This window comes from Aquarana catesbeiana, linkage group LG01 (assembly GCF_042186555.1).
Source record: "Aquarana catesbeiana isolate 2022-GZ linkage group LG01, ASM4218655v1, whole genome shotgun sequence".
Taxonomy (NCBI): Eukaryota; Metazoa; Chordata; class Amphibia; order Anura; family Ranidae; genus Aquarana; species Aquarana catesbeiana.
In genome coordinates this window covers 828,803,710-828,875,798 of record NC_133324.1, presented here as the reverse complement: position 1 = coordinate 828,875,798, position 72,089 = coordinate 828,803,710, and positions in this window count along the sequence as shown.

Here is a 72,089-nt window from a genome sequence, read left to right as displayed (position 1 = left end):
GGTCTGAGATATTGGTAAAAATAAAACATTGCAGACACAGGCACCTCTGCATAACACAACCATATTAAAGGGCCTTATAGTGAAGGTCTCTGGGGCATGGCCCATTAATGGTCAATTATGTTCAATGTTGAGAGAGTTAACGGACTAGCCAGCCATTTGCCCCAAATTTTATGAAAGGTTTTATTCCTTTTCCGAATTTCAAAGGTTAATTTATATAATGGAATAGAATCATTAATGAGTTTTAACCATAGGGATTTCAAAGTGGTCTGTGCACCTTTCCAGGACAGTAGAATAGATTTTTTAACATAAAAATAGAGTATACGGAGCAGTCTCTTGGCATGTGATGATATGTGCAAGTCACCAAACACACCCAACAGGCAATTCTTAGGGTGAATTATGTTAGGAAGGCCCAACACGGTCGATATAAAGGCACGCATTTACTCCCAGAAGTCACTAACTATCGGGCATGACCAAAAACAATGTAAGAAGTCTGCCTCTTGGCCACGGCCTCGGAAACAGACAGCCGATGGCAAAAGACCCATTTTATGCAGTCTGGCTGGGGTAAGGTGAGTCTGATGAAAGATTTTAACTTGTATGATGCGGTCTCGGGAAGAAATGACAGAGGTTTTATATGTGTCATTAAATTCTGACCAATCTTCCTTCACCATGGATATATTCATTGAAACCCATTTCTCCTGTGCTTTATGAAACCTGGGGTTAGAGTCAATCAGTAAGGCTGCATAGTAAGTGGATATTAATTTAGAGGCTTCTGGTTGCCAGAGCAGTCTTTCCAATGGGGGCAGATCAGTGATATCATCCAGGGTCCAAATTGGGCATGTATGGCATGTCGGAGCTGATAGTAATAAAATAAGTGTGATCTTGGTAAGTCAAAGTCCCTGCGTAATTGTGAGAAAGTTTTAAAGCCCTGTGTAGTATATAAATGGCATAGATATTTAACTCCTTTAGAATACCAGCGGTTGGCATCTGGGAGAGAATATAATTCTTGCAGATTGAGATTAAACCACAAGGGGTTATTAGGGGATTTCATCCAAGAATGTTTTGATATTTTCATAATAATATATTTAAACAATGAGAGGGAGGTGGAGTGTAAAGAGGTTCCAGGACGGTCAGGGACCCGGCCCCTATATATTATGTTATGCAAAGTTTCAAGGGAAGACGCGATAGCCCCCTCCGTGGTGGTACAGGCATTAGCCGGATCTGGATTCATCCAGTCATGTATATGCACCAGTTGAGATGCCATATAGTAGAGAAAGAAGTTAGGGAACGCCAAACCCGCCAGATGGGCTGGCAGTCTCAGCGTCTCAAGTGCCACTTTGGGGGATCCGCCCTTCCACAGGAAAGTGGTACATATCACATCTATGCGTTTGAAGGTAGCTTTTGGTATTTTACATGGGGAATTAGTAAGGATATAAAGCAATCTGGGTAAATAAATCATTTTAAGAATATTTTCCCTCCCCATGAGGTCTAAAGGTAAATCCATCCACTGTTTAGTTTGTTCCTGGAGGCGGGCCAGCAAAGGATCTAGGTTATTAGTAGCATATAGAGATAAGAGGACCTGGACCGATACTCCAAGGTATCTAAAGGAGGACACCACCTGGAGCTTGGATGCCGGGTGTATCTGAGGAGGGCTATTCACATCTAAGGGGAAAAGACTGGACTTATCCCAGTTAACCCGGAATCCAGAGTAGTCCCCAAAGATAGTAACCTCTTCCAGCAAAGCCTGCAGAGACTCATTTGCATCTGCCAGGTACACCAGTGTGTCATCCGCGTAAAGTGAAATGCGCTCCTCTATATTCATAATTGGGAGTCCTTTAATTGTGGGAGAGGAATGAATGCGAACTGCAAGCGGCTCCATGGCTAGGGCAAACAACAGGGGCGACAATGGGCACCCCTGTCGAGTGCCCCTGGTGATCGGAAAGGAATCTGTGATAAATGAATTGACCTGCACCCGAGCTGTTGGGGAAGTGTACAGAAGTTTTATCCATGCTATCACACGGGGGCCGAAGCCATATTTCTGTAACGAAAAGGTACGGCCATTCTACACTGTCAAATGCTTTACAGGTGTCCAAGGACACAATGGCAAATGTTCACCAGCGTAAAGGTTATGGTGGAAATTTGTAGGATGAGAACAATAAACCGCCCATCTGGGTCTGTTTTAACACTGATCATCTCAGCTGAGAGAGATTTAGCCAGGAGGATAGATACTCCCCTTGAATAATTAGTATGAGTAGCATGATATAGTTTAGATAACCATAAGCATTTTAGGGCCCTTGTCTTAGAGCCCGTCAGGTGAGTCTCCTGGAGGCAAATAATGTGTGGGTGACATTTTAGAGACCAGGGATCTCTTCTGAGGTGCATTCAGCCCTCTAATGTTCCAGGAGATTACCCTGAGGGAATGTGCCATAGTAAAACATGTAATAATAAAGAAACATAGGTGAACCTTGGAACTAGTACCAATATAGGCGGGTAGGCCGCGCCACCTGAAGCACATACAAGCACATGACAAAAAAGTGTGTGGATCTGCCTGCATGGTGGTATGGACCATAGAAATTTTTTTTTTGAATTAGAAAAAAAATAATAAAAAATAAGTATACAAACAGAGGCATTAACAAACCACTATAGGCGATGACCTGATAGACCAGTGATGACTCTCTCTGGACAAATGATAGATATGTGTTGAAAAGGGGATAAAAAGAAAAAAGAAAGAAAACAGCATGAAAAAAAAAAAACCTCAACAACTCCCTTTAAACCTTTTTGCCCCCCACCCCGCTCAGCCATCCCAAACATAGCAAGCTTTGGATCCCTAAACTGAAAGTCCTTCCTAACTAGAAAACTGCGGAAGTCAAAAACTGTACCGTGGCCTCGCCACAAGCCGGTAAGAGGGTAACGTGGGGTTTGGTGAGGCTCCCAACTGGTGGCAGAGAAAAAACAAAAGTTCCCCTTTGATTGTGTCCTGATGTAGGATGCATGGTCTGTTCATTCGTGTGGAAGAGATTACCATGCTGATTATTCTGGCATGCAAGGTACCAGGAGTAGCAAACAGTACCTGCGCAGGAGAGAACTTAGAGATGAGGGTCAGGGGAAATGAGAAGGTATTCAGAGCGTAGACACCTTATCTTGCATGTCGGGGTGTAAATCTTGCCTGACAAAAAGAGTCAGATGTCCAATTTTTCAGGCATTGTAGAATTATGGCTATTAAATCACTGAGTCATACAGGGGTGTACGGGGCCTGTAGTAGGGTAATCGTTGACTGGCATTGTAGGTTAATGGCTACTTCAATCTCTTCTGTTCCTGTGGGTTGTTCCATAATGATCATTCAGCCACTTCATGGCATCCTTGGGGTTGGTGTAAAAATGGGCCTTACCATCATGAATAATGCGCAGTTTGGCAGGGAAGAGCATAGCGTAGGAGAGGCCTTCCGTGCACAATCGAGATTTCACTGCCGAGAAGGAGATCCGTTGGCGTTGCACTTCAGCAGAAAAGTCCAGATAAACAGAAATATTATTGCCATTAAATGTAAGTGGGCCTTTTTCTCGTGCCAGGCGTAAGATTGCCACTTTATCCTGAAAATTAAGGATGCGTGCAATGATGGAGCGTGGTGGGGCGCCCACAGGAGGAGGGCGAGGAGGAGTGCGATGTGCACACTCTATAACATGTGAGAATGAGGGTGCATCTTTACCAAAAATGTCCCGCAGCCATGAATAAAGAAACTTTTCAGGATGGGTGCCTTCTGGGCATTCCGGGAATCCCACAAATCTAGGGTTGTTCCTGTGAGAACAATTTTCCAAATCATCAATTTTGGCATGCAGTGCGTCCATCTCGCTAGTAGTATCACGTATGGTAACAGACATGGGGTGCACAGTATCTTCTAAGGTACTGATCCGCTCCTCAGTGTCCCCTGTGCAGTCCCTGAGGTTCTGGACATCTTGTTTCAATAAAGAAAAGTCCATACGGATAGAAGCTATTTGAGTGGAGAGGGAGGCCTTGCAATCCTGGATAGCCAGCATAATGGTAGATAATGTAGGCTCAACAGGGGTAGAATCCACAGCCTGGCTAAACTCAGCAGATTGCTGTGATTCCTGTGTCTGCAGGGGGTCTGTATGTGTGAGGAATATAGCAGGAATTGATGCACTCACCCCTGTTACAGAGTCCTGGATAGCAGAGAAGGAGGCCTGCAGCGCGTCTGTGCACTCTGCATGTGTCCCAGCGCCATTTTGCCTCCGGAACCACGCCAACTGTTCCACTGTGTGTGAGGGCCGGGGCGGCCCGTATTTCACCATGTCTGCCAGCCTGGTAGGTACCCACAGCCGTGGGGAACAAAACGATACCTTCCACGAGGAGATAGGACCAAGGATAAGGGTAGGATGGTCGTTGTGAGTCTATGCGACTGCTCTCTTCACCATCCGGCCACGCCCCCCTTCATCCACACTTTGCAGAAGTTTGGGTGGATCATCAACTTCAAGAGCCAACTCAACCTGACCCAACAATTGGTGTAACTGGGAGTGCTGTTCAATACGCAGAAAGCATCTGTCTCTATTCCAGCAGAGAAAGCAGAGATGATCAGGAAGAGAATTTTAGTAGCGGCAACTACCACTCACCTATCAACCTCTCAGTGCTGCAGTCTACTAGGCACCATGTCATCGTGCATTCCAAAGGTTCCATGGACCCACTGGCATCTCCGTCAGTTTCAGCTAGGCTTCCTAACACAGTGGAGGAAGTAGAGCTTGGCACAGCTGATAAGAGTGTCTTTCGTTAAGAGAAGGAGCCTACAGTGATGGCTGAAGGTGGGGTCCCTAAGGAAGTCACAGCCCTTAGGCCTATTAAGTTGGACCATTGTTATGAATGACGCCAGTGAGGCAGGCTGGAGAGTACACTGCGAAGGTCAGTCGGTCCAGGGCAGATGGGGCTTCTCCTCCAAGGAAATGGTCTCCAATGTGCTGGAGACATGAGCAAGCTTTTTGGCTCTGTGGGCCCTGTGCTACAGGATCAAGAATTGCCCAGTTACTCTGCAAATGGACAACAAGGCCACAGTGGCCTATATTCAACACCAGGGGGAACTCGCAGCAGCACATTGATGATGGAAGTAGAACCCATAACGGCCTGGGTGGAAGTTCACCTACAGTCTCTGTGGGCAGTCTACCTTCCTGGGAGGTTGAATACACAGGCGGATCATCTGTCACGAAAATTCCCGGATCATATGAAATGGGCCTTGCATCCTAGAGTATTCTCTCAATTGGTCCACAGGTGAGGTCTACCTCAGATCAACCTCTTTGCATCCCACAACAACAGCAAGCTTCAGAGATTTCTGTCCAGGTTTTGCGCATCCCCAGGCGGAGGGAACGGATGTGCTGGCTACACCCTGGAATTGCAGCCTGACCTCCAACATCTCTAATTATGAGGTTCCTCCTGAGGCTATTGAAAGAACACGTGACAGCCATAGCCAGGGGAAGATTAAGAACATCATGGGCCTGGTGCTGAGGATTTTGGTGGGGCTTTTTATAAAAAAAATAAATAAAAATGTAAACAATTTTTTTGTAGAAAATAACAAAATAAATTAAATAGAGAGAGGGCGGATGAGAGAGAGAGAAAGGGGTAAGGGAGGGAGGATAAGAGAGAGAGGGGATGCGCATGAGCATGCGTGGGAGTGACAGCAACGCAGTCCAGCCAAGGCAAGTGACCGAAGACACAGAACCCGGAAGGAAGACCAGGTGAAAATGTAAGCGCCCAGGACCTGCCAGATTGATCACAGTGCAGCGCTGGAGGGCTCAGTCTGACAGGTAAATGTACCCTAATGTGCTAATATGCTGTGCATACTAGTACATTATGGCATAACCTACCTCATATCCTGTAAAAAGTAGTAATGGGATTTATTTACTAAAGGCAAATCCACTTTGCACTACAAGTGCACTGCAAGTGCAATTGGAAGTGCAGTCTCTGTAAATCTAGAGGGGGGCATGCAAGGAAAATAAAAACAGCATTTTTGTTTGTACATGATTAGATAATCAGCAGAGTTTCCCCTCATTTCAGATCTTCCCCTCAGATACAGCGATTGCACTTCCAAGTGGACTTGCAGTGCAAAGTGGATTTGCCTTTAGCAAATCAAGCCCACTGTTAGCGAAGTTTACTACTGCTTTAATGTCACAGGATCCCAGGACTCTTTCATGAGGCCCCCTACTGATCCGGTGGCCCTTGCCAAGATTTCAAAAATATTTTCAAGGACACTTTTTACCAGTGGTATTTTTATAGTAGCTGACATCCTCTATGTCTCTCTATACATCACAGTAGTAATCACAAAATTAAATGAGTACTAATAATGGGCAGAACAAATATGAGGACTGAGAATATTTCCTTTAGTTGAACCAACAAAAGTGTGCCCATTCTAGAGCTGGTAACATTGAGGATATTTAATATCATTTTAAAGAACAGTTTTTGTGGGTAAAAGGCATAGGAGAGGAGTATGGATGGTATAAAAGTGGGGAAGTATGTGCAGGTGAGAGAGAGGAATGAGGAGGGTATAACAGTGGGCACTATTTACAGGAGAGGAGTGTGGAGGGTATGACAGTGGGCAGGATGCACAGCAGAGGAGTGTGGAGTGTATGCCAGTGGGCACTATGTACAGGAGAGGAGTGTGGAGGGGATGACAGTAGGCAGTATGTAAGGAGAGGAGTGTGGAGGGTATGACAGGGGGCAGTATGTACAGAAGAGGAGTGTGAAGGGTATGACAGTGGGCAGTATGTACAGGAGAGAAGTGTGGAGGGTATGGCAGTGGGCACTATGTACAGGAGTGGAGTGTGGGGGGTATGAAAGTGGGCAGTATGTACAGCAGAGTAGTGTGGACGGTATGATAGTGGGCAGTATGCACAGGAGAGGAGTGTGAAGGGTATGACAGCTGACACAGGATGTACAGGAGAGGAATGTGGAGGGTATGACAGCGGGTACTATGTACAGTAGAGGAGTTTATGAAAATGGGGACTGTGTTCAGGAGAGGAGTGTGAAGGGTATGACAGTGGGCTGTATATACAGGAAAGGCGTGTGGACGGTGTGATACTGAGCATTATGTACAGGAGATGAGTGTGGAGGGTAAGACAGTGAGCAGTATGAACAAGAGACAAGTGTTGAGGGTAAGACAGTGGGCAGTAGTACAGGAGAAGAGTGTGGGGGGTATGACAGTGGGCAGTATGTACAGGAGAGGAGTGTGGGAGGGTATGACAGTGTACAGGAGAGGAGTGTGGAGGATATGACAGTGAGCAGTATGTACAAGAGAGGAGTGTGGAGGGTATGCCAGTGGACAGTATGTACAGGAGAGGAGTGTGGAGGGTATGACAAGGGGCGGTATGTATAGGAGAGGAATGTGGAGGGTATGACAGTGGGCCATATGTGCAGGAGAGGAATGTGGAGGGTATGACAGTGAGCAGTATGTACAGGAGAAGAGCATGAAGGGTATGACAGTGGGCAGTATATACAGGAGAGGAGTGTGGAGGGTATGGCAGTGGGCACTATGTACAGGAGTGGAGTGTGGGGGGTATGAAAGTGGGCAGTATGTACAGGAGAAGAGTGTGGATGGTATGATAGTGGGAAGTATGCACAGGAGAGGAGTGTGAAGGGTATGACAGCTGACACAGGATGTACAGGAGAGGAATGTGGAGGGTATGACAGTGAGCAGTATGTACAGGAGAGGAATGTGGAGGGTATGACAGCAGGCACTATGTACAGTAGAGGAGTTTATAAAAGTGGGCACTGTGTTCAGGAGAGGAGTGTGAAGGGTATGACAGTGGGCAGTATGTACAGGAAAGGAGTGTGGACGGTATGATACTGAGCATTATGTACAGGAGATGAGTGTGGAGGGTAAGACAGTGGGCAGTAGTACAGGAGAAGAGTGTGGGGGGTATGACAGTGGGCAGTATGTATAGGAGAGGAGTGTTGGGGGTATGACAGTGTACAGGAGAGGAGTGTGGAGGGTATGACAGTGAGCAGTATGTACAAGAGAGGAGTGTGGCGGGTATGCCAGTAGACAGTATGTACAGGAGACGAGTGTGGAGGGTATGACAAGGGGCAGTATGTATAGGAGAGGAATGTGGAGGGTATGACAGTGTGCCATATGTGCAGGAGAGGAATGTGGAGGGTATGACAGTGAGCAGTATGAACAGGAGAAGAGCATGGAGGGTATGACACTGGGCAGTATGTAAAGGAGAGGAGTGTGGAGAGTATGTCAATGGACAGTATGTACAGGAGAGGAGTGTGGAGGGTAAGACAGTGGGCAGTATGCACAGGAAACAAATGTGGAGGGTATGACAGTGAGCAGTATGTACAGGAGACAAGTATGGAGGGTATTACAGTGGGCAGTATGTACAGCAGAGGAGTGTGGAGGGTATGAAAGTGGGCAGTATGTACAGGAGAGGAATGTGGAAGGTATGACAGTGAGTAGTATGTACAGGAGAGGAATGTGGAGGGTATGATAGTGAGCAGTATGTACAGGAGAGGAATGTGGAGGGTATGACAATGGGCACTATGTACAGGAGAGGAGTATGGGGGGTATCAAAGTGGGCAGTATGCACAGCAAAGGAGTGTGGAGGGTTGACAGTGGGCACTATGTACAGGAGAGGAGTGTGGAGGGTATGATGGGGCAGTATGTACAGAAGAGGAGTGTGGAAGGTATTATGGTGGCAGTATGTACAGGAGAATACTGTGGAGAGAAAGACAGTTGGCAGCATGGACAGGAGGGGAGGGTGGAGGGTATGATGGGGAAGTATGTACAGCAGAGGAGTGTGGAGGGTATGACATTGAGCAGTATGTACAGAAGAGGAATGTGGAGGATATGACAGTGAGCAGTATGTACAGGAGAGGAATGTGAAGGGTATGACAGTGGGCACTATGTACAGGAGAGAAGTGTATGACAGTGGGCAGTATATACAGGAAAGGATTGTTGTGGGTATGACAGAGGGAACTATGTATAGGAGAGAAGTGTGAAGGGTATGACAGTGAGCAGTATGTACAGGAGACAAGTGTGAAGGGTATTACAGTGGGCAGTATGTACAGTAGAGGAGTGTGGAGGGTATGACAGTGGACAGTATGTACAGGAGAGGAATGTGGAGGGTATGACAGTGAGTGGTATGTACAGGAAAAGCAGTGTGGATGGTATGATAGTGAGCAGTATGCACAGGAGAGGAGTGTGAAGGGTATGACAGCTGACACAGGATGTACAGGAGAGGAATGTGGAGGGTATGACAGTGAGCAGTATGTACAGGAGAGAAATGTGGAGGGTATGACAGTGGGCACTATGTACAGGAGAGAAGTGTATGACAGTGGGCAGTATATACAGGAAAGGATTGTGGGGGGTATGACAGAGGGCACTATGTACAGGAGAGGAGTGGGGGGGTATGAAAGTGGGCAGTTTGCACAGAAAATGAGTGTGGAGGGTTGACAGTGGGCACTATGTACAGGAGAGGAGTGTGGAGAGTATAATGGGGCAGTATGTACAAAAGAGGAGTGTGGAAGGTATTATGGTGGCAGTATGTACAGGAGAAGAGTGTGGAGAGAAAGACAGTTGGCAGCATGTACAGGAGAGGAGGGCGGAGGGTATGATGGGGAAGTATGTACAGCAGAGGAGTGTGGAGGGTATGACAGTGGGCAGTATGTACAGGAGAGGAATGTGGAGGTTATGACAGTGAGCAGTATGTACAGAAGAGGAATGTGGAGGGTGTGACAGACTCACCCAGGACAGAGGCTATTGGAGGAGACTGAACGCTAGCCTCTTGCCCACCGATTATGGGCCCTAGCATTTGGGGGAATGGTGCTCTCTGTGAGCTGTATGCCTGGGGACCCTGGGGTTGGTGTTACTTTGGATTCAGCTCCATGTCCCACCAAAACACACAGACTCTGGAACCCTTTATATGCCATATTAGAATGATAAAACTGAATTATACTGTTGGGACACATCCTGTAATTAGCTCCAGCTATTGTGTTTATACTACTGTGTGAAGCTCGGTGCCCACAAGTCTGTCATCTGGTCTGGGTAAATTTTGTAGTAAATTAGCTCATGTTAATTAGGTTAGCTTTGGGTCAACCTGCTGTATAAATGTGTAGGAGATCTCAAATAAAGAGTCAGTTCTGATGTACTCCAAGACTGGTGTTGTCTAGTTCTTGGGGGTTCCTATAGCCAGATCCATTGGATTCGTGTTCCAGAACTTAGGAAGCGGTATACTGACGGAAGCACTCAAGCGGAGTGTGGGATGTTCCGTGACATTGGTGGCAAGCAGCGGGAAAGCTTCCTGCAGTCTGGGACATCCAAACCTCCAACTGGATCCAAGATCAGCATAGCAGACGTCAGTCACCCCAGCGGAGATATGGACCTGGCATCAGAGTTCCCGGGGCTGCTGCGGATCATCCTTTCAACATACACCAGAACAGTGTCTGAGGATGAATACCTGGAGCTCAGGCAGCTGATTCGGGTGAAGCTCTGGATTGGAGCTCTTCAGCTCGCTGGTATAAAACAGGGCAAGTGCTTTCCAACCCAAGAGCAACGGGCCAGTGACCAACGGGCATTGCAGATGGCATTCCTGGGAGAGCGGCCCCAGGAGCAATGGGTGACTGAGTTGGACAGGCTGGTCCAGCATGAGATAGAGCTGGACAATCGTTATCGGGCTCTGCAATGGCACGCAGAGGAGGGATATTTAGGGGAGACAACAGAATGCTCTCCGGAGGGATATGACTTTGGCGGCCCTGAATTGCTGTGGGAGAGCCTTACAGATCATTTTATGTTTGGCCATGAAGGGGAACCTGACCTTGAGGACCTGAGAGAATATAGAGAGTCTATGCTCGGTCTTGCAGGGGTCTCAGAGCTCAAACCTGATCTGGACCATTTGCTAAGGAAGGAACAGCATCTGGAAAGGGCATACAGGAAACTGCTAGAACAAGTTCAGCAGCATGCCAGAGAATCGGCAGTGGAAAATCCGGACATTGCCGTCCCCAAACCTGAAGTGCTGACAACAGGGCAGAGCTCTGCTAACCTCTGCCCAGAAATGATAGCATCTTCTTGGTTCCATGGACAGGAGATGGTGAACCTCTATCCCCAGAAATCAGTTGCAGAGACATGGGATTTGATAGACTTTTCTGCTGAGGAAGAACAACCTGATGAGCCTCCAGCAGAAGAGCTGCTATCAGGGCCAAAGTTCACTGTGTTGTGCCCAGCACCAACAGTGGCTTCGGCCTTCTTGAGAGAAGAGGTAGTCGGCCTTTCTCCCACAACACTGACAGGGACATGTGATTTTCAGCCAGCAGCATCTATGGAGTTAAAACAAACTTGTCCAGCTGAAGATCTGGTAACTGAACAGAGGGTCCAAGACCTCTGTCCCACACTTTTACCACTTCCAGAGACTGGGGATTTAATAGACGTTTCTGTAGAGGAGGAACCACCTAGCAAACCCCCAGCAGAAGTGCTGGCAACCGGACAGAGGGTCCAAGACCTCTGCCCCACACCTGTGGCAGTTTCGGAGGCTCAGGGTTAGAAGGTGGCAATCACTTCCCAGCAGCAGATACAGGGGGAGAAGGGAGAGGAGGTGTGTGTTGTCTCTCCCCAACAGTTGGCCAGGGTGGAGGAAGCGGACTTTCCTCCCCAGCAAAGATCCGTGCACCTGGGAGACAGTACCATCGATATGTCGTCCCAGCAGCCAGGTGAGGGAATGGAAAAGGAAGCAGCCGGCTCCCTTTTCCAATGGCAACTACACAGTTTGGGAGTGGAGGAAGCCAGCCTCCTGCCCCAACGGTTAGCTGGAGTGGAGGATGCGGAGTCCCCAGCAGAAGTGCTGGCAACATAGTAGAGTGCTACCAACCTCTTCCCAGCACCGGCAACAACTGTGGAGTTCCAGGGAGCCGGGGCAGTTGGCCCCTCTATCCGACGACAAACTGATGTAGTGGAGCTGCTACTCCCAGCTGAATCGCTGGCAACAGGGCAGAGCACCGCTGGCCTCTGCCTAGCATCTACTGTCTCTCTACAGCTTCAGGAAGATGGGGTGATCGGCCCCTCTGCCCAGCAGCAGACCGAGCCAAGGAATATTAAAAACAATTCAGCTGAAGCCCTGGCAGCCAGACAGAGAGTAAATGACCTCTGCCCCACACCTACTGAGGTCAACTATTCCTTGCAGCCAAGAAAGGAGATCATGCGGGAAGACTATGTGAGTTCACTCTGTCTGACAAACGCATGTCCAGACCAGGTGGAGGTCTGGGACCTTGTTAGTCAACCTTTGATGGGGGAGAAACGTGACAGACTCACCCAGGACAGAGGCTATTGGAGGGGACTGAACGCTAGCCTCTTGCCCACCGATTATGGGCCCTAGCATTTGGGGGAATGGTGCTCTCTGTGAGCTGTATGCCTGGGGACCCTGGGGTTGGTGTTACTTTGGATTCAGCTCCATGTCCCCGCAAAACACACAGACTCTGGAACCCTTTATATGCCATATTAGAATGATAAGACTGAATTATACTGTTGGGATACATCCTGTGAGGGGATGCTGATGTCATCAACTCCAACTACCTGTGTTTATGTTAATTGAATGAGCTGATCACATTGTCCTCTATACAATGTAGGAGACGGGACGACTCCTATTGGAGCTCATGTTAATTAGGTTAATTAGGTTTTGTTTGTATTGTTAATTGTAATTAGCTCCAGCTATTGTGTTTATACTACTGTGTGAAGCTCGGTGCCCACAAGTCTGTCATCTGGTCTGGGTAAATTTTGTAGTAAATTAGCTCATGTTAATTAGGTTAGCTTTGGGTCAACCTGCTGTATAAATGCGTGGGAGATCTCAAATAAAGTGTCAGTTCTGATGTACTCCAAGACTGGTGTTGTCTAGTTCTTGGGGGTTCCTATAACCAGATCCATTGGATTCGTGTTCCAGAACTTAGGAAGCGGTATACTGACGGAAGCACTCAAGCGGAGTGTGGGACGTTCCGTGACAGAGGGTATGACAGTGAGCAGTATGTACAGGAGAGGAATGTGGAGGGTATGACAGCGGGCACTATGTACAGGAGAGAAGTGTATGACAGTGGGCAGTATATACAGGAAAGGATTGTTGGGGTTATGACAGAGGGCACTATGTATAGGAGAGAAGTGTGAAGGGTATGACAGTGAGCAGTATGTACAGGAGACAAGTGTGGAGGGTATTACAGTGGGCAGTATGTACAGTAGAGGAGTGTGGAGGGTATGACAGTGGGCAGTATGTACAGGAGAGGAATGTGGAGGGTATGACAGTGGGCGGTACGTAGAGGAAAAGCAGTGTGGACGGTATGATAGTGGGCAGTATGCACAGGAGAGGAGTGTGAAGGGTATGACAGCTGACACAGGATGTACAGGAGAGGAATGTGGAGGGTATGATAGTGAGCAGTATGTACAGGAGAGGAATGTGGAGGGTATGACAGCGGGCACTATGTACAGGAGAGAATTGTATGACAGTGGGCAGTATATACAGGAAAGGATTGTGGGGGGTATGACAGAGGGCACTGTGTATAGGAGAGAAGTGTGGAGGGTATGACAGTGGGCACTATGTATAGGAGAGAAGTGTGGAGGGTATGAGAGTGAGCAGTATGTACAGGAGATGAGTGTGAAGGGTATGACAGCTGACACAGGATGTACAGGAGAGGAATGTGGAGGGTATGACAAGGAGCAGTATGTACAGGAGAGGAATGTGGAGGGTATGACAGCGGGCACTATGTACAGTAGAGGAGCTTATGAAAGTGGGCACTGTGTTCAGGAGAGGAGTGTGAAGGGTATGACAGTGGGCAGTATGTACAGGAAAGGAGTGTGGACGGTATGATACTGAGCATTATGTACAGGAGATGAGTGGGGAGGGTAAGAGAAGTGTTTGACAGTGGGCAGTATATACAGGAAAGGATTGTTGGGGGTATGACAGAGGGCACTATGTATAGGAGAGGAGTGTGAAGGGTATGACAGTGAGCAGTATGTACAGGAGACAAGTGTGGAGGGTATTACAGTGGGCAGTATGTACAGTAGAGGAGTGTGGAGGGTAAGACAGTGAGCAGTATGAACAGGAGACAAGTGTGGAGGGTAAGACAGTGGGCAGTAGTACAGGAGAAGAGTGTGGGGGGGGTATGACAGTGTACAGGAGAGGAGTGTGGAGGATATGACAGTGAGCAGTATGTACAAGAGAGGAGTGTGGACTGTATGACAAGGGACGGTATGTATAGGAGAGGAATGTGGAGGGTATGACAGTGGGCTATATGTGCAGTAGAGGAATGTGGAGGGTTTGACAGTGAGCTGTATGTACAGGAGAAGAGCATGGAGGGTATGACAGTGGGCAGTATATACAGGAGAGGAGTGTGGAGGGTATGGCAGTGGGCACTATGTACAAGAGTGGAGTGTGGGGGGTATGAAAGTGGGCAGTATGTACAGGAGAGGAGTGTGGACGGTATGATAGTGGGCAGTATGCACAGGAGGAGTGTGAAGCGTATGACAGCTGACACAGGATGTACAGGAGAGGAATGTGGAGGGTATGACAGTGAGCAGTATGAACAGGAGAGGAATGTGAAGGGTATGACAGCAGGCACTATGTACAGTAGAGGAGTTTATAAAAGTGGGCACTGTGTTCAGGAGAGGAGTGTGAAGGGTATGACAGTGGGCAGTATGTACAGGAAAGGAGTGTGGACGGTATGATACTAAGCATTATGTACAGGAGATGAGTGTGGAGGGTAAGACAGTGAGCAGTATGAACAGGAGACAAGTTTGGAGGGTAAGACAGTGGGCAGTAGTACAGGAGAAGAGTGTGGGGGGTATGACAGTGGGCAGTATGTACAGGAGAGGAGTGTGGGGGGTATGACAGTGTATAGGAGAGGAGTGTGGAGGGTATGACAGTGAGCAGTATGTACAAGAGAGGAGTGTGGCGGGTATGCCAGTAGACAGTATGTACAGGAGAGGAGTGTGGAGGGTATGACAAGGGGCAGTATGCACAGGAGACGAATGTGGAGGGTATGACAGTGAGCAGTATGTACAGGAGACAAGTATGGAGGGTATTACAGTGGGCAGTATGTACAGCAGAGGAGTGTGGAGGGTATGACAGTGGGCAGTATGTACAGGAGAGGAATGTGGAGGGTATGACAGTGAGCAGTATGTACAGGAGAGGAATGTGGAGGGTATGATAGTGAGCAGTATGTACAGGAGAGGAATGTGGAGGGTATGACAGTGGGCACTATGTACAGGAGAGGAGTGTGGGGGGTATCAAAGTGGGCAGTATGCACAGCAAAGGAGTGTGGAGGGTTGACAGTGGGCACTATGTACAGGAGAGGAGTGTGGAGGGTATGATGGGGCAGTATGTACAGAAGAGGAGTGTGGAAGGTATTATGGTGGCAGTATGTACAGGAGAATACTGTGGAGAGAAAGACAGTTGGCAGCATGTACAGGAGAGGAGGGTGGAGGGTACGATGGGGAAGTATGTACAGCAGAGGAGTGTGGAGGGTATGACAGTGAGCAGTATGTACAGAAGAGGAATGTGGAGGATATGACAGTGAGCAGTATGTACAGGAGAGGAATGTGAAGGGTATGACAGTGGGCACTATGTACAGGAGAGAAGTGTATGACAGTGGGCAGTATATACAGGAAAGGATTGTTGGAGGTATGACAGAGGGAACTATGTATAGGAGAGAAGTGTGAAGGGTATGACAGTGAGCAGTATGTACAGGAGACAAGTGTGGAGGGTATTACAGTGGGCAGTATGTACAGTAGAGGAGTGTGGAGCACATGACAGTGGGCAGTATGTACAGGAGAGGAATGTTGAGGGTATGACAGTGGGCGGTATGTACAGGAAAAGCAGTGTGGACGGTATGATAGTGGGCAGTATGCACAGGAGAGGAGTGTGAAGGGTATAACAGCTGACACAGGATGTACAGGAGAGGAATGTGGAGGGTATGACAGTGAGCAGTATGTACAGGAGAGGAAAGTGGAGGGTATGACAGCGGGCACTATATACAGGAGAGAAGTGCATGACAGTGGGCAGTATATACAGGAAGGATTGTGGGGGGTATGACAGAGGGCACTATGTATAGGAGAGAAGTGTGGAGGGTATGACAGTGGGCACTATGTATAGGAGAGAAGCATGGAGGGTATGACAGTGGGCACTATGTATAGGAGAGAAGTGTGGAGGGTATGAGAGTGAGCAGTATGTACAGGAGCTGAGTTTGAAGGGTATGACAGCTGACACAGGATGTACAGGAGAGGAATGTGGAGGGTATGACAGTGAGCAGTATATACAGGAGAGGAATGTGGAGGGTATGACAGCGGGCACTATGTACAGTAGAGGAGTTTATGAAAGTGGGCACTGTGTTCAGGAGAGGAGTGTGAAGGGTATGACAGTGGGCAGTATGTACAGGAAAGGAGTGTGGACGGTATGATACTGAGCATTATGTACAGGAGATGAGTATGGAGGGTAAGACAGTGAGCAGTATGAACAGGAGACAAGTGTGGAGGGTAAGACAGTTGGCAGTAGTACAGGAGAAGAGTGTGGGGGGGTATGACAGTGGGCAATATGTACAGGACAGGAGTGTGGGGGGGTATGACAGTGTACAGGAGAGGAGTGTGGAGGGTATGACAGTGGACAGTATGTACAGGAGAAGAATGTGGAAGGTATGACAGTGGGTGGTATGTACAGGAAAAGCAGTGTGGATGGTATGATAGTGGGCAGTATGCACAGGAGAGGAGTGTGAAGGGTATGACAGCTGACACAGGATGTACAGGAGAGGAATGTGGAGGGTATGACAGTGAGCAGTATGTACAGGAGAGGAATGTGAAGGGTATGACAGCAGGCACTATGTACAGGAGAGAAGTGTATGACAGTGGGCAGTATATACAGGAAAGGATTGTGGGGGGGTATGACAGAGGGCACTATGTACAGGAGAGGAGTGTGGGGGGGTATGAAAGTGGGCAGTGTAACGAGCCCCATGCTCGCTCGGTTCCACTCTCCCGACACTCCTCTACGGCTGTTGTTAGGGAAATTTGGTTGTACGCAAAGCACACAGCCAAATCTCCTGTTTCTAATCATAATAACAATTTCGTCTAATGATATAAATGCATCTCACCTTTTGATCATATGTCTTTCCTCTGGTGTGTCTCATCCTCTGGTGTGTGCCTCATGCTTACAAATAGAATCACAACACATCCTTCTTACATTCTCATCTCAGCAAGACTGCCCTTACAGCTCTCAGTCTGCCTCCTTTATTCAAAAGACGACAAAAGCAATCACAAACAGGAAGCCCTGGCCCCAACAGCCAATCGCTTCCTTCACAGGATATGACCTCAGCCTCACAGGATATGACCTCACAGGATGTGAGTGACTATATAAGGATTTAACAACAGAACACAAAACAACCAATGAACAATGACTACAGGACATGATACAATATACTAAATGACGATGACTAAAGTTCCTCGTGCATGGGAGATTATCTGCAGGTGTATGTCATGGCACCCCAAACATGTTGATCAGGCATACCAGGGGTGACAAGAGCAAAACACCTCTAAACCGATAATGTCTTTGCAGAGTGAACGCATCCCCACCAGACGATCGTTCTGTGCATTGCACAGGGGCCCTTTGCTGGCAGACATGCCCTCTCTCCGCAAACACTTCTCTCCAAACACCAGGAAGTTTTCTACTACCTAACAGGTCTCAGCCAGCGTCGGTCTGCCCCAGTCAGCTCTTTAGAGGGGGCTGTGATTGAACACACACTGGGAGACTCGTATGACAATACATTAATACAAAATTTTCCACAACACTATAGAATCGGATTGCAGATCGCAACATCTGATGGTTCCGTCATCCGATGCTCCGGGACTAGAACTAAAGCTATGTGCCGTTCTAATCCAGTTGTGTAGCTCAGAACAAACACCAGGCAGGCTGTATGTAAGTTCAACCAGGAATCTCCTTTATTGAAAAATACAGGCTCTTTTATACAATAAAAGAGGAGGTGCATACCTCCGGCTCATATTACTCTGAACATACACCTGTGACCAGAAACCTAATTAACATGGGCTAATTAACTAATCCCTTTAGACAGCCTAGATGACTCAGACATGACCTTTAGGCCAGACTGGCCATCTTGTAGCTCAGAGAACCCAATCAACATTATCACAATAGCAGAGTTAATTAACACAAACAACAATGGGGATCTAATGACTCTTAGATCCCATACTAGAGACTTATTTACAATACACATTCTAGCAGGCAACAGACAGACAGGCAGCTGGAATTGACATCAGCATCTCCAAACAGTATTTGTCCCAGCATTATGAATCAGCCACTATTTCTAATATGGCAAATCCAGGGTCCCCAGAGTCTGTGTGTCCTGGGGGACCAGGACCCGAATCCACAGTAATACCACCTCAAGGGTCCCCAGGCATACAGCTCACAAAGAGCACCGTTCCCCCAAATGCCAGGGCCCACGATCGATCGGCAAGAGGCTAGCATTCAGTCCCCTCCAAAAGTCTCTCTCCCGGCTAGGTCTGTCACAGGCAGTATGCACAGCAAAGGAGTGTGGAGGGTTGACAGTGGGCACTGTGTACAGGAGAGAAGTGTGGAGGGTATGATGGGGCAGTATGTACAGAAGAGGAGTGTGGAAGGTATTATGGTGGCAGTATGTACAGGAGAAGAGTGTGGAGAGAAAGACAGTTGGCAGCATGTACAGTAGAGGAGGGTGGAGGATATGATGGGGAAGTATGTACAGCAGAGGCGTGTGGAGGGTATGACAGTGGGCAGTATGTACAGGAGAGGAATGTGGAGGGTATGACAGTGAGCAGTATGTACAGAAGAGGAATGTGGAGGGTATGACAGTGAGCAGTATGTACAGGAGAGGAATGTGGAGGGTATGACAGTGAGCAGTATGTACAGAAGAGGAATGTGGAGGGTATGACAGTGAGCAGTATGTACAGGAGAGGAATGTGGAGGGTATGACAGCGGGCACTATGTACAGGAGAGAAGTGTATGACAGTGGGCAGTATATACAGGAAAGGATTGTTGGGGGTATGACAGAGGGCACTATGTATAAGAGAGAAGTGTGAAGGGTATGACAGTAAGCAGTATGTACAGGAGACAAGTGTGGAGGGTATTACAGTGGGCAGTATGTACAGTAGAGGAGTGTGGAGGGTATGACAGTGGGCAGTATGTACAGGAGAGGAATGTGGAGGGTATGACAGTGGGCGGTATGTACAGGAAAAGCAGTGTGGACGGTATGATAGTGGGCAGTATGCACAGGAGAGGAGTGTGAAGGGTATGACAGCTGACACAGGATGTACAGGAGAGGAATGTGGAGGGTATGATAGTAAGCAGTATGTACAGGAGAGGAATGTGGAGGGTATGACAGCAGGCACTATGTACAGGAGAGAAATGTATGACAGTGGGCAGTATATACAGGAAAGGATTGTGGGGGGTATGACAGAGGGCACTATGTATAGGAGAGAAGTGTGGAGGGTATGACAGTGGGCACTATGTATAGGAGAGAAGCGTGGAGGGTATGACAGTGGGCACTATGTATAGGAGAGAAGTGTGGAGGGTATGGGAGTGAGCAGTATGTATAGGAGATGAGTGTGAAGGGTATGACAGCTGACACAGGATGTACAGGAGAGGACTGTGGAGGGTATGACAAAGAGCAGTATGTACAGGAGAGGAATGTGGAGGGTATGACAGCGGGCACTATGTACAGTAGAGGAGTTTATGAAAGTGGGCACTGTGTTCAGGAGAGGAGTGTGAAGGGTATGACAGTGGGCAGTATGTACAGGAAAGGAGTGTGGATGGTATGATACTGAGCATTATGTACAGGAGATGAGTGTGGAGGGTAAGACAGTGAGCAGTATGAACAGGAGACAAGTGTGGAGGGTAAGACAGTGGGCAGTAGTACAGGAGAAGAGTGTGGGGGGTATGACAGTGGGCAGTATGTACAGGACAGGAGTGTGGGGGGGTAAGACAGTGTACAGGAGAGGAGTGTGGAGGGTATGACAGTGGGCGGCATGTACAGGAAAAGCAGTGTGGACGGTATGATAGTGGGCAGTATGCACAGGAGAGGAGTGTGAAGGGTATGACAGCTGACACAGAATGTACAGGAGAGGAATGTGGAGGGTATGACAGTGAGCAGTATGTACAGAAGAGGAATGTGGAGGGTATGACAGCGGGCACTATGTACAGGAGAGACGTGTATGACAATGGGCAGTATATACAGGAAAGGATTGTGGGGGGTATGACAGAGGGCACTATGTACAGGAGAGGTGTGGGGGGGGTATGAAAGTGGGCAGTTTGCACAGCAAAGGAGTGTGGAGGGTTGACAGTGGGCACTATGTACAGGAGAGGAGTGTAATGGGGCAGTATGTACAAAAGAGGAGTGTGGAAGGTATTATGGTGGCAGTATGTACAAAAGAGGACTGTGGAAGGTATTATGGTGGCAGTATGTACAGGAGAAGAGTGTGGAGAGAAAGACAGTTGGCAGCATGTACAGGAGAGGAGGGTGGAGGGTATGATGGGGAAGTATGTACAGCAGAGGAGTGTGGAGGGTATGACAGTGGGCAGTATGTACAGGAGAGGAATGTGGAGGTTATGACAGTGAGCAGTATGTACAGAAGAGGAATGTGGAGGGTATGACAGTGAGCAGTATGTACAGGAGAGGAATGTGGAGGGTATGACAGCGGGCACTATGTACAGGAGAGAAGTGTATGACAGTGGGCAGTATATACAGGAAAGGATTGTTGGGGTTATGACAGAGGGCACTATGTAGAGGAGAGAAGTGTGAAGGGTATGACAGTGAGCAGTATGTACAGGAGACAAGTGTGGCGGGTATTACAGTGGGCAGTATGTACAGTAGAGGAGTGTGGAGGGTATGACAGTGGGCAGTATGTACAGGAGAGGAATGTGGAGGGTATGACAGTGGGCGGTATGTACAGGAAAAGCAGTGTAGACGGTATGATAGTGGGCAGTATGCACAGGAGAGGAGTGTGAAGGGTATGACAGCTGACACAGGATGTACAGGAGAGGAATGTGGAGGGTATGATAGTGAGCAGTATGTACAGGAGAGGAATGTGGAGGGTATGACAGCGGGCATTATGTAAAGGAGAGAAGTGTATGACAGTGGGCAGTATATACAGGAAAGGATTGTGGGGGGTATGACAGAGGGCACTATGTATAGGAGAGAAGTGTGGAGGGTATGACAGTGGGCATTATATATAGGAGAGAAGTGTGGAGGGTATGAGAGTGAGCAGTATGTACAGGAGATGAGTGTGAAGGGTATGACAGCTGACACAGGATGTACAGGAGAGGAATGTGGAGGGTATGACAGTGAGCAGTATGTACAGGAGAGGAATGTGGAGGGTATGACAGCGGGCACTATGTACAGTAGAGGAGCTTATGAAAGTGGGCACTGTGTTCAGGAGAGGAGTGTGAAGGGTATGACAGTGGGCAGTATGTACAGGAAAGGAGTGTGGACGGTATGATACTGAGCATTATGTACAGGAGATGAGTGGGTAGGGTAAGACAGTGAGCAGTATGAACAGGAGACAAGTGTGGAGGGTAAGACAGTGGGCAGTAGTACAGCAGAAGAGTGTGGGGGGGTATGACAGTGGGCAGTATGTACAGGAGAGGTGTGTGGGGGGGTATGACAGTGTACAGGAGAGGAATGTGGAGGGTATGACAGTGGGCGGCATGTACAGGAAAAGCAGTGTGGACGGTATGATAGTGGGCAGTATGCACAGGAGAGGAGTGTGAAGGGTATGACAGCTGACACAGGATGTACAGGAGAGGAATGTGGAGGGTATGACAGTGAGCAGTATGTACAGGAGAGGAATGTGGAGGGTATGACAGCGGGCACTATGTACAGTAGAGGAGCTTATGAAAGTGGGCACTGTGTTCAGGAGAGGAGTGTGAAGGGTATGACAGTGGGCAGTATGTACAGGAAAGGAGTGTGGACGGTATGACACTGAGCATTATGTACAGGAGAGGAGTGTGGGGGGGTATGAAAGTGGGCAGTATGCACAGCAAAGGAGTGTGGAGGGTTGACAGTGGGCACTATGTACAGGAGAGGAGTGTAGAGGGTATGATGGGGCAGTATGTACAGAAGAGGAGTGTGGAAGGTATTATGGTGGCAGTATGTACAGGAGAAGAGTGTGGAGAGAAAGACAGTTGGCAGCATGTACAGGAGAGGAGGGTGGAGGGTATGATGGGGAAGTATGTACAGCAGAGGAGTGTGGAGGGTATGACAGTGGGCAGTATGTACAGGAGAGGAATGTGGAGGTTATGACAGTGAGCAGTATGTACAGAAGAGGAATGTGGAGGGTATGACAGTGAGCAGTATGTACAGGAGAGGAATGTGGAGGGTATGACAGCGGGCACTATGTACAGGAGAGAAGTGTATGACAGTGGGCAGTATATACAGGAAAGGATTGTTGGGGTTATGACAGAGGGCACTATGTAGATGAGAGAAGTGTGAAGGGTATGACAGTGAGCAGTATGTACAGGAGACAAGTGTGGCGGGTATTACAGTGGGCAGTATGTACAGTAGAGGAGTGTGGAGGGTATGACAGTGGGCAGTATGTACAGGAGAGGAATGTGGAGGGTATGACAGTGGGCGGTATGTACAGGAAAAGCAGTGTAGACGGTATGATAGTGGGCAGTATGCACAGGAGAGGAGTGTGAAGGGTATGACAGCTGACACAGGATGTACAGGAGAGGAATGTGGAGGGTATGATAGTGAGCAGTATGTACAGGAGAGGAATGTGGAGGGTATGACAGCGGGCACTATGTAAAGGAGAGAAGTGTATGACAGTGGGCAGTATATACAGGAAAGGATTGTGGGGGGTATGACAGAGGGCACTATGTATAGGAGAGAAGTGTGGAGGGTATGACAGTGGGCATTATATATAGGAGAGAAGTGTGGAGGGTATGAGAGTGAGCAGTATGTACAGGAGATGAGTGTGAAGGGTATGACAGCTGACACAGGATGTACAGGAGAGGAATGTGGAGGGTATGACAGTGAGCAGTATGTACAGGAGAGGAATGTGGAGGGTATGACAGCGGGCACTATGTACAGTAGAGGAGCTTATGAAAGTGGGCACTGTGTTCAGGAGAGGAGTGTGAAGGGTATGACAGTGGGCAGTATGTACAGGAAAGGAGTGTGGACGGTATGATACTGAGCATTATGTACAGGAGATGAGTGGGTAGGGTAAGACAGTGAGCAGTATGAACAGGAGACAAGTGTGGAGGGTAAGACAGTGGGCAGTAGTACAGCAGAAGAGTGTGGGGGGTATGACAGTGGGCAGTATGTACAGGAGAGTAGTGTGGGGGGGTATGACAGTGTACAGGAGAGGAATGTGGAGGGTATGACAGTGGGCGGCATGTACAGGAAAAGCAGTGTGGACGGTATGATAGTGGGCAGTATGCACAGGAGAGGAGTGTGAAGGGTATGACAGCTGACACAGGATGTACAGGAGAGGAATGTGGAGGGTATGATAGTGAGCAGTATGTACAGGAGAGGAATGTGGAGGGTATGACAGCGGGCACTATGTAAAGGAGAGAAGTGTATGACAGTGGGCAGTATATACAGGAAAGGATTGTGGGGGGTATGACAGAGGGCACTATGTATAGGAGAGAAGTGTGGAGGGTATGACAGTGGGCATTATATATAGGAGAGAAGTGTGGAGGGTATGAGAGTGAGCAGTATGTACAGGAGATGAGTGTGAAGGGTATGACAGCTGACACAGGATGTACAGGAGAGGAATGTGGAGGGTATGACAGTGAGCAGTATGTACAGGAGAGGAATGTGGAGGGTATGACAGCGGGCACTATGTACAGTAGAGGAGCTTATGAAAGTGGGCACTGTGTTCAGGAGAGGAGTGTGAAGGGTATGACAGTGGGCAGTATGTACAGGAAAGGAGTGTGGACGGTATGACACTGAGCATTATGTACAGGAGATGAGTGGGTAGGGTAAGACAGTGAGCAGTATGAACAGGAGACAAGTGTGGAGGGTAAGACAGTGGGCAGTAGTACAGCAGAAGAGTGTGGGGGGTATGACAGTGGGCAGTATGTACAGGAGAGGAGTGTGGGGGGGTATGACAGTGTACAGGAGAGTAATGTGGAGGGTATGACAGTGGGCGGCATGTACAGGAAAAGCAGTGTGGACGGTATGATAGTGGGCAGTATGCACAGGAGAGGAGTGTGAAGGGTATGACAGCTGACACAGGATGTACAGGAGAGGAATGTGGAGGGTATGACAGTGAGCAGTATGTACAGGAGACGAATGTGGAGGGTATGACGGCGGGCACTATGTACAGGAGAGAAGTGTATGACAGTGGGCAGTATATACAGGAAAGGATTGTGGGGGGTATGACAGAGGGTACTATGTACAGGAGAGGAGTGTGGGGGGGTATGAAAGTGGGCAGTATGCACAGCAAAGGAGTGTGGAGGGTTGACAGTGGGCACTATGTACAGGAGAGGAGTGTAGAGGGTATGATGGGGCAGTATGTACAGAAGAGGAGTGTGGAAGGTATTATGGTGGCAGTATGTACAGGAGAAGAGTGTGGAGAGAAAGACAGTTGGCAGCATGTACAGGAGAGGAGGGTGGAGGGTATGATGGGGAACTATGTACAGCAGAGGAGTGTGGAGGGTATGACAGTGGGCAGTATGTACAGGAGAGGAATGTGGAGGGTATGACAGTGAGCAGTATGTACAGAAGAGGAATGTGGAGGGTATGACAGTGAGCAGTATGTACAGGAGAGGAATGTGGAGGGTATGACAGTGGGCACTATGTACAGGAGAGAAGTGTATGACAAGGATTGTTGGGGGTATGACAGAGGGCACTATGTATAGGAGAGGAGTGTGAAGGGTATGACAGTGAGCAGTATGTACAGGAGACAAGTGTGGAGGGTATTACAGTGGGCAGTATGTACAGTAGAGGAGTGTGGAGGGTATGACAGTGGGCGGTATGTACAGGAAAAGCAGTGTGGACGGTATGATAGTGGGCAGTATGCACAGGAGAGGAGTGTAAAGGGTATGACAGCTGACACAGGATGTACAGGAGAGTAATGTGGAGGGTATGACAGTGAGCAGTATGTACAGGAGAGAAGTGTATGACAGTGGGCAGTATATAAAGGAAAGGATTGTGGGGGGTATGACAGAGGCCACTATGTATAGGAGAGAAGTGTGGAGGGTATGACAGTGGGCACTATGTATAGGAGAGAAGCGTGGAGGGTATGACAGTGGGCACTATATATAGGAGAGAAGTGTGGAGGGTATGACAGCAAGCAGTATGTACAGGAGATGAGTGTGGAGGGTAGGACAGCTGGCACTATGTACGGGTGAGGAGGATGAAGGAATCTGGGAAGGAAAAATGTAAAGGTTTGTGGAAGGATGTTTAGGGACTGCATAGTGGTTAAGCGGACCATACATGGATTGAAATTAACCCAATTAAGCAGAGACCAGCCATAGTCAATTTATGTATGGGCTAGCTGGTTGTACACAAGTCAATCTATTAATCATACAACCAGCCAGGTTTTTCCCAAAACAATCAGTGCTACCAGCTATAGTTAGCAACACTGATCATTGTATTCTTTGGGTAGGGAAGGCTCTCCACTGGCAGAACACAATAACACTACGGGAGTGATTCCCCCATCCACAGGTCAGCAGGTGAGAGGGTGTGTGGGGAAAGGCTGGGGAGAGAGGTCTGTCAACAGGGGGGTGTGAGGGTTGTCATCTGCAGGTTGGGAAATGGTCACCTGTGATATAAGTTGAAGGGAGGTGGCCAACCTGGGAAGTGGCTGGGGAGTGACCTGGTTGGTGGGGAGTGTGAAATGGATGATATGTGTTTTAAGTTTCTTTGACATTTGCGGTAATGCTTACTGTCCTCTGAAAAGTGATCTATGGTGGATTGCTTTTCAACGAGTGGTATAGCAGCAGCTGACAGGCGTTCATGAGGTGCTACTGCCACCTTCTTGTTTTTTTTTACATTGCTGAATGGTAATTTTATATTTTTGGACTATGCTGCTACTGTGAGCAAGTTTGGCTTGCAGAGTGGCCCCATTGAAATCAATTGGCGAGTTTGACAGGCGGTGCTGCCTGTAAAACTCTGCAGGCTCCAAGCTGTCCATTGTGCTCAGTGCCAGTGCTCAGTGCCTCTGACAAGAAGTGAGGAGAGGCACTGTGAGCTCATCCTCTCAGTCTGCTGCAGAGTGTGCCAGCTTGTATTTAAACTGGCCGCTTTGTATGTAGCTTCTGACAGGCTGCACAAGAAGCCCCGTGTCTCTGGAACCATAGATGATAGGAGCCCCAAATTTTGACCAGTGGTAGGGTAGATTTTTGCAGTCTCAGTGACTCCCTGGTCGCCGAGCCACGACCCTTTAAGTCAATTATGATTTTTTTTTGGGCAAATGGGGTTATCTTAAGCTCCAATAGCCCCTATGTTAATCCGGTCCTGGTCATAGCCATCCTCCCGTTCTGGCTATGGAGATCTTGGTTTCCCTTGGTGATACACCTCAGCAGACAGAGTCCAATTCCCCCTACCCACTACTAATAAGGTCTATGCCAAAATCTGGGACAGATTTGCACTCTTGCTGGCCGAAAGAAGCCTGAATCCTGCAGCCCAACCTCTATCGGCAGCATTGAACTTCCTTCACTTGGGCCTAGACATGGGCCTTAGCCTCAGCTCATTAAAGGTGCCAATATCTGCAATCTCGGCAATAGGGATGAGCTTGATTTTTGGGTTCGAACATAGGTTCGACTCAAGCATCGGGTGTTCGCCCATTCACAGAACAGCGAACATTATGGCACGTTCAATTCAAACAGCACCACAGAACACCCCATAATGCACTGTGAGATCGCAGTGCATTGCTGTATGATGATTGGCCAAAGCATGCACCTGACCTGCATGCTTTGGCCAATCACAGCGCCCTCTGTTAAGAGAGCCATAATTGGCCAAAGGCAGGGCCAATCATGGCTCAGGGGGACTAAGCCCATGCCCCACACTATATAAGGCAGCTTACACAGCAGCCCTGTGTAGTGTTGTTGGCGTGGACAGAGAGATAGCTTGAGTTACATTAAGCAGGCAGGTTATTCAGTTAGTGGCAGTGTATTTGATATATATATATATATATATATATTATATATATACATATATACATACACTCTGCATTTAGCATAGCCTATAAATTCAGTGTTTACTCTATACATACATACACACACACACACACACACACACAGTCTCAGTATATATATAAAAAAATTAGAAGAGGATTGCTGCACAAACGGTGAAAATTTATTGATAAAAAATTACATCATATCAGGTATTGTCAGGTTGTAATGATGATGATGTAATTTTTTAGCAATACATTTTCACCGTTTGTGCAGCAATTCTCTTCTGATTTCTATATATATATATATAGATACAGATATATATCTATATCTATATCTATATATAGATATAGATATATATCTGTCTGTCTGTCTGTCTGTCTGTCTGTCTGTCTGTCTGTCTGTCTGTCTATCTATCTATCTATCTATCTATCTATCTATCTATCTATCTATCTATATATATATATATATATATATATATATTTATTGTAACCTGGGGGACAGGTAGCAGGTACAAAAGCTCCCTGGGATAAGCAGGCTTTCAGGCACAGATACCAGAACAAGTGAATTAGTGACAAACAGTGAAGTGTTTAATAGTGATATAGAGGTGCTGTACAGTGTTCAAAGAAAAAGCAAACAGAACAAAATAGCCAAACAAAAACCTAGCCGTGTCTCGGCTCTAACTATACACTATGCAGGCCCTAACTACCAGGCTGAGCAAGCCTACCACTTGTCAGTTTTCACAGAAACTGCTTAACAGCTTTTTACCAACTTTTTGCTCTCATAGACCAGCGTTGTCTGTGTTTCCCAAGCAGAGAGCAAAGGGTGTCTGCTCAGGTGAGCTTAAATTAGCCAGAGAGGCCCGGAGCTAAGTGAAACGATCGGTGCAGGGCCGGCATGACAGTGCTGGGGATGGCACAGTTATTATGGGAATAAAGATTCTGGCCCTTTAAGGATAAGGGAGGGGCTGAGGGAGCAGTGAGGGGAAGTAGAACAGGAGGGGGGAAGTGATGTCATTCGAAGAGCGGCGGAGGAAGAAGATTCATCACAGCTCCTCACCGCTCTTCAAACCAGGCCTTTTTTCCCCTCCTGTAAGTGCTCAATTGTAAGGATGGCGGCGATGGAAGGATTCCTAGATGACCTGAGAGCGGCGGTTGCCGCTCACGGTGCGGACTGGCTGCAGCAGCAGCTTGCACACATAGCTGGGGAGAGAACAGCGGCGAGCGGGGGGGGGCCGCCCCCACCTCGTGCTCGGCGGTCCCTGACCTCCTGAGAGGTACAGCCCAGCTTCAGGCCCAAGTGAGTACCGGGGGAGGGGAGAATTGGAGGACAACAGGGATCCCCAGAGGATTGTTAGTGATCGGCCCCCTGTGACCAGAGCAGGGGAAGCAAGGAGAGCCAGTTGCAGAGGCAGAGGAACAAGTGCCAGGACGCCCAGCAGACCACGTGGCTCTTCCCCCCCAGCGCGTCGTAGGTGCATGACACTGAGGGATGGAGCAGCAGGGATGGAGAGGAGGTGTGACACCAGAGAGAGGGGATCAGCCTGCCAGGAGACAGCACAGATGGCTGGGTCGGCTAGCAACACTCGGCAGCATAGGTGTGGGTCAGCGAGGAATGCAGGGTCGGGCTCCAGTGCAGCCAGCAGCCAGGTGTTAAGTACCCCACCACACGGAAGTCACAGAGGTTCAGCTAGGGGGGCATCTAACGGGTCTGGCGGTACTTCTGAAAGAGAAGGCCATCCACAGCACCGCAGACCCTCGGCACCCAGAGCAGTCGCGCCTGGGGTGCAACAGGCGATCGTCAGGAATGAACCCAGTGATGACCGATCAGAAGGGGAAGTGTCCGGGTCGGATGGAGGAGAAGAAGAACGACTTCCTGCGGCGGTGGTTCCAGGAGTGGCGGCTGTTGGGCCCAGTCCAGGGCAGCCCGGTAAGTGCGATTCTTCGAATTCTGTTACATCTTTATTACATGCCTTATTGGGTCAAGGAAAACAGGGGGGACTACAGCATACAGGGGGGGCAACAGGGTCGGGGGTAACTGGGCCTACCATAGCTACACCGACAGTGGGGGTACCCGGGTCTGGGAACGTGGGATTACGGGAGCTGTTAGTCGGGCTGAAGGAGCTAGTGACACGGGTTGAGGCAGGGACGAGTGGTAGTCCCGCGAGTGCATGGACGGCACCTACCCTTCCGCAGACAGGGGGGGACACGCAGGTCACAGGCGTTCTACCTGTGACACCGGTAGGGGATGTCAGCCCGACAGTAGTGGCCACGACTTCGGGGGATCAAGGTAAGACGGGCGAAAAAAGGCCGGATTCAGTTAGGTTGGCAGATGCGGCTAGGAGCGAAGTGTACGTGTGTTTTGAGGGACCTTTGGGAGCCCATTTAAAGACGGAGATAAAGGAAAAGATATGGAAGGGCGAATACGTGGAAATTTTCACGTTATTGCCGTTGGAAAAATTTAACCTGGATAGGTTAAAACCAGTGGAGGGCAAGAAGGAGGATGAGGAAAAGCGGAGATATCGCTTAATTCCACGTACATTTGCTAATTGGCTGCAGGCGTTTGCCATTTTAGCAAGTGTGGTAGGTGAAAAGGCACCAGAAAACTGCTCGGCTTTATTTGTTTATCTGGAAGCCATTAGCGAAGCCCACAGGACGTATGGCGGCATGGCTTGGCTACGGTATGATGAACAATTTCGTCAGCGGATGGCGGTAAGACCAACTCTGCGTTGGGACCATAAAGACATAAGCCTATGGATGAGGTTGATGACGACGGCGAGGGCCCCGAATCAGTTTTTTCAGGCAGGGGTCGGAGGTTCCGCAGCTCCAGGACAACCGGCCGAAAAAAGATGGGGCTACTGCTGGCAGTTCAACGAGGGCACCTGCAGATTCGGATCCAATTGTCGCTTTAAACACATGTGCTCCGGCTGCGGGGGATCTCATGCGCTGTCCAAATGTTTTAAAAAAGGAAAAGGTCAGGTTGGAGATGCTTCGGGTAAGAGGGAGGACCCCGGTGCGGGTGGAAAGGATGCTTCCTCTCCTCAATAGATATCCCGATCGTACAGCGGCTGCTGTATTAGAAGCTGGATTTAAGAGCGGTTTTCGGATTCCGTGTTCTTTGGCAACAACACCGCCAGAGGCTCAGAATCTGAAGTCGGCAATGCAACATCCAGCGATAGTGGCCGAGAAATTGGGGAAGGAGGTAGCTTTGGGCCGCATGGCGGGCCCGTTCAAAGACTTGCCACTGCCGGATTTAGTGGTCTCCCCTTTGGGAGTGGTTCCCAAAAAGGAGCCCAATAAGTATAGGCTCATACACCACCTCTCTTTTCCAAAAGGGGGGTCGGTCAATGATGCCATTGCTCCAGAAGAGTGTGCGGTGACGTACACGTCTTTCGACGCGGCGGTGGCGTGGGTACGGAAGTACGGGCAGGGTGCCCTAATGGCTAAGTCTGATATAGAATTGGCTTTCCGGTTATTGCCGGTGCACCCTGACAGTTTTCGGTTACTAGGATGTACCTGGGAAGGGGCTTACTATGTGGATAAATGCCTACCCATGGGATGCTCTATATCTTGCACCCTTTTTGAGACATTCAGCTCCTTCCTGGAATGGGCAGTTAGGGATGTCGCGGGGATCAACTCAATCATCCATTATTTGGACGATTTTTTATGTGTTGGCCCAGCGGGCTCAAAGATTTGTGCGGTTCTGTTGGGTACACTGCAACACCTGGCGGAGCGTTTTGGGGTTCCCTTAGCTCCTGAAAAAACGGAAGGTTCGACTGTGACTATAACGTTTTTGGGCATTGAGATAGACTCAACTAAGATGGAGTGCAGGCTTCCGATGGACAAGCTGATGCAGTTGCAGGAGGAAGTGCGTGGGACCAGAGGGCTTAGAAAAATACAGCTGAGAAAACTTCAGTCTTTACTGGGAAAGCTGAACTTTGCTTGCTGAATCATGCCGATGGGCAGAGTTTTTTGCAGGCGTTTGGCGGCTGCTACAGTTGGGATCAGGGCGCCAACACATTTTGTCAGTCTTACTCGGGAACATAGAGAAGATTTGCGTATATGGCAGGTTTTCTTAGAGTCCTTCAATGGAAGGGCTCTTTGGATGTCGGGTCCCGTTAGCAACTGTGACCTGGAGCTATTCACCGATGCGGCCGGCTCCACAGGGTTTGGGGCTTTCTGCAAAGGTCATTGGTGCGCGGCCAGATGGCCGGAGGCATGGCAAAAGGCAGGGTTCTTGAAAAACCTTGTTTTATTGGAACTGTTCCCTATTGTGGTGGCTATGGAACTGTGGGGAGAATCCTTCAGGAACCTAAAAGTACCCTTCAATTGTGACAATTTGGGAGTGGTCCAAGTGGTTAACCGGCTGACGGCGGCATCGGTTCCAGTAGTCAGGTTGTTAAGACACTTGGTGCTTCGCTGTTTACAAGTGAACGCATTTATTTATGCTGTACACTTACCTGGGGTTGACAACACTTTGGCTGACGCTTTGTCTCGTTTTCAGTGGGACAGGTTCCGGACGTTGGCGCCAGAGGCGGAACAACAAGGGATCGCCTGTCCCAACTGGATGCAGCAAAGTGGATTCGGCAATCCGTGAGTATGGCTACGTGGAATGCCTACTCTAAGGTATGGAGAGCCTGGTTTACTTGTTTAACCACTTCCCTACCCGCCCATAGTCATATGACGTCCCCAGATGGGATCTCCCATCCTGGGTGGACGTCATATGACGTCCTGGGATTCCTGGGCGTCTAGGGGGCGCGCGCGCACGCCCGCCGCGTTCCTCGGGACCCGGTGCGTGTGCCCGGCGGCCGCGATGTCCGCCGGGCACCCGCGATTGCCCGTTAACCGGGCCGGCATGTGGATCTGTGTGTGTAAACACACAGATCCACAGCCTTTCAGCTCTGAGGAGAGCGATCTGTGTTCCCAGAACGGAGGAACACAGATCGGTCTCCTCCCCTAGTGCATCCCCTCCCCCTTCAGTTAGTAATCACTCCCTAGGAAACACATTAACCCCTCCCCGCCCCCTAGTGGTTAACCCCTTCACTGCCTGTCACATTTACACAGTAATCAATGCAATTTTATAGCATTGATCGCTGTATAAATGTGATTGGTCCCAAAAATGTGTCAAAAGTGTCCGATGTGTCCGCCATAATGTCGCAGTCACCAAAAAAAATCGCGATCGCCGCTAAAAAAATAAAAAAATTTTTTTTTTTTAAAAATGCCATAAATCTATCCCATATTTTGTAGACGCTATAACTTTTGCGCAAACCAATCAATATACGCTTATTGCGATTTTTTTAAACAAAAATATGTAGAAGAAAACGTATCGGCCAAAACTGAGGAAAAAATGTGTTTTTAAAAAAAAAAATTGGGATATTTATTATAGCAAAAAGTAAAAAATATTGTGTTTTTTTCAAAATTGTCGCTCTTCTTTTGTTTATAGCGCAAAAAATAAAAACCGCAGAGGCGATCAAATACCACCAAAAAAAAGCTCTATTTGTGGTGAAGAAAGGACGTCAATTTTTTTTGGGTACAACGTCGCACGACCGCGCAATTGACGTTTAAAGTGCGACAGCGCTGAAAACGAAAAATTGGCCTGGGAAGGAAGGGGGTGAAATTGCCCTGTATTGAACCGGTTAAACGAGCTGGATATAGCCGCAGATGATCCGACAGTCAGACATGCGGTTCTGTATTTCATCGTTCAGGGTTTTGATAAGGGTATCTCGGCAGCTGCCATAGACCGCGAGTTGGCAGGTTTGGCCTTTCTTTTCAAATGGCAAGGGCTATGTGATTATACCAAGGAGTTTTGGGTAAGACAGGCTGTCAAGGGGTATAGGAAGTCACACAAAAGCAGGGATGGGAGGCGACCGGTATCGTTTGACATGTTGAGAAGGATGTTTGGTTGTTTGGAAATGGTATGTATATCCGTTTACGAACACAAGTTATTTCGGGCAGTTTTTGCTTTGGCATTTTTTGGGGCACTGCGCATCAGCGAGTTGGTCAGCCCATCTAAGACAATACCAGGGGTCTCATGGTGGGAGATATGGAGTTGGGGCATGAGTCGATTAGTGTGTGGATAAGAAAGTCTAAGACTGATCAGGCTGGCAAAGGCAGGTACTTGGAGGTTGGCAGGATTGACGAGGTAAGTATCTGCCCGGTGACTGTCGTAAAATCCTTTTTGGAGAGTAGATCAGAGTGTGAAGGGCCCTTGTTAATACATGAGGATGGTGGGTTCTTATCAAAATTCCAGTTTATAGCGGTTTTTAAAAAATGCGTGGTCAGGGTGGGGTGCGACCTGCGACAATTTTCTTCCCATTCCTTCAGGATTGGGGCGGCCACAGAGGCGGCTAGGGCAGGTTTGAGCCAAGACGTCATTCGACGTATTGGAAGGTGGGATTCGGATAGATTTAAATTGTACGTCCGACCACAATTGTTGTAAGTATAGTTGGTTAAGTTAAAGAGCATGTTGGTGGATACTGTATGTTCATGGGAGTTTTTTTGTATTGTTCTTCTTGTTTACAGGTAATGAAGTGGGCCTGGTATGGATACTCGGCCATTCGTACGTTTTTTGGGGGGCAAAGAGAGCCGACGTTCGGCCGAAAGGCAGACAGTTAAGGATTCCCAGGCAAGAAGCACTCGTCAGGTGGATTGGGGTCCCGGGTATGAGATGGAATAGGGTGTTGGGGGAGGCACATAGATTTGCCAGGTTGGACAGAGCCCCCGATGTATTGCTTCTGCATGTAGGTGGGAATGACATGGGAGCCAGATCCATGAGGGACCTTATTAGAGACATAAAATGCGATTTTTTACGTTTGAAAGCGGCATACCCTAATATGGTCTTAGTCTGGTCTGATATGGTGGGCAGGTTGGCATGGCGTTGGGCATGGTCAGCAAAGAAGGTGGACAGAGCAAGGATCAAAGTGAATAAAGAAGTGAGCAGATTCTTTGTGAAGAACGGGGGCTTAGCCATCAGGCATAGAGAGCTAGAGGTATATACTTGGAGATATCTACGCAGTGATGGGGTACATTTGAATGAGGTGGGGACTGATCTGTGGTCCCTAGGTGTGCAAGAAGGGATTCAGAGAGGCTTGAGGGTGTGGAGGTGCGCTCAAGGGTAAGGGGTTACCCCTTTCGTGCTGTGGCAGTTTTTTGGTTTCCTTGAATAGGATTTCTCTAGTTACATGTATGAAACATGTTGTACCCATCCAGGGGATGGGGGTTGGTTATGGTACCCATCCATTGGATGGGGAGTTTTTGCTGGTACCCATCCATGAAGGTTGGGGATTGAAGTGGTGTACTTTCAGGCTATGTAGGGCTTGGAGGAGGTAAAATGGTTTTGGTCACCGGAAGTTAGGGTACTGCCGAGTCAGGGGTTCCCGACTGGTAGGTTCAAGAAAAGAATTGTTTACAGTGTAAAGTATTATTAAAAGTTACGGTTATTTATGTTATATATTTATGGTATTTTATATTTTAATAAAGAAATTTAAGGCCGTGAGGCCATTTACTCCAAAAACTAGTTCGAGTCGTTTATGATGTTTTTGGAGGGAGGGTAATGTGGGGTAAGGTAAAATAGTAGGAGACTGGGCTTAAACCCCTACAGTGTCATGGGGAAGAGGACCAAGACCCAAACTGGATCATGGATCAGAGATTCCTGAATGTGTACAAGAGGAGCCTGGAAGTATCTCGCAAACATGAGTACACCCCTCACGTTTTTGTAAATTATTTATAATATCTTTTCATGTGACAACACTGAAGAAATTACACTTTGCTACAATGTAAAGTAGTGAGTTTACAGCTTGTATAACAGTGTAAATTTGCTGTCTCCTCAAAATAACACACAGCCATTAATGTTTAAACCGCTGGCAACAAAAGTGAGTACACCCCTAATTGAAAATGTCCAAATTGGGCCCAAAGTGTCAATATTTTGTGTGGCCCCCATTATTTTCCGGGACTGCCTTAACCCTCTCGGGCATGGCATTCACCAGAGCTACACAGGTTGCCACTGGAGTCTTCTTCCACTCCTCCATGATGACATCACAGAGCTGGTCAATGTTAGAGACCTTGCGCTCCTCCACCATCCATTTGAGGATGCCCCACAGATGCTCAATAGGGTTTAGGTCTAAAAACATGCTTGGCCAGTCCATCACCTTTACCCTCAGCTTCTTTAGCAAGGCAGTGGTCGTCTTGGAGGTGTGTTTGGGGTCGTTATCATGTTGGAATACTGCCCTGTGGCCCAGTCTCCAAAGGGAGGGGGTCATACTCTGCTTCAGTATGTCACAGTCCATGTTGGCATTCATGGTTCCCTCAATGAACTGTAGCTCCCCAGTATCAGCAGCACTCATGCAGCCCCAGACCATGACACTCCCACCATCATGCTTGACTGTAGGCAAGACACATTTGTCTTTGTACTCCTCACCTGGTTGCTGCCACACATGCTTGACACCATCTGAACCAAATAAGTTTATCTTGGTCTCATCAGAACACAGGACATGGTTCCAGTAATCCATGTCCTTAGTATGCTTGTCTTCAAACTTATTGGGGATTTTTTTGTGTATTATCTTTAGAAGAGGCTTCCTTTTGGGACAACAGCCATTCAGACCAATTTAATGCAGTGTGCATCGTATGGTCTGAGCATGACAGGCTGACTCCTCACCCCTTCAACCTCTGCAGCAATGCTGGCAGCAGTCATACGTCTATTTCCCAAAGACAAACTCTGGATATGATGCTGAGCACGTGCACTCAACTTCTTTGGTCGACCATGGCGAGGCCTGTTCTGAGTGGAACCTGTCCTGTTAAACCACTGTATGGTCTTGGCCACTGTGCTGCAGCTCAGTTTCAGGGTCTTAGCAATCTTCTTATAGCCTAGGCCATCTTTATGTAGAGCAACAATTAATTTTTTTTTTTTAGATTCTCAGAGAGTTCTTTGTCATGAGGTGCCATGTTGACCTTCCAGTGACCAGTATGATAGAGTGAGAGCGATAACACCAAATTTAACACACCTGCTCCCCATTCACACCTGAGACCTTTAACACTAACAAGTCACATGACACCAGGGAGGGAAAATGGCTAATTAGGCCCAATTTGGATATTTTCACATAGGGGTGTACTCACTTTTGTTGCTGGCGGTTTAGACATTATTGGCTGTATGTTGAGTTATTTTGAGGGGACAGAACATTTACAGTTATACAAGCTGTACACTCACTACTTTACATTGTAGCAAAGTGTCATTTCTTCAGTGTTGTCACATGAAAAGATATAATCTCTCTGCTGCCTTTGACACAGTGGACCACCCCCTCCTCCTCAATAAACTCCACTCCTTTGGTCTCCGTGACTGTACTCTTCGCTGGTTCTCATCCTACCTATCCCACCGCTCCTTCAGTGTCACTTACAACTCTACTTCCTCCTCTGCTCTTCCTTTCTCCGTTGGGGTCCCCCAAGGTTCTGTTCTTGAACCTCTCCTTTTCTCAATCTACACCACCTCCTTGGGTCAGTTGATTGCCTCCCACGGCTTTAAATATCATCTCTACGCTGATGACACCCAAATCTATCTCTCCACCCCCCCAGCTCTCTCCATCTGTCTCCTCACGCATTACCAACTTACTAGCAGACATATCAGCCTGGATGTCACATCACTTCCTCAAACTCATCCTATCCAAAACCGAGCTCATGATATTTCCCCCCCTCAGGTGCCACTTCCCCTGATTTCTCTGTCAATATCAACGGCTCAACTATCAACCCATCTCCCCACGCCAAGGCCCTAGGTGTAATCCTGGACTCTGAATTAACCTTTCGACCCCACATTCTATCACTATCCAAAATTTGCTGCTTCCCTCCTCATTGGTTTACCTCTAAATAGGCTATCCCCACTTCAGTTCATCATGAACGCTGCTGCCAGGCTCACCCACCTCACAAACCGCTCAGCGTCTGCTATACCCCTCTGCCAATCCCTCCATTGGCTGCCACTCAGTCACCAAATTAAATTGAAGATACTAACTATAACTTACAAAGCCATCCACAACCTGGCCCCCAGCTACATCTCTAACCTAGTCACAAAATACCAACCTAATCGTTCTCTTCACTTCTCCCAAGACCTCCTGCTCTCAAACTCCCTTGTCACCTCATCCCATGCTCGCCTTCAGGACTTTTCCAGAGCCTCTCCCATCCTCTGGAATGCTCTATCCCATTCCGTCCGATTTTCTCCTACTTTATCCACTTTCAGACTATCCCTGAAAACTCATCTCTTCAGAGAAGCCTATCTGGCCCCCACCTAACAACTGTACATTTATCTTCTCAATTAGCACATCACCCACAGTTATTACCTCTTGTATCTCTTGACCTTCCCTCTTAGATTGTAAGCTCTAAGGAGCAGGGCCCTCTGATTCCTACTGTATTAAAGTGTATTGTATTTGTACTGTCTACCCTCAAGTTGTAAAGCGCTACGTAAACTGTTAGCGCTATATAAATCCTGTATAATAATAATAATAATAATAAATGTATTTACAAAAATGTGAGGGGTGTACTCACTTTTGGGAGATTCTGTATATATTCTGCATCCAGTGTAGCCTATGGTATACACAGTATCTAATAAAGTGTGTACACTTTCTACTACACTTCTGGTGGTGTACACAGTACACAATACAGTGCAGCTGTAGTACAGTTGCTAATACAGTGAAGGTGGTGTACACAGTATCTAATACAGTGTGTACAGTTTCTACTACACTTCTTGTGGTGTACACAGTACACAATGCAGTGCATCTGTAGTACAGTTGCTAATACTTTTCTGGTGGTGTACACCGGATCTAATACAGTGTTTACAGTTTCTACTACACTTCTGGTGGTGTACACAGTACACAATACAGTGCTGCCGTAGTGCAGTTGTTAATATTTTTCTGGTGGTGTACACAATATCTAATACAGTGTGTACAGTTTCTACTACACTTCTGGTGGTGTACACAGTACACAATACAGTGCAGCCGTAGTACAGTTGCTAATACAGTGCAGGCGGTGTACACAGTACAGGGCGGTCAGCAGTAAGGTGCATATTACTGCTGACTCATAGTCCAGCAGGCTAGGACAGGGACATTACCTTTCCTTCACGGCGCACTGGTTAACTCTGCTTGCAGCTGGGAAGGATGCAGGACAGAGTTCAGTATTGTTGGAGCTTGTTCTACCACTCCTCCAAAATGCCAGTAGTGATTCTGCCACAGCTCTCTCCTCCACCCCCCCTTCTTCTTCCTTTAGGGCCTCTTCTGCAGGTTTGGCTTCTGAACCAGCAGTGCTCCGTAAGCATACAAGGGGCTACGCAAGCAGTCAGGCAAAAAGATGCCATACGGTGCTTGAGTTGGTCTGCTTAGGGAACAGGAGCCACATTGGGGCAGAGATTCTGTCAGCTCTGCAGGGGCAGGCTCAGAGGTGGTTGATGGTAAACCAGCTTCAGCCAGGAATGGTTGTATGCGAAAATGGCACCAAACTTCTCTCCGCCTCCGACATTTGACCAGTGTTCCATGTTTGGCACACATCTTGAATTTGGTGGTGCAGCGGTTCTTGAGCAGGTACCCAGGCTTACAGGATCTCCTGAGGCAGGCCAGAAAAGTCTGAGGTCATTTCTGCCGGTCATACAATGCCAGTGCCTGGCTGGCTGACATTTAAAGTGAATGCAACCTGCCTACAAACCACCTCATTTGTGACTTGCCCACCAGGTGGAACTCAACGTTGGCAATGCTGCAGCGGCTGCACATACAGCAGAGGGCCATCAATGAGTACCTGTGCGAGTATGGCACCAGGACAGGGTCAGGGGAGCTTGGCTTCTTTTCGCCATGCCAGTGGCTACTGATCAAGGATGTATGCACTGTCCTGCCACCATTTGAGGAGGCCACAAGGATGGTGAGCAGCGACAATGCATGCATCAGTGACACTGTCCCTCAAGTCTTCCTGTTGGAGCACACGCTTTGTGGAATAATGGACAGGCACTTGAGGCAGAACAGCGGGAGGAAGAGGAGGACTTCCTTACCTCTTAAGGCCCCCTTTATCCTGATAGCATTCCTGCGGGCCCACCAAACATACAGGAAGAAGAGGAGGATAACACTCAGCAGCAGTCTTCAAGGTATGGTTTTAAGTTCCCAGAAACCTAAGGAGTTGTACGTGGCTGGGAGGAGGTTGTTACAGGTCATGTAATCCTTAGTGACCCAGAGGATTTAGAATCGAATGCCTCTGCAAACTTGCGCTGCATGGCCTCCCTGATTCTGCAAAGCCTGTGAAAGGACCCTAGGATTTGTGGTATCAAGGAGAGGGATCATTACTGGCTGGCAACCCTATTGATCCACGTTACAAGGGTAAGGTTGCAGAACTCATCCTGCCTTCACAGAGGGAGCAAAGGATGAAACATCTTCAGGAGTCTTTGCAGAAAGGTTTGTGCAATGCATTTCCAGACCCTGGGAGGTTACAATTTCCTGGTGCTGGACAACGTGTTGCTGAGGCTTCATTCAGTCAGAGGAAGAGCGGTGGAGAAGGTGGCCGGCTGACCGATGCCTTTAAACAATTTTTCAGTCCTCAGCGCCAAGGTCTGGTTCAAGCAACCATCGCCAGCGTCTGCATTACATGGTGCAGGAATATCTAGGGGCAAGAGCAGACTTGGAGACCTTTCCAACAGAGCATCCACTGGGTTATTGGGTCTTGAGGATGGACCACTGGCAAGAACTTGCTCAATATGCAGTTGAGCTACTGGCCTGTCCTGCAACTAGGGTTCATTCTGAATACACATTCAGTGCTGCTGCAGGGTTTGTAATGGATCATAGAGTGCACCTGTCCACAGACTCCACTGATCTCCACTGAGGCTCACATTCATAAAAATTAATCAGTCTTGGATCAGCAGCTATCAAGCACCTGATGCTGATGTAATGGATTGAATTTTCTATGGATGCGGGATCTCTTGAAGACTGCCTATGCTGACTATCCTATTCCTTCTCAATCGTGATGATGCTAGCTTCCAACAATATTTTTGGTTTAGGGCACCACCGCCCAAGGCCCAATTTTTCTGCCTCTGTTTAACAGGGGCATGTAATTACCATTTTTGATCAAGAATATCTGTGAGGGTCTACAGTGTTGTGGCACCACCACCACCATCCAAGGCCTAATTTAACAGGGGCATGTAATTGCAATTTTTGATATAGTATTTCACAGCAGGGCCCATTCCTGCACTCACCAAGAGTAACTGTGAGGGCTTACAGTGTTCTGGTACCACCACCATCTCTGCTCTTCTTTGTATGACCCTGGCTATTCTTCTGACTACACTTGCTCTGATCCCCACCTGGCACCTGACCTTGGCTTTTAATCTGACTTTTCTCCTGTTCTCTGTGCTACCAAAGACCTGCTGCTTCTCACAGGCACCACCTATCTGCAGACACTACTCCAGTGCATCAGCTGTACTCCTGGGTGTTTCTCTGACAAGCATCCTAGTCAGAACATCTCTGCAAGCATTCCAGCAGGCGACGGATGCTACTTTGGCCAGGCTCCTCCTGTTCCACCTTCAGGGGAGTCTGGAACTTGGCTGCAAGGAAGCCCTCTTACTATTGGACTCCATCACCAGATACATAATAGTGGCAGGGGAATCTGTAGTTTATGGGAGATAAACTTGCTATAAAAACTCTGTTTTTGCTCTGATAGTTAGCTTGGAAAAGGAAACTAATGCAGTCATCACTTCTAAGGACTTAATACTTGCAATGTGTTGGGGGGGCGTGGCCTGACACAGAGCCGGATGGAAGCTTAATCCAGGAGCACCGGCAATCCAGGGAAATAGTGGCCCATAGCAACACCGATCAGGACACCAAACACCCCAAATCAACAGCGATCCAGCCCAGGACACCTCTGGGAACATTTCCAGCAAGTAGCGAGGTGATCGGAAGCCCCAGTGCCCCATGGACACCTTTACCACGGCTGTGGAGGGAGGCAAGCAAAATGGCGCCAAGGCCTGCACGCCGCCGACAGATTCCCCACTCACGAGGGCCTCAAAAAAAGGTAATCCTCCATCCAAAAGCTACTCCCAAGCTAGCCAGGGCTCATACCCTCCCCCATCTACCAACAGTCCTGCCAAGTCTAACCCCAGGCTGGATGGCACTGGATTGGGCCCAGAGAGAAGTCCTGCAACAGACTCAGGAGAGGATACCAGGGAGATGCCAGAACCCATAGTATCTTTTCCTACTCAAAATCAACCTGTGTTAGATACAGTGCTTAAGGACATGCTTCTGTCTTTACGCAGCACTATACAGTCAGACATGGCTACATGTATGCACAGATTTAATCAGGAAGTACAAGCAGAACAGAGTGGATCATATAGAATCCAAGATGGGGAATACGCAGAAACAATTAATGATCTGATTGATGCTCATGATGAGAGGGAGAAAGATAATGAATGGATCAAAGTTAAATTAGCTGACATGGAGGACAGTTTCAGAAGGAACAGTTTAAAAATAAGGGGGATCCCCGAATCCATACGCCAATCTAAACTGAACCTCTACGCAGTGACCCTTTTTAAAAATCTATCCCCCAGTCTCACTGACTTAGATGTCACCATTGATAGAATTCACCGTCTCATTAAGTCATCCCACCTGTCGGATCACATCCCTAGGGATGTACTCCCCTGCCTGCATTTCTTTCATGTGAAAGAAATTATTATGTCACTTATGTGGAAATAAGACCAAGTCCCCTCACAATACCAGCATCTGCAATTCTTTGCTGACCTGTCACAATATACCAAAATAAAATAAATATATGTGCATGCGCTAAAGGCTATAAATACGTGAACAAAGAATATAATAAATCTATACAATATTGAAAATTACAAACAGTGTCACAGTGTCAAACGCCTGTGAAGAAAGTGACTAAAATCCACAACTGAATATATGAATAAATGGTAACAAGCAACATGCAAAAAAAAAAAAAATGTGAGAAAGAAAAGAAAAAAATCCTTTAAATAATTAACAAAAATATATAAGTGCTACTTGATAAATAAAGTGTCCGAAACCAATTCATACAAATGAATATATCTCAGTCCAAACCATTCACAAGAGTATATAAATCAAAGTGCACAATACTGTCCAAACAAATAGCAGGCATTCCTCATGCTTGTATTTATGAAAAAGTGCTAAATATTCCTCATGCTCTTCTTAAGAGATGTGCACGTTATGGCATGCTGCAGTGCTCTCCAGTGACCCCCAATGGATAATGCGCTCACCTTAGAGCGTGTGACACAGTGGCTAAACAGTGTCAAAACACGCATTAGAGCCACTTCAGGGCTCATACAGGGTCTGCTGGTGATGATCTGTACCACGCTCAAATGGTGACATATATAAAAGAAAGGAGACTCATAGCATAATACCGCCAGTAATTTATTTGAAAAGCCATAAAAACAATCCCTCCAGGAGGGTACTCACAATGCTTGGGTGCGTCAGTGCACCATCCTATCCAAAGTATGCAATACAGATGAATCCTGTGGTGTGCGGTGCGGTGTACAATCCTCTGCCTGTATGTGTGTAGAAAGCTCCGTCCTGCCCCTCCCCTACGCGTCTTCGGCACAGGGTATACGTGCCTTCATCTGGGGGATCCAAGTAATACCCATTATTTAGGCATTCAGCTCTCAATGAAGTGAAGAGGGTTACCTGTCCAAGATTCCCCCCCCCTATAATGTTAGAAATGGCCCATGAGAGGGGGGGAGGGGGAATATAATAAGTGTACCTTATACCTTGGCCTTGTTAAATTCCCCTTACTAAATGCTATCTGGAGGTTGCCACATAATGTTTGTGCCTAATCTGCTTGCCATGTTTCTGTGAAAAAATAGTAATGTTCATTGTTTTTTCCTCAACAGTTTCCTTCCACACCACAGGAATGGCAGACTGTGGCCTCCCACTTTGCCCAGCGGTGGGACTTTCCTAACTGCGGAGGGGCAATTGATGGGAAACACGTCCACATCGTCCCACCACCCAACTCGGGGTCGTACTATTATAATTACAAGGGGTTCAATAGTATAGTGATGTTGGCGGTGGTGTCGGCTAATTACGACTTCTTGTATGTGGACGTGGGGAAGAATGACTGGATGTCCGATGGTGGAGTCATTGCCCAGACGGAGTTCTACAGGCGTCTCCAGAATGGCAGCTTGGACTTGCCAGCTCCAGAGGACAATGTTGAAGGACTCCCATTTGTGTTCGTTGCTGATGAAGCGTTTGCGCTGGGGGACCACCTGATGCGGCCATTCCCAATGAGGACCCTCACCCCGGAACAGAGGGCTTTTAATTACCGGCTGGCCAGAGCCTGAAGAGTGGTGGAGAACACATTTGGAATCCTGGCCAGCCGGTTCTGCCTATTTATGACACCCATCCATATGGCGGAGTATAAACTGAACCATATTATACTTGCGTGCTGTGTTCTCCATAACTAGGAAACATTCGGCCAACTATGCTGGGCCTGAGGCTGGAATCATACATCAAACCACACTGACGGCGCTTGAAAGTGGCCATCCTGGCTTGCCCTCCCTGAGTGCCCGTGATGTCCGGTTACGCTACCTGGAGTTCTTTGCGGGTAGGGGGGCTATCAATATGCCAGACAATCTGGGAAGCCTTTTTATACTAAAAAAAAAAAAAAAATTCTTTGTGGACATTTACTGCTTGTGTTTGTTTTAGCTGGCCCTGACAGAAATGTTTTGAGTGCAGAAAATGGCGTGATTGTGTAACCTTATACAAAGCACTGTTGGCTGTTATTTACTAAATGCAAAAACACATTTCACTACAAGTGCACTTGCAACTGCACTGAAACTGCACTTGTAGTGCAAAGTGGATTTGCCCTTAGGAAATAACCCCCATTTTCTCATAGAACAACAATTACATCACCCCAAAAGTGTTGTAGCGTTGAGACAATAATCCACACATTCTTGATTATCAATCTTTTTAATACCTGCACAATCACATGTGCATTTACCAAAGGTTTTTCAAACAAACCAACATGTTTGTTGTATAACAATTTTTGTGGTGGCATTATCCAAAATCAAAATGTCCATTTTATAGAAAACAGGCCTGTGTAAAACCAACAAGAAAAGACACAAATCTTGAACTTACAAACGTCACATTTGGTCGAATTTGAAGGCAATATCAGACATGAGTATTTAGGAACTGTGTTTGATATTGCGTTCAGATGGGGGGAAATCACCCCTGGAAAAGCCAAATTTGGAAGATGCACACAAATTTCCCAATGTCAACATGTGCTAGCTGCCATCACGGGGGATCAAGGGATGTGTTTTGGGGGAGAAACCCCTTCCTCACCGCTACTTTATTATTGAGGAAGGGGTTGCACCCCCAAAACGCGTCCATTGATCTCCCGTGATGGCAGATAGCACATGTTGACACACTGTGTGCATCCTCCAAATTTGGCTTTTGGAAAAATCACAAAAACATTTAGCACATTGTAGCACACAAAAGAAGAAAGTGATTTGGAGGGGTTTTAAACTCGCCCCAAAACATCAATGATGTTTTTATATTTTGGAATAACATCATTGATGTTTTGCTTGATGATTTCCAATTGTAAATTACACCCCATGATCTCCCCGATCAGGATCTAGGCACTTTCGGATGTGAAAGGATCTGGATCCACAACATCACGATCACCTAAAAAGAGAGGAACCCCAAAATAAATTTGGTTTAAAAAAAATGCCGCCATCCATCTCTTATCTGAGCCTGTGGTTGCAGACACTCACCTGTTGTGGTGACAATTTCCACCACGTCTTCCTCCTCCTGCTCAGCTTGTGTTGGGGGGATTTCCCCTTCTTCCAGAGGGGGGGGGGCTCTGGTCTCCTCAGATGAGGGGTGTCCTCCGAGTCTTTTATCCCCTATGTAAAACAAAAATGGTATACTTAGCACACAGATATTTAATGTCAGAACTACAGTATAAATAGGAAACATTGCTTGGAAGTGAGGTACAATTGTCTATTTTAGCAGAGTTCCAAGATGTAGCTTTTTAGTGTCCTTTGTCAACCTGCAATACTTTACCTGTTTTGTACAAGCTTCACAGATGGAGACCCCCCTATAGTATACACTGGAGCACCTGTGTGGCCCCCCTAATAAAAATGGTGTTCTTTTGTCCCACACTAGTGCTCCAGTGTCCAGATGTGAAAACAGCTGCTGAGTGTCCTCTCCTTACACAGAATCTAGTTTGCATTTCATTCTAGTAACAAAGCCATCTACACAACCCAATTCTTTGAAGACAAGTATAGGGCGTCAAAATGGTGGCCAAATGCATATGGGCTAAACAATGGTATTTTATAGTTGGAACGAAAAATGTTTGATCCGAACGAATAATATGAACATGAAAGTTGCCATTTTAAACTGTACAACAGTTCCTAAAAGCACATGGAGCAGCACGAACGTAATAAACACAAAAAGAATAGGAACACAGCACAACTACTTACTTTTTTGCAGCACTCTCCGGATCTTTCTGTACTGCTCATGTTCTCGTAATTTGAGGTCCAACCACCGGTTCCTGAGCTGATCTTTCGATCGTCGTATTCCGAAATTCCGGTGCAGGCTCCTGACCACTTTCTCCATGATCTTGGCCTTTCTGATATTGGGGTTGGGGTAAGGCCCATACTTTCCATCATAGTCGGCCTTCTTCAGGATGTCCATCATCTCCAACATCTCCCCAAAGGACATATTTGAGTCCTTAAATCTCCTTCTGGATCAGGACGTTTCAGGCTCCGGGCCTGTCCTCCTCCTCCTCCTCCTCGTTGCTACAATTAGCACGCACCTGCTGTCTATCCGCCATGTGCTCTTCCCCCACTGCGCCGAACGAAAAGGGGCGGGGAATAGACTAGAAAGAACGTCAGGGGCGGGCGGAGTTATACGCATGCGCAGTGTGTACAAAGCGTAACACACGTGCGTATTACGTACGATCTGTGAGCGGAGGAAAGAGCATCGGAGACGCCGATCGTGATAACGAAGGTAAGATCTAAACTTGCGCCTATACTGCTTCAAAATGGAAGCCTATATTGTAACAAGATTAGGGGAGTTTTGTCTGACATTAGGGTTTGTCTTGTGTTGTGTCTTGCAGAGAAAATGGATGGGTTCAACGACCACAATTTCCTGCCCCTGTTCATAGACAAGTACAGGGAGCTGCCCTGTCTGTGGCAAGTGAGACACCCCCACTATAATCACAAACAGAAGAGGCAGGCAGCGCTGGAGAAACTGCTGGAGTTGGTGAAGCCGGTGGTCCCCACAGCAACCATCCCTTATTTAAAAGCCAAAATTGGTGGCCTGAGGAGCACTTATCTTAGGGAGCGCAAGAAGGTCACAGATTCCCAGAGATCCGGAGCTGCAGCAGGTGATGTTTATGTCCCCAGACTGTGGTACTATGAGAGACTGCAATTTCTGTCAGACCACACTGAAGTCAGGGAATCCCTCTCCACTCTTCCTTCCACGCTTCCTTCCACCCCAGCTGAGGCTTCTGATGTCCAACCTGGGCCTTCCAGCCAGGAAGAAGTGGAGGAGCCCAGCTGGAGTCAGGTATAGCATTCTTCTAAAGATTTCTGGTCAATAAATAAATGATGTTTACTAGATGTTATTATTGATCACTAATTGCTGATTAAAAAAAGTGTTTTACATATCAATAGACAGTAGTGGGCACCCAAAATGAAAAATGCTGGGCTCAGAAGGATAGTCTGTTATATTTGTTAACATTCAATTTGCAGCAGTCAGGAGGTGAAAATTGTATGTGATTGATTGAAAAAATACAAAAACTATGTCCCTTTTTCATACACAGGAAGACCTCAGCCAGGAGGAGGTTGTGGAATGTGGCAGTCAGGAGGAGGTTGTGGAATGTGGCAGTCAGGGGGAGGCGGGGGTTAGTGGCAGCCAGGAGGAGGCGGGGCTAAGTGTCAGCCAAGAGAAGCCTGGGACCAGTCGCAGCCTGACTGAGTCTCAGGTCCCTCCCCTCCGCCTGCCATATAAACGAGCCAGGAAGGCCACTCCGAGTCCCGTGCAGGATTCAGCGTTCAGGCTGATCCAGGAGGCTTCTGCGTCCCTCAGAGCCTTACCCACTCCTGAAGAGGCCTTTGCCTGCATGGCTGCCACCAAATTGCAGGGCATGCAGGAGGGTCAATGCAGGCTCTGTGAGGACCTGCTTTATAAAGTCCTACGTAAGGGGGTGAGTGGGGAACTAACACCCAAGACCGACGTGGTTGAGTTGGACCATCCTCCTCCTCCTCCTGCTGCCACAACTCCACCACCACAGCCACCGCGTGGAAGAAGGCATGGAAAGAAGACCAGAGAGTGATGACCCTGGGTTCAGTCTGGTCTGACAGAAGATGCAGTCTCTTGTATGGCCACAGCCTGGGGACACAGATGTCATCTGCTGCTTTGCGGATCTCTGGGACTTCTGGACCAGACTGCCCTCCCTTAGATAAGGACTCCTCAGGCCACCAATTTGGCTTTCAAATTATTGATGTCTGCCCTGGGGGTCCAAGGCTTCGCCCACTTCTGCAGTTTCTCCAGCGTTGCCTCCCTCTTTGTTTAGTTGTGACCCCTTAATAAAGTTTTTTAGGTAAATTATACTCTCCTGTGTGTGTTTTCATCCAAAAAGGACAGTTTGTTGGTGAGGATTAAGGGACATTTCTAACATAAAATGTGAAATTAACGAGGGGCAACAACACCAAACAATCTCCTACAGATTAAATAGAACAACATATCAATGTTGTTGTGGGAACTTGTCACAAAAAACACACACAAACATTTTCGGGAGTACAAATCAAAATCGCAAAAAAAATAAAAATAAAATACAAACACAAAAAAAGAATCTACATTAAAGCCAAAAAATATATAAAAAATATACCAAAATATGTTGTCAGATGTGAGAAATCAAAATATATTGAGGGAATCACGATAAATAGTAACGAAATAAGTTTGTGAGAAGTGTGTGTGAATATGAGCAGCAAAACTACTTAATTCTTGTCACATTATAAAGAAGAAGAGAGTGCGCTGTATTAAACCATTTTGAACATTGCAGCGTGACAAAAGTGCTGTATCCATTGCGAACGCTAAGTTTACCAGAACGAGCTGTTCCGTCTTGGAATTTCTTCTGTGCATGCGTGGCACTTTGTGCGTCGGAACAGGCCACACACGGTCGGAATTGACGCGATCGGATTTTGTTGTCGGAAAATTTTATGTCCTGCTCTCCAACTTTGTGTGTCGGAAAATCCGATGGAAAATGTCCGATGGAGCCCACACACGGTCGGAATTTCCGACAACACGCTCCGATCGGACATTTTCCATCGGAAAATCCGACCGTGTGTACGGGGCATTAAACCGAACCTGATTGGTCCGCCTTAACTCCTAATCCCTGGAATCCCAGGTCAGGAAAAAAAAGTTGCTCTTACCCCCACACTACTTAGCAGCAAGAGCTGTCTATGGATGGAGTCTACCCACTCCTACCACTATACCACATTTGGTGCAAGTTACTGTTACTCATGTTACCCTGTTATTTTTTCTTTCATCTGTTTGTATTTTTTCTAAGTTTTTTGGATGTCGGAAAGCTCAGGATCACAGAACCACCACCTCTACACAGCAATGGCTACAGCATTAACGATACCATTGAAACATACCAACGGATGCATGTCATCATCGAGAGGACCAACCTAGTCGCCTACTGTGAGTACTGACCCACTCATACACATTGTCAAGTTTACATCTACCTACCTAACTGGGTACTAATACTGCACAGAGCCTTAACAAAAATGCAGAATAATCTCACCTCACCCTCAGCAGACTATCCATGCATTTACCATGCCAATTAATTTATTAACCATAAACGTCAAGGGGCTTAACCACCCTGAAAAATGCAGCTCCCTATGGAAAGAAGCTATTTTGCATCAATGCGATGTTCTTTGTGAGCAAGAAACGTACTTTAGTTCTTTGAAGTCTCCTAAATGCTCCAATAGGTACTATCCCCCAGGTTTTAACCGCAGATTCTGAATCTAAAACGAGGGGAGTCCTTATTGCTGTCAGGGACTCTGTATCATTTAAATTGCATGAGGTAATAAGTGACCCTCAGGGAAGGTTTCTACTGCTGGTTTGCGACCTTAATACCACAACCTACATGATAGCTAACGTGTACTCCCCCAATAAGCACCAAATCAATTTTTTCAACAAGGTAATGCGGAAAATTAAAGCTCATCAGAGGGGCCTATTGATTGTTTGCGGGGACTTTAATATTACCCCAGACCCACCACTGGACTCCACAACTCAACGCAAGCCCCCAGTACAGTCACTATCTTCTATCAGCAAACAAAATTTGCATGATGCATGGAGATGCTTCCACGCTAGTGAAAAGGACTTTACTTTTTTCTCCCCGCCTCATCGAGTCTACACCATAATAGATCTCTTCCTAGTGGATCAACAAACCCTACTTCAGACAAAAGCTGTCAGTATAAATCCAATAACTTGGTCAGACCACGCTTCTGTTGTTCTCTCCATAGCGGACTCGTCGTCTGTTAAGACGAGCCCGGTATGGAGAATCAACTCCTTCCTGTTGCAACAAGAAAAAACTAAGGAGATATTTAAAACCAGGTTGCAGGAGTTTTTTTAAAACAACGCTGGCTCGGTTCTTAATCCATTTATGCTATGAAATGCCCATAAAGCAATTATGAGGGGTATTGGTATTCAGGTAGGTGCGAGGGCCAAGAGGCAGAGGCAAAGGCGGTTATCCAAGCTAATACAGGAAATCTCTCAGAAAGACACCCAAAATAAAATCGACACCACACCGGCCCTGTCCCAAAAATAGCTACAACTTATATGACCTAAGACATCTTTTACTAGACAACTCTGAAAAATCAAATAAGAAACTAAAAATTACATATCATGTTCAGGTAAATAGGGCAGGCAAATTATTAGTACAAAACCTCAAAGGGCATAGATATAAATAAAAAATCGCATTTATTATCCATCCAGGAACCAAACAAAAGAGTATCACCCCCAAAAAATAGCTGATGCTTTTAGCTGCTACTATAGCTCTCTTTATAACCTTAAAAAGGACCCAATGAAACACCAGCCAACCCCTGAAGCCATAAATTATTTCCTCTCAACTTTACCCATACCTAAACTATCCAATAGCCAACTGAATTCTACAAATCAACAAAATCTACAAAATCATAGAATCCCTACCCCTGAACAAATCTCAGGGCCCAGATGGCTTCAGCGGGGAATATTATAAAGAATTTAAGATTCTCCTGACCCCTTACCTTACCAGCAAATTTTCAACGCCGCTGCTGCCTCTGCCTCTTTCCCTCCTGAAATGTTGGAAGCTCTAATTGTGACATTGCCTAAGCTAGGGAAGGAACCAGACTCCCCATTAAATTTTAGGCCAATCTCATTACTGAACGTCGATGTGAAGCTTTATGCTAAATTGATAGCCTCAGGACTAATCAACATAATACCCACACTTATCCACCCGGATCAAACAGGTTTCACTAAGCATAGGCAAACGTCAGATGTCACTTGCAGACTGATTAACATCCTTCATTTGGCGGAGGTGCCGCGAAGGCCTTCTCTGCTACTAGATACAAACAAAGCCTAGGGAATGCCCAGGAAAAAATTCCAAGCCTGCTTACCACCAGCTCACAGACAACCAAATTGACCTGTCTAACAGTATGCGTTAAAAACAGGGGTTTAGTCTGCACGCATTTGCAAATGCATGCGTAAGCCACAGAGCCTCGTCACGGCACCCTGCTATCTGCGGCCCTAACACTTAAATATAAGTGTCCCCACAGTGGAGGCACATGCATTCTGATGGATAAATGTGGGCAGGTGGACTGAAGGGCAGCCGAACCTCTTCTTAAAAGTACAGGAGCACACTAAACACCCAGCAAATAGCACTATGGCTGCAAAGGTGCTGGTGCGTTGCTGGACCAATACACACACCAACGTGAGCTCAAAAAACTTGCCACCACCCTCATTTATAGCTGGCTATCGCAGTATGCGGCATTAGAGGGCTACAAACAGATACAGCCTACTTCTCTGCTACTAACATTGGATATGGAGAGGGCCTTCGACAGCATACATTGGCTATACCTGACTAAAACACTGGAGTCTTACGGCTTTGGTGGGAATATCCTATCAGCCATTAAGGCTTTATACTACAAACCATCAGCTTGAGTATACCTAGCAGGTATCTTATCATCCCCATTCACTATATCTAACGGAACAAGACAGCGGTGCCCGTTATCCCATTAATATTCAGTAAGTGGAATCTTCCCTGGTGGAGGTACATGCAGCCTTAGACATGTTTAATCAATAAAAAGAAAGTAAATCAGCGCAGATGAGTATATAAGAACACAGCAGCTGAACACCAGGGTCAACAATCAAATCCCTAAAATGAAATAAATATACAGATGGTGCAGCGCTAGATAAAACAACACAGATAGTCCATAAAACATTCAGTGAATCCAATCACTCAGGTGCGGTGTGGCTTCATGCTGACATCAGTGACTTTCGGTGAACCCTCCACCAGTACAAAGGATGGCCTCTCACCTTTTGGCAGGGACCCTTTGATTATAGAGGGTCACAAAAGCATTCCCTTACGGGTCAACTAAGAATGGAGCACAGCCAATCCACATCCGTCACTCCCGTCAGGCAGCAGGGCTCAAAAGGGCAAATCAAGACATTTTCCCGGCGTTTATAATTGATATGGAACAGAGAAGAGTACAGAATAGTGCTCTCTGTATAATGCAGTTTATTAAGTTTAAAACAAGTAAAACACTCACAAGTAAGGCACTTCTCCAGTGCCGGATTAAACAGCAAAGAATCGTGTGTACAGCAAAGGATGCGTGATGGCTGCGGGTGACGTCACAACACTTCCTCGTTCTGGACGCGTTGCGTCCCAGTGGGCGGGGACTTCTTCAGCGGATGAGGAAACGACGTGGGCACCCGCGCCTTATACTAGGTGAGTTACCATGGCAATCGTAAACAAACCATGGACATTGAACACTATACAGGGATGAAATCCCGGAAGTGTCCCCATATGAAACAAAAACGAACCAACGGAAATAGATCCAGGAATAATAATGTGCAAATAAATATTATAGATATTAAAAACCACCAAAGTGGCACATAAAATACTAATTAATGCATTACCAAAAAGGACACATATGCATTACTAGACAAAATGTGTAAAAATATCTCCATGTAGAATTAGATTAAGAATATCAAATATAAAATGAAAATTAAATATATATATATTAAATTATATATTATTAAATATATATATCGATCGTGAAAGGGTCATGTTTCTTGATTTGACCATTAGCAGTGACATTGATCGTTTTAAACTTACTAACTACTTCAAACCTACCGATCGTAATTCTTATATTCCCCTGGGGAGTTGTCATCACCGTTCTTGGTTGTGCAACATCCCCAGGGGACAGTTTATTAGGTATCTATAATATTTATTTGCGTATTATTATTCCTGGATCTATTTCTGTTGGTTCGTTTTTGTTTCATATGGGGAAACTTCTGGGATTTCATCCCTGTATAGTGTTCACCGTCCATGGTTTGTTTACGATTGCCATGGTAACTCACCTAGTATAAGGCGCGGGTGCCCACATCGTTTCCTCATCCGCTGAAGAAGTCCCGGCCCACTGAGACGCAGCGCGTCCGGAACGAGGAAGCGCTGTGACGTCACCTGTGGCCATCATGCATCCTTTGCTGTACACACGATTCTTTGCTGTTTAATCCGGCACTGGAGAAGTGCCTTACTTGTGAGTGTTTTACTTGTTTTAAACTTAATAAACTGCATTATACAGAGAGCACTATTCTGTACTCTTCTCTGTTTCATATCAATCATAAACGCCGGGAATGTGTCTTGATTTGACCTTTTGAGCCCTGCTGCCTGACGGGAGTGACAGATCTGGATTGGCTGTGCTCCATTCTTAGTTGACCCGTAAGGACATGCTTTTGTGACCCTCTATAATCAACGGGTCCCTGTCAAAAGGCCATCCTTTGTACTGGTGGAGGGTTCACCGAAAGTCACTGATGTCAGCATGAAGCCACACCGCACCTGAGTGATTGGATTCACTAAATGTTTTATGGACTATCTGTGTTGTTTTATCTAGCGCTGCACCATCTGTATATTTATGTTTAATTAATAATTGTATTATAAAGTAAACAAAAGTTAATCCCATATACTGGGATTGGGAATCGACGAGGCTACCAAATCTAAATTAAAACAACAGTACCCATATACCTGGAGCGCCAGTGGTATAAAGCATTTAGGTATAACTCTAACAGCAACAGTGGACCACCTAGTAGATGCAAACTATACAAATTTTCTCTGTAAGCTGGAATCAAAGATGAAGGACACTACTAAGTTAGAACTGACATGGTCTGGCAGACTAGCAGCGTTTAAAATGATGGTCTTACGAATGTATCTACATGTTTAGAGCACTACCCATCCCATTTCCCAATAACTTTTTTTCCAGGGCACAATCCATAATAAATAGATACCTATGGCAGGGGAAGAAGGCTAGGTGTGCATTCCGCAAACTGATTAAATCCAGGAATGCAGGGGGAGTAGGCCATGTCTTGCTTAAAGACTATTACTTAGCAGCCACTTTAGCCCAAGCGAAACAATGGTTCCCTCAAAAACAAACACCTAGTTGGTTGGAACTGGAACAACACCAATGCTCCAATAGCAAACCACATGATCTATTGTTGACCAGTGCACTCCAGTCTCGGATATCAGGAAAGTTATCTCCCACTATGGTAGCTACGATCCGAGCCTGGCGTGTACTCACAAATAACCCCGCAAAAGATTCCAATTTTGAATCTATACCACTATCTATCTCTAGTCTTCAGCTACTAGTCCCCAACTTAAAAGTGGGCTACTGGGCTTCCATGGGCATATCTACCATAGATGACATTAAAATAGGCCCTACAATTAAAAGTTTTAGAGCTGCCCAAATTGAATATGTTCTTGAATTAAAAGACCATTATACATACCTTCAAGTAACCCACCTTTTAACATCCATACCTAATCCCTACACTACTCTTCATTGGAGAATTTACCTGTACCTCACAAACGCGAATACGTCCATTAAAGGCATATCTTTATTTTACAACTTCCTGCACCAAAAATCAGTGTTCTCCAAAACACCTTCTATGAAAACATAGGAAATAGACTTAATGACCTCCTTCACCTCTAAACAATGGCTAGCTGCACTAACAAACACATATAAGGTCACTAAAAGTGTCAACTTATGGGAACTTACCCAAAAAATTGTACTGAGGTGGTATTTAACAACCACGAGAATAGCGGGATTTAATCAACAAATGTCTCCACTTTGCTGGAGACAATGCGGATGCAGGAGCTCTTCTCTTTCGCATATTGTGGTCATGTCCAAGACTGAGATCCTTCTGGACTAACGTCTTTACAATTACAGGGGAACTCACTGAATCAAACCCCTCTAACCCAGGACTAGCCATACTATCATTGGGCATTGAGGACTTTCCCCCAACAATAAGAGATTATTTCCCATATCCTGCTGAGCACCAGGCTAGAATTGGTCAAAAGGTGGAAAAGTTTGAAAATCCCAAACATGGCTAGGATTATTAGATCCACCAATTTACACATTATATTCAAAGCAATGTTCGCTTCCTCACAGGGAAATCTTAACCACTTGACCACTGGGCACTTAAACCGCCTTCCTAACTAGACCAATTTTCAGCTTTTGGTGCTCTCACATTTTGAATGACAATTACTCAGTCATGCAACACTGTACCAATATGAAATGTTTGTCCTTTTTTTCACACAAATAGAGCTTTCTTTTGGTGGTATTTAATCACCTCTGGGTTTTTTATTTTTTGCACTATAAAAGAAAAAAGACCGTAAATTCAGTTAAAAAATTCATTTTTCTTAATTTCCGTCATACAATTTTGCTAATTAGTCATTTTTCTTCATAAAGTTTGGCCAAAATTTATACTGCTTTCTTTGGTAAAAATAACCCAAATCGGTGTATATTATTTGGTCTTTGTGAAAGTTATAGAGTCCACAAGCTATGGTGTCAATGTCTGAAAATTGATCACACCTGATTTACTGACGGCCTATCTCATTATTTGAGACCCTAACAAGCCAGGAAAGTACAAATACCCCCCAAATGACCCCTTTTTGGAAAGTAGACATTCCAAGGTATTTGGTAAGAGGCATGGTGAGTTTTTTGAAGTTGTAATTTTTCCCACAATTCTTTGCAAAATCAAGATTTTTTTTTCTTTTTTTTTCACAAAATTGTTATATTAGCAGGTTATTTCTCACACACAGCATATGCATAGCACAAATTACACCCCAAAATACATTCTACTACTCCTCCAGAGTATGGCGATACCACATGTGTGAGACTTTTACACAGCGTGGCCACATACAGAGGCGCAACATGCAGAGAGCACCGTCAGGCGTTCTTGGAGCATAAATTATACATATAATTTCTTGACTACCTCTTACATTTTTTAAGGCCCTGGAGCACCAGGACAATGGAAACGCCCCAAAAATGACCCCATTTTGGAAAGAAAACAACCCATCGTATAATCTATAAGGCATATCGAGTCTTTTGAACGTGTCATTTTTTTCTACAAGTTTCCAGAAAATGTGTAAAGAAAATGAAAACGCATTTTTTTTACACAAAGTTGTCCATTTATACAATATTTCTAACACATAGCATGTACATAAAAAAATACACCCCAAAATATTCTCCTACTCTTCCCAAGTATGGCAATACCACATGTGGGAGACTTTTACACAGCCTGGCCACATAGAGAGGCCCAACATGCAGAGAGCACCATTAGGCATTCTAGGGGCATAAATGTCAGATCTAATTTGACTACCTATTACACTTTTGTGAGGCACTCTAGTGGCATGGATGTGGCATGGATAAGAACTGATGTGGCATGGATGAGCATGAATGGGGATGGATGAGCCATGGATATGGATGGCTCAGTATGGATGGGATGACTGAGCATAAATGAGTGTGGCTTAGTATGACTGGGTACAGCCAGGTACGGCTTGGTACAGCTGGGTACGGCTGGGATGGCTGGATATGGCTGAGTACAGATAGGATGGCTGGGTACGGCTGAGTATGGCTGGGTATGGATGGGTATGGCTCGGTATTGCTGAGTATGGATGGGGGTGGATGGGATGGCTGAGCATGGATGGATGAATGAGTATTGCTGAGTATGGATGGCTGGCTGAGTATGGATGGATGGATAAGTATTGCTGAGTATGGATGGATGGCTGAACATGGATGAGTATTGCTGAGTATGGATGGATGGATGAGCATGGATGAGTATTGCTGAGTATGGATGGATGGATGAGCATGGATGAGTATTGCTGAGTATGGATGGATGGCTGAGCATGAATGGATGGATGATTATTGCTGAGTATGGATGAATGGCTGAGCATGGATGAGTATTGCTGAGTATGGATGGCTGGCTGAGTATGGATGGCTGGCTGAGCATGGATGAGCTGGCTGAGCATGGATGGATGGATGGCTGGCTGAACATGGATGGATGGATGGCTGGCTGAGCATGGATGGCTGGCTGATGATGGATGGATGGATGGCTGGCTCAGTATGGATGGATAAGTGGGTCAGTATAGATGGCTAAGTATGGATGGATGGCTCAGTATGGATGAATGGATGGCTCTGGATGGCTGGCTCAGTATGGATAGATGGATGGCTCAGTATGGATGGCTTGGATCGCTCAGTATGGATGGATGTCTGGCTAAATGGCTGAATGGGGCACAAATCAGCACTGTGGGCACTACACATCTAGCCCACAGTGCTGCAGCAGCATCCAATCTCTCCTCTCTCCCCTCTCGGTACCAATCTGTACAAAGAGGGAGAGAGGAACCAGACGTGACGTGGGTTTGTTTACAGGTGATCGCTCCGTCATTTGACGGAGCGTTCACGTGGTAAACGGCCGCCGTCAGTGCCCATTTACCGTGATCCGTGATGCGCCGGGTCCTCCGAACCCGGCGGTGACGGATGTTCCCGGGTGCGTGTCCCACGGGGCACGCGGGAGCAAGATTCTGGGAGGACATTGATGTACGCCCTCCCAGAGTTATCGAGCCGCGATGTAGCCGTTATTCAGCTATAGCGCAGTCGTTAAGTAGTTAATCTAAAGTATCCCCACTGGCGCCCCTGGTTTGACTGATATAAAATCTACACGCTCACCAGTAACTAATGCTCGTCCATAATGAATGTAGATACCTAGCCGCATCCAATAACCCTGTTAATTTTCCCCCCAAGTTATCCCAATAATCTATGAACCTTAAGAGTGTGATGACTCAAAAAAAAGCATTAGACTTAGCCTAATGAGTGTTTCCGAATACTGTGATTGGTTATGACAAAGCAAGCAGCTTGACCCTGTGGTCTTCAAATGCGGACGCAGAGAGCTCCCTATGGGGCGCCCGCTAACTAAAACTTTTTGCAATGCTTACGCTAATAGTATAGCTGATTATTCTACACCACCACAATCAATAACCAGGCCATATATGTATCAGTATCGCTTGCAGGATTGGTGCCTTTGGGCGAGGAAACTGTATGGCCTCATGTGCGATCCTATGGTTGATCAAACTATGCGTGTATACATATTATTATTATTATTATTGTACTATAATGTATTGTATAATTGATTGAAAAATTTTGAATAAAAATTATTGAACCTAAAACTTGCAATGTGTTACATATTTGTTTCTGGGTTTAGATATTGTTTGATAAATGAAAAGGAATGCAGCGCTCTCACCAAGGGAGTCTCCTGAGTATAAAAGTAGAGTCCACGATAGGGTCCTCATACTGTTGTGTCCTCCGGACAACACTTGGGCAACAGTCAAAATAGAAAAAGCCAGCAAATCTATATCCATATCCAAATGTAAATGTTTATTAGTACCACCGCCTTGGTCACAGCCAAGGCTGTGGTACCAAGGCGGTGATACCAATAAATGTTTACATTTGGATATGGACTTGCCGGCTTTTCCTACTTTAGATATTGTTTAATCGAAAAAAAAAGAAGATACAGAACACATTGAGTAATCTGATTCTTTTCAGATTTAATGTCCTGCAAAAAAAGGAAAAAGATTTCCCTCCTTTTAGACATACTCAAAAGGTTATACAAAAATTATATTGCATAAATACATTCATGTCTTAATCAGGAAATATTAATGTGTAAAGGTAATATTCATAACTTTATAGTCTTTAGTTATTTATGATCTTGGTTTATATATGCTTATGCCCTGTACACACGATCGCACATTCCGACAACAAAATCCATCTGATTTTTTCCGACGGATGTTGGCTCAAACTTGTCTTTCATACACACAGTCGCACAAAGTTGGTCGGAAATTCCGAACGTCAAGAACGTGGTGACGTACAACACGTACGACGAGCCGAGAAAAATGAAGTTCAATAGCCAGTGCTGCTCTTTTGCTTGATTCTGAGCATGCGTGGCACTTTGTGGGTCGGAATTGTCTACACAATCGGAATTTACGCAAACGGATTTTGTTGTTGGAAAATTTTAGCGCCAGCTCTCAAACTTTGTGTGTTGGAAATTCCAATGGAAAAAGTCCGATGGAGCCCACACACAGTCGGAATTTCCGACAACAAGCTCCGATCGCACATTTTCCGTCGGAAAGTCCGACCATGTGTACAGGGCATTAGCCTCTTATTTTCCAAATCTGGAAGAAATTTAAATTCAGAGATTGTTATCTGGGGCCTTTCAAATTCACATAATTTTAACTTTATAGACTGACTCGGTTAAATTGATGATAGGCAACTCCTATCCTCATATTGATTAGTGGTTCCAAATTAATAATAACTACTGCAGTAGGGAACAGACACAAAAGATACGCTCAGCATCTTTCCAAATAACTGTTCTGCTTTATTATGTCGCGATTGAGGGTTTTTATACACATGATTACGTAGGTATCACATTAATATTACAATTGTACGATTAGGGTAACCAGGGGCGTTACATAGGCAGGCTAATTCTAATCAGGACTCAAAAGAATGTAAACATGTACTGAAAACATTATTAGTGCTGTGTGCACAGTGAGGGCAGTGTGCAATACATACAAAATACAATACAATTATTACAAATTTCCATTACAGTCTCCCCTCTTTTGATCAATATTTTGATCACTAACCATACCTGCTATCACCTATAACCTGGAACCCCCACATGCTTAGGTGGAGGTAGTGCTGGCCAAAGAGGCAAAAAAACTCCATTGTGGAGAAAATAATAGCTGAGCAACTTTTTCATTACAAAATGACTTTTCATTGTGAAAAACAAATGATTGATAAGACATATTTGCAGAGTACTGGCTGTACACTCCTGTATCCAGAATGGCCTTCTAGCTGAATTGTAGGCATGCTGACTTATCAGCATATGTAAACACAGACAGTTCTACATAAAATGGAAGACGTACAAAAGACAAATATGACTTCAACATGGCTAAACTACTTTTCAAATATATATATCCCTTACAATTAAAGTAATTGAATCAAAAAGTACCCTAGACTGTGATCACAAGAGGGAAACAAATCAAACACAGAAATGTCTTTAATTTAGTCATTTTTGCAGTGTCTGATGTGGATCCAGGTGACTTTTCCTTCAAGTTTTGCAAAAATTGTACATGAAATAGATGTTGTATTGAGTCTCCAAACATTTCCTTATATATAAATGTCTCTTAACAATCCACAAGTCACCTGACTTTAGTTTTAGATCCTTCCAAACTTTTAGGATTTGGAATTGGGGAGAAAACACATAAATGAGTTTGTCAAAAAACCTTAAAAGATCAGCAGCGTTTTCTGTGAGATCCGAATGGAGGACTTCAGCTGCTGAGACAAAATATAAGCAAGTGAGTAAAACACTCCCAAACCAAATCCCATAAGGAGAGAATCCAATATCCCCCTTAGAGGCTTGATAAAATATAAGAAAACATTCAGGCAAAAGTTTTCTAGTTTCTTACTCTACTTTGTCCGCTACATTGTAGACAGTAGGGGGTGTAAAAATAAAACCTCAAAACTTCTAGTAAGGACTCTCCTATAAAAATGATTTCCTCTGTTACTCTCTGTACTTTTTGCACTCTGTATTTACAAACTACTTCTGATAACACTTTTTACTGTGGCCTTTGCAGTAGCATTTGCCACTGGACATCCAAAAAACATGTCCATACAGACAAAATGCATACTTGTAAGATCCTGACTTGGGCATCTGGATATATGTTTTTGTAATCTCTGGAAGGGATGTTCAGCTTTTGGTAACACCTTTGGTAACAGGTAAAACAAGAAGTGGTATGTTATAAAAACAACTGTGGAGAACCCTGGCTCTATCCCATGCTCATTTACTAAGGCAGCCATAACTGCTTGTGACTGATGACACGGTCCATGTGTCAAGCTGGAGGACATAAATGATCACTGGCAGACATAAATGATCACCTTTTCCAAAGACCTGTTTCATAAGAAGTTGCCCCCTGTGGATCACTTGTTCTTCTCATTCTGGGGTCCTTAAAGTTGAATTATTAATCCCAGCTATACTGGGCCAGAACTAGGGTGGAATCTGTGAGTTGCACAGACCCATCAAGTGTCCGGGGCTGTAAATGCAGCATCCTTAGCCACCTGGTCTGCTTCCATGTGTGAAAGTTAATATCTCAGCAAGAGATACCTCAGCAAGAACCTGGAAGGCTGAAAACAGCCAATCAAATTAACTTGGCATGCTTTATTGGTTTACCTGCCGAAGCAAAAACAAACTTCTGGCCCTTTAAATGGAACCAAAAGCTCTCTATATCTCGACTATCTATATAAATATACATTCTTTTTATAGTTCACAGGCTTTGCTAAAACATGGAGCTCTGCTTCTTGAGCTGGGGAAAAAAGGATCCAATGACTTTGAATACAGAGTATCCTTCTGGGTGATAAACTGCATACTCAAATCTACAAAAAAAATAATATCTGGGTCTTCAGAGAGTGTGTGCTGCACTGGGCTCACAGCAGCTGATTCCTACGTCATCAGTTTAACACATGTGTCTTCCTTTGTCTCCAGCCTCCTCCAATAGAGGCAATAAGGTGGCTGGATTCAAATGTACGCATTTTTCATTGTTAGATTTGTACATAAACAAACTCATATTTTAAACCTTTCATTAGACAAACATTTAGTTAGTTGTATATTTGCTGCACAGAATGTCGGACCATTAAAAATTAAATCTTTGACCAAAACAATATCTAACTTTGTCTAATAGCACCTTTGCATAAAAGCTGCAGCTCTGATATATCGGGATGAACCCTTCATTACTGGGTCCAGCTTGCATAAATATATTACAATGGCTTGTTTTCTATCATGCTGTTTGTGTAAGAACTCCAGTTTCATGTTTCAAAAGACAACTTTTTCCTAGCAATATTATAATAAATCATAACAATACCCTGCGGTCATGCAGAGATGCCCATAAATCCAAAATATTCTTCTGCTTATACCAGTGCACTTACAAGGAAAAGGGGCACGTCATTTCACAATCCACACATTGTGCTTTGGATTTAAAAAATAAAAATAAATAAAAACAAAAGGATCAACAATCTGTATGATGGACCAGAAAGTATCAAAAACTATAAAACATCTGGCTGCAGATGGCATCTATCCTAACAGGGTGCGTGGACTTGATGTGATGGGTCTGTTATATTTAAATTTTATTTATTATTACTCTAACATAATGGACAGCACATCAAGTTATTATCAAGAACCTTAAAATTTCATTTTTGTAGAAAAACTTCTTATGTATCCCATCCATCTTGGCTTTGTTAAATATTATGGCAGCTGTATTCCAAACAACAACCTCATCTTAATCTTTTTTTCTCTCAATATGGGCTTATTGTATAAATGTAAAATTACAAAATTGTTATCTTAATCTAAACTAATCCCATTTTTACAAATTTCCCCAATAACCTGGATTTCATTTCCAACCAAAGGTTGTCTAAACCAGTTTCAATATATCTATATTATTAATAAAATTGTTAAACTCATATTAGAAATGAATACTCATTATTACTTAATTTTACTTAATTTCCCTTTTTTAAATGCACTGTTTCCACTATCAAAGGATATTCAATTTGTGTAATACACGGTTAAATGTAACCTTCATTTCACCATGTCTGGAAAACAGATTAAAAAAATAATTGTGATCACATTGTTTACCATTAGATTCGTTAAACCGGCACATTTTGTTATAAATGTTTTGTCTAAAAAACTGAAATTGGCATGGTGTCCTTCCAGCTTATCACTGACCTCTCATCTCAGCCTCATTCTTTCATGAGAGCACAAAGGAGGGGGTCACATCTGTGTACATGACACACACAAGCAATAGAACAAAAGGTCCCAGCATTTGCACACTCATACACCAATATCTCTCTAAAATCGCTTACATTTTTCCCATTTGTACACAACACATGCATATCATTCTCTCACTTTCTTTTAACTCTCATTAATATTTCCCTGCCTAAATTCATCCCACAACTTAACATGAAAATGTCCCTTTCTGTCTAGTGTTAATTGTCACCCTTAATCCATCCTGCTCACATAGATAGCTGTTTCTCTAGCTGTTTACTCTGCATGATTCTTAGTCCCTGTGGACCTTGGTAACCCAGTTACCCATTGTGAATCCCTGTCCACTTTAACCATTAATCTAGGGGCTCAGAATAGGCGGAACCACACCTTCGGTTCATATATTGCAATCCTCTGGCGCTGGGCATTTTTGAGGGTCTCTTACCCTTCATTCCCTTACTTAATTCAATAACCATAATAACTGGCCAGTCTTCTCTACGTGTGCCTATACCCTCTTGCCTCTAAACTACTTTATCTAGCAGATGTACTATATATACCTGTGAACAGCACTTTTCTTCCCTTTCTTATCTATAACACTCCGATGGACAATAGACAGTGACAACATAACATATAACCATCAATCAATACAGTTTGATTAAGGGGAGTAAAATAGGTACCCTTTGTCCCGAAAGTCTGATAACTCAAATGTAAGCAAAAGGTTTACCTCAGCCGGCTGATTATCAGAAATTCCCGGATCGTCTCAAGCTCCTCGTTTCAGATACTGGAAACCCCTCCTGGCTGGCTCGCCATGCTGACTCGGTTAAATTGATGATAGGCAACTCCTATCCTCATATTGATTAGTGGTTCCAAATTAATAATAACTACTGCAGTAGGGAACAGGCACAAAGGATACGCACAGCATCTTTCCAAATAACTGTTCTGCTTTATTATGATGCAATTGAAGGTTTTTATACACATGATTACGTAGGTATCACATTAATATTACAATTGTACATTTATGGTAACAAGGGGCGTTACGTAGGCAGGCTAATTCTAATCAGGACGCAAAAGAATGTAAACATGTACTGAAAACATTATTAGTGCTGTGTGCACAGTGAGGGCAGTGTGCAATACATACAAAATACAATACAATATATACAGAACTTACAAATTTCCAATAAGTTTTGTTAGAAAGCTGATATATATATATATATATATATATATATATATATATATATATATATATATATATATATATATAAAGCTGATATATAATATAAACTATAAATACCATAACTAATTTTCAACAACAACCCCAGCAAGTCCTGTAGGTGTCCTTATATTCCTTAAGTTCAGGTCAAGTGTAGCCATTTGGGTTTTAGAATTTGCTGGCTCTTCTATGTTCATAACACCAGAAAGGCTATATGGGGTCAGTATCAAAATCATATTATAGTAAACTAGAAGTATATTTCAAGGAAAAGTTCACATTCTGTCCGGAAGGTTGTGTTAGAATGCAGGAATCCACATGAGCACCTGTGTGCAGGCATAGGTTGGCCTGTAGACTCTCCAGCAGGGCTGTTCCCAGTCACATATGCACAAACAGTGCATGTGTGGTCAAGTGTGCATACTTATTGTTGGTGTTGGCAACATTCAGGCCATTTAAGCAAACCATCTGCATGGGCTCAGTGATGATTTGTTTTCAGCAGTACTAGTACTGACTTGGCTTCCTCCTGACCAGCTCCTGCTTATCTGGCTGTTTCTGACCATAGCCTGTACCTCAACTCCACATCTGTCTATTCTATGTGTACCTGATCTATCTGCCCATTAACAACTCTGGCCTGAGCTCCTAATATGTACCTGCTGTCGCATTTGTATCTAATCCACCTGTCCAATACCAATCCAGCTTAAACTGTGGCTGCTTGATTATTGCTTGTTCCAGTCCATGCACAGTCACCATATCTTCCTGCTGTTGCTGTGATGAGTTTTCTGATTGCCCATGGTGCACCTTGCTGCTCTTCCAGTGAACAGCCTTTAGCCTGCCATTATCCAGGGTGGAGTGTGCACATTGATGAACAGAACAAAGTTTCAACCTATCAACACCTCTGTTCAAGTGACCAGCTAGGCAATGGTGTCACTATGTGGGCTACAGCACCTGTCAGCCTATCAAGGATCAGTATTATTATTATTATTATACAGGTTTTATATAGCGCCAACAGTTTGCGGAGCACTTAACAAAATAAAGGCAGACATTACAGTTACATTACAATTTGGTACAAGAGGAATCAGAGGGCCCTGCTCATTAGAGCTTACAATCTGAAAAGGAAGGGTCAATTGATACAAAAGATAATAGCTGTGGGGGATGAGCTGATGGAGGAATTTAAAACAGTGATAGTTAGAAGCAGGATAGGCTTCTTTAAAGAGAAGGGTTTTCAGGGATCGTCTAAAGATGGATAGATTAGGGGACAGTTGGACAGAGTGGGGTAGGGAGTTCCAAAGGACAGGAGAAGCTCTGGAGAAATCCTGGAGGTGAGCATGGGAGGAGGTGACAAGGGAGCTAGAGAGCAGGAGGTCTTGGGAGGACCAAAGAGAGCGTCTTGGTTGGTATTTTGGGACTAGGTTAGTGATATAGCTGGGGGCAGAGTTATGGATGGCTTTGTAGATTATTGTTAGTACTTTGAATTTTATTTGTTGGGTGAGTGGAAGGCAGTGGAGGGATTGGCAGAGAGGGGTGGAGGACACTGAATGGTTGGTAAGGTGGATGAGTCTTGCAGCGGCATTCATTATGGACTGAAGGGGGGTAGTCTATGTAAAGGTAATCCAATGATGAGGAATAGGGATGAGCCGAACACCCCCCTGTTCAGTTCGCACCAGAACATGCGAACAGGAAAAAAGTTCGTTCGAACACGCGAACACCGTTAAAGTCTATGGGACACGAACATGAATAATCAAAAGTGCTAATTTTAAAGGCTAATATGCAAGTTATTGTCATAAAAAGTGTTTGGGGACCTGGGTCCTGCCCTAGGGGACATGGATCAATGCAAAAAAAAGTTTTAAAAACAGCCGTTTTTTCAGGAGCAGTGATTTTAATAATGCTTAAAGTCAAACAATAAAAGTGTAATATCCCTTTAAATTTCGTACCTGGGGGTGTCTATAGTATGCCTGTAAAAGGGCGCATGTTTCCTGTGTTTAGAACAGTCTGACAGCAAAATGACATTTTGAAGGAAAAAACTCATTTAAAACTACCCGCGGCTATTGCATTGCCGACAATACACATAGAAGTTCATTGATAAAAACGGCATGGGAATTCCCCAAAGGGGAACCCCGAACCAAAATTTAAAAAAAAAAATGACGTAGGAGTCCCCCTAAATTCCATACCAGGCCCTTCAGGTCTGGTATGGATATTAAGGGGAACCCCGGCCAAAATTTAAAAAAAAAAATGACGTGGGGTTCCCCCTAAATTCCATACCAGACCCTTCAGGTCTGGTATGGATTTTAAGGGGAACCCCGCGCCAAAAAAAAAAAAAAACAGCGTGGGGTCCCCCCAAAAATCCATACCAGACCCTTATCCGAGCACGCAACCTGGCAGGCCGCAGGAAAAGAGGGGGGGACGAGAGTGCGGCCCCCCCCTCCTGAACCATACCAGGCCACATGCCCTCAACATTGGGAGGGTGCTTTGGGGTAGCCCCCCAAAACACCTTGTCCCCATGTTGATGAGGACAAGGGCCTCATCCCCACAACCCTGGCCAGTGGTTGTGGGGGTCTGCGGGCGGGGGGCTTATCGGAATCTGGAAGCCCCCTTTAACAAGGGGACCCCCAGATCCCGGCCCCCCCGTGTGAAATGGTAAGGGGGTACAAAAGTACCCCTACCATTTCACTAAAAAACTGTCAAAAATGTTAAAAATGACAAGAGACAGTTTTTGACAATTCCTTTATTTAAATACTTCTTCTTTCTTCTATCTTCCTTCATCTTCTGGTTCTTCTGGTTCTTCTGGCTCTTCTGGTTCTTCCTCCGGCGTTCTCGTCCAGCATCTCCTCCGCTGCGTCTTCTATCTTCTTCTCCTCGGGCCGCTCTGCACCCATAGCATGGGGGGGAGGCTCCCGCTCTTCTCTTCATCTTCTTCATCTTCTTCTCTTCTTCTTTTCTTCTCTTCTTCTCTTCTTCTCTTCTTCATTTTCTTCTCCGGGCCGCTCCGCACCCATGCTGGCATGGAGGGAGGCTCCCGCTGTGTGATGGCGCTCCTCAGGAGGGGGGGGCCGCACTCTCATCCCCCCTTCTTTTCCTGCGGCCTGCCAGGTTGTGTGCTCGGATAAGGGTTTGGTATGGATTTTTGGGGGGACCCCACGCCGTTTTTTTTTTTTTTTTTTGGCGCGGGGTTCCCCTTAAAATCCATACCAGACCTGAAGGGTCTGGTATGGAATTTAGAGGGAACCCCACGTCATTTTTTTTTTTTAATTTTGGCCGGGGTTCCCCTTAATATCCATATCAGACTTGAAGGGCCTGGTATGGAATTTAGGGGGACTCCCACGTCATTTTTTTTTTTAATTTTGGTTCGGGGTTCCCCTTTGGGGAATTCCCATGCCGTTTTTATCAATGAACTTCTATGTGTATTGTCGGCAATGCAATAGCCGCAGGTAGTTTTAAATGAGTTTTTTCCTTCAAAATGTCATTTTGCTGTCAGACTGTTCTAAACACAGGAAACATGCGCCCCTTTACAGGCATACTATAGACACCCCCCAGGTACGAAATTTAAAGGGATATTACACTTTTATTGTTTGACTTTAAGCATTATTAAAATCACTGCTCCTGAAAAAACGGCCGTTTTTAAAACTTTTTTTTGCATTGATCCATGTCCCCTGGGGCAGGACCTGGGTCCCCAAACACTTTTTATGACAATAACTTGCATATTAGCCTTTAAAATTAGCACTTTTGATTTCTCCCATAGACTTTTAAAGGGTGTTCCGCAGCATTCAAATTTGCCGCGAACACCCCAAATTGTTCGCTGTTCGGCGAACTTGCGAACAGCCAATGTTCGAGTCGAACATGAGTTGGACTCGAACTCGAAGCTCATCCCTAATGAGGAAGTTGCAGTAGTCGAGGCAAGAGATAACCAGGGAGTGAATTAGAAGCTTGGTGGTGTCAATAGTGTAATGGAAATTTGTAAGTTCTGTATATAATTGTATTCTATTTTGTATGTATTGCACACTGCCCTCACTGTGCACACGGCACTAATAATGTTTTCAGTAAATGTTTACATTCTTTTGAGTCCTGATTAGAATAAGCCTGTCTATGTAACGCCCCTTGTTACCATAAACGTACAATTGTAATATTAATGTGATACCTACGTAATCATGTGCATAAAAACCTTTAATTGCGTCATAATAAAGCAGAACAGTAATTTGGAAAGATGCTGAGCGTATCTTTTGTGTCTGTTCCCTACTGCAGTAGTTATTATTAATTTGGAACCACTAATCAATATGAGGATAGGAGTTGCCTATCATCAATTCAACCGAGTCAGCATGGCGAGCTTTGCCTTAGGAGGGGATTCCAGGTGACCCTGAGTATCCGAAACGAGGAGCTTGAGACGATCCGGGAATTTCTGATAATCAGCCGGCTGAGGTAAGCCTTTTGCTTACATTTGAGTTATCAGACTTCCTTGATCAGTAAGGCATTTTCGGGACAAAGGGTACCTATTTTACTCCCCTTAATCGAACTGTATTGATTGGTGGTTATATGTTATGTTGTCCCTGTCTACTTGTCCATCGGAGTGTTATAGATAAGAAAGGGAAGAATAGTGCTGTTCACAGGTATATGTAGTACATCTGCTAGATAAAGTAGTTTAGAGGCAAGAGGGTATAGGCACAAGTAGAGAAGAGAGAAGACTGGCCAGTCATTATGGGCATTGAATTAAGTAAGGGAATGAAGGGTAAGAGACCCTCAAAAATGCCCAGCGCAAGAGAAGCGCTATATATGAACCGAAGGTGCGGTTCTGCCTATACTGAGCCCCTAGATTAATGGTTAGAGTGGACAGGGATCCACAATGGGTAACTGGGTTACCAAAGTCCACAGGGACTAAGAATCGTGCAGAGTAAATAGCTAAAGAAAAACAGCTATCTATGTGAGCAGGATGGATCAAGGGTGACATTAACACTAGACAGAAAAGGGACATTTTCATGTTAAGTTGTGGGATGAATTTGGGGTCAGGCACTACAACTATTAGAGTCAGAAACAGAGAAATGAGAGGTAAAATAGAATACTTTATATGTTGTCAGAGAGGGAAATATTAAAGAGTTAAAAGAATGTGAGAGAATGATATGCATGTGTTGTGTACAAATGGGAAAAATGTAAGCGATTTTAGAGAGATATTGGTGTATGTGTGTGCGAATGCTGGGACCTTTAGTTCTATTGCTTGTGTGTGTCATGTACGCAGATGTGACCCCCTCCTTTGTGCTCTCATGAAAGAAATGTGGCTGGGATGAGAGGTTAGTGATAAGCTGGAAGGACATCATGCCAATTCCAGTTTTTTAGACAAAACATTTATAACAAAATGTGCCGGGTTAACGAATCTAATGGTAAACAATGTGATCACAATTATTTTGAATCTGTTTTCCAAACATGGTAAAATGAAGGTTACATTTAACCGTGTATTACACAAATTGAATATCCTTTGATAGTGGAAACAGTGCATTTAAAAAAGGGAAATTAAGTAAAATTAAGTAGTAATGAGTATTAATTTCTAATATGAGTTTAACAATTTTATTAATAATATAGATATATTGAAACTGGTTTAGACAACCTTTGGTTGGAAATGAAATCCAGGTTATTGGGGAAATTTGTAAAAATGGGATTAGTTTAGATTAAGATAACAATTTTGTAATTTTACATTTATACAATAAGCCCTTATTGAGAGAAAAAAAAGATTAAGATGAGGTTGTTATTTTGAATAAAGCTGCCATAATATTTAACAAAGCCAAGATGGATGGGATACATAAGAAGTTTTTCTACAAAAATGAAATTTTAAGGTTTTTGATAATAACTTGATGTGCGGTCCATGATGTAAGAGTAATATTAAATAAAATTTAAATATAACAGACCCATCACATCAAGTCCACACACCCTGTTAGGATAGATGCCACCTGCAGCCAGTTGTTTTATAGTTTTTGATGCTTTCTGGTCCATCATACAGATTGTTGGACCTTTTGTTTTTATTTATTTTTATTTTTGAAATCCAAAGCAGAATGTGTGGATTGTGAAATGATGTGCCCATTTTTCTTGTAAGTACAGTGGTATAAGCAGAAGAATAGTTTGGATTTATGGGCATCTCTCCATGACCGCAGGGTATTGTTATCATTTATTATAATATTGCCAGGAAAAAGTTGTCTTTTGAAACATGAGACTGGAGTTCTTACACAAATAGCGTGATAGAAAACAAGCCATTGTAATATATTTATGCAAGCTGGACCCAGTAATGAAGGGTTCATCCCGATATATCAGAGCTGTAGCTTTTATGCAAAGGTGCTATTAGACAAAGTTAGATATTGTTTTGGTCAATGGTCCGACATTCTGTGCAGCAAATATACAGCTAACTAAATGTTTGTTTAATGAAAGGTTTAAAATATGAGTTTGTTTATGTACAAATCTAACAATGAAAAATGCGTACATTTATTCAAGAGAAAGGAAGACACATGTGTTAAATTGATGGTGTAGGAATCAGCTGCTGTGAGCCCAATGCGGGACACACTCCCTGAAGACCCAGATATTTAATTTTTTGTAGATTTGAGTATGCAGTTTATCACCCAGAAGGATACTCTGTATTCAAAGTCATTGGATCCTTTTTCCCCAGCTCAAGAAGCAGAGCTCCATGTTTTAGCAAAGCCTGTGAGCTGTAAAAAGAGTGTATATTTATATAGATAGTCGAGATATAGAGAGCTTTTGGTTCCATTTAAAGGGCCAGAAGTTTGTTTTTACTTCGGCAGGTAAACCAATAAAGCATGCCAAGTTAATTTGATCGGCTGTTTTCAGCCTTCCAGGTTCTTGCTGAAGTAGCCATATTAACTTTCACACATGGAAGCAGACCAGGTGACTAAGGATGCTGCATTTACAGCCCCGGACACTTGATGGGTCTGTGCAACTCACAGATTCCACCCTAGTTCTGGCCCAGTATAGCTGGGATTAATAATTCAACTTTAAGGACCCCAGAACGAGAAGAACAAGTGGTCCACAGGGGGCAACTTCTTATGAAACAGGACTTTGGAAAAGGTGATCATTTATGTCTGCCAGCCACTCTTTTCCCTTCAGCTTGACACATGGACCGTGTCATGAGTCACAAGCAGTTATGGCTGCCTTAGTAAATGAGCGTGGGATAGAGCCAGGGTTCACCACAGTTGTTTTTATAACACACCACTTCTTGTTTTACCTGTTACCAAAGGTGTTACCAAAAGCTGAACATCCCTCCCAGAGATTACAAAAAGATATATCCAGATGCCCAAGTCAGGATCTTACGAGTATGCATTTTGTCTGTATGGACATGTTTTTTGGATGTCCAGTGGCAAATGCTACTGCAAAGGCCACAGTAAAAAGTGTTATCAGAAGTAGTTTGTAAGTACAGAGTGCCAGAAAGTACAGAGAGTAATGCCGCGTACACACGGTCGGACTTTTCGTCTACAAAAGTCCAACGGACGCTGACGGACTAAAGCTGGCTGGTAATCCGATCGTGTGTGGGCTTCTCCGGACTTTCAACGGACTTTTTTAGCCTCAAATCCGACGGACTTTAGATTTGAAACATGCTTCAAATCTTTACGTCGTAAGTACGACGGACCCCGAAATCCGCTCGTCTGTGTGCTAGTCCGACGGACAAAAACCCATGCTAGGGCAGCTATTGGCTACTGGCTATGAACTTCCTTATTTTAGTCCGGTGTACGTCATCACGTACGAATCCGTCGGACTTTTGTGTGGTCGTGTGTAGGCAAGTCCGTTCGTAAGAAAGTCTGCCGCAAGTCCGCCGAAGGTACGTCGGAAGTCTGTCGGACAGGCTGTCGGACTTTTGTAGACGAAAAGTCCGACCGTGTGTACGCGGCATAACAGAGGAAATCATTTTTTATAGGAGAGTCCTTACTAGAAGTTTTGAGGTTTTATTTTTACACCCCCTACTATCTACAATGTAGCGGACAAAGTAGAGTAAGAAACTAGAAAACTTTTGCCTGAATGTTTTCTTAAATTTTATCAAGCCCCTAAGGGGATGTTGGACTCTCTCCCTATGAGATTTTGTTTGGGAGTGTGTTACTCACTTGCTTATATTTTGTCTCAGCAGCTGAAGTCCTCCATTCGGATCTCACAGAGAATGTTGCTGATCTTTTAAGGTTTTTGACAAACTCATTTATGTGTTTTCTCCCCAATTCCAGATCCTAAAAGTTTGGAAGGATCTAAAACTAAAGCCAGGTGACTTGTGGATTTTTAAGAGACATTTATATATAAGGAAATGTTTGGAGACTCAATACAGCATCTATTTCATGTACAGTTTTTGCAAAACTTGAAGGAAAAGTCACCTGGATCCACACCAGACACTGCAAAAATGACTAAATTAAAGAAATCTCTGTGTTTGATT